The 71,338-nt window shown below is 44.6% G+C and overlaps 4 protein-coding genes and 1 long non-coding RNA gene across 9 annotated transcripts; 3 read left to right on the plus strand and 2 right to left on the minus strand.

The window, feature by feature from the left end:
* Positions 1 to 2,691: 2,691 nt before the first annotated feature.
* LOC4338279 (expansin-A33) lies at positions 2,692 to 4,144 on the minus strand. The gene is made up of 3 exons (NM_001420296.1): positions 3,929 to 4,144; positions 3,497 to 3,815; positions 2,692 to 3,350 (listed from the first exon to the last, which is right to left on the minus strand). Exons 1-3 carry the CDS (start codon positions 4,047 to 4,049, stop codon positions 3,044 to 3,046), a joined length of 747 nt encoding a protein of 248 aa, NP_001407225.1. The 5' UTR covers positions 4,050 to 4,144; the 3' UTR covers positions 2,692 to 3,043.
* A 14,538-nt stretch (positions 4,145 to 18,682) lies between these two features.
* On the plus strand, positions 18,683 to 19,994 carry LOC4338280 (uncharacterized). The gene has a single exon (XM_015782779.3). The coding sequence runs from the start codon at positions 18,753 to 18,755 to the stop codon at positions 19,605 to 19,607; it is 855 nt and encodes a 284-aa protein (XP_015638265.1). The 5' UTR covers positions 18,683 to 18,752; the 3' UTR covers positions 19,608 to 19,994.
* An 868-nt stretch (positions 19,995 to 20,862) lies between these two features.
* LOC4338281 (peptide chain release factor 1, mitochondrial) lies at positions 20,863 to 25,161 on the minus strand. 3 transcript variants are annotated; one of them, XM_015781833.3, is made up of 12 exons: positions 24,799 to 25,161; positions 23,930 to 24,248; positions 23,672 to 23,772; positions 23,441 to 23,535; positions 23,173 to 23,356; positions 23,026 to 23,074; positions 22,856 to 22,934; positions 22,626 to 22,700; positions 22,459 to 22,536; positions 22,190 to 22,348; positions 21,500 to 21,595; positions 20,863 to 21,423 (listed from the first exon to the last, which is right to left on the minus strand). In XM_015781833.3, exons 4-12 carry the CDS (start codon positions 23,474 to 23,476, stop codon positions 21,235 to 21,237), a joined length of 945 nt encoding a protein of 314 aa, XP_015637319.1. In that variant the 5' UTR covers positions 23,477 to 23,535; positions 23,672 to 23,772; positions 23,930 to 24,248; positions 24,799 to 25,161; the 3' UTR covers positions 20,863 to 21,234. The 3 variants fall into 3 exon arrangements, with proteins under 3 accessions (XP_015637319.1, XP_015637317.1, XP_015637318.1); XM_015781831.3 differs by having other exon boundaries at positions 23,441 to 23,539; XM_015781832.3 differs by having other exon boundaries at positions 23,441 to 23,543.
* Positions 25,162 to 28,217: 3,056 nt separating this feature from the next.
* On the plus strand, positions 28,218 to 31,311 carry LOC107278187 (uncharacterized). Of its 3 annotated transcripts, none has more exons than XR_001545848.3 (3): positions 28,218 to 30,220; positions 30,330 to 30,828; positions 31,026 to 31,311. It is a non-coding gene; the product is annotated as an uncharacterized lncRNA (long non-coding RNA). The 3 variants fall into 3 exon arrangements; XR_001545852.3 differs by having other exon boundaries at positions 28,218 to 29,193; positions 29,303 to 30,828; XR_010741621.1 differs by having other exon boundaries at positions 28,218 to 30,828.
* Positions 31,312 to 51,611: 20,300 nt separating this feature from the next.
* LOC4338282 (germin-like protein 5-1) lies at positions 51,612 to 52,652 on the plus strand. Its single transcript, NM_001420297.1, has 2 exons — positions 51,612 to 51,881; positions 51,960 to 52,652. Exons 1-2 carry the CDS (start codon positions 51,758 to 51,760, stop codon positions 52,499 to 52,501), a joined length of 666 nt encoding a protein of 221 aa, NP_001407226.1. The 5' UTR covers positions 51,612 to 51,757; the 3' UTR covers positions 52,502 to 52,652.
* Positions 52,653 to 71,338: the final 18,686 nt, after the last annotated feature.

Consider the following 71,338-nt stretch of genomic DNA (forward strand, 5'->3'; position numbering starts at 1 on the left):
AAAGACTGAATTCATAAGGCATTGAAAAGTAGAGGGTGCATTAGTGAGACCAAAGGGCATCACCCGAAATTGAAACTGTCCATGGTGAGTTTTGAAGGCTATTTTAAACTCATCTTGTTCCACCATCCTAATTTGATGATACCCAGCTTTCAAATCCAGTTTGGAGAAAAATTGAGTGCCTGCAAGCTCATCCAGTAATTCATCCATCACCGGCATAGGAAATTTGCTTTTAATGGTGATATCATTCAATTTTCTGTAATCCACACAACCTCCAACTGCCATCCTTTTTCTTCACCAACAATATAGGAGAGGAAAAATGACTCATGCTTGGTGTAATCAGCCCTGAATCCAACATTTCAGTCACTTGCCTTTCAATTTCAGTTTTCTGGAGAGGGGAGTATCTATACGGTTTGCTATTAACCGGAGTGGCATCACGCAAAAGAGAGATAGCATGATCAAAAGTTCGATGAGGAGGTAAGGATTTGAGGTCCTGGAACACATCCTGAAACTCATCTAACACTTGCTGGATTACTGGTTCAACAGCAACAGGATCTGTAGGGAGAGCAAAAGATGGTGCTACTAATGCAGTAGCCCAAATGTCACACCCTTTGTGCCATTATAGAAACTGATGCAATGAAATTTTGGATAAATGAAGAGGAGGGTCAGAAGACTGGACCCCAGTCAACTGAACAGGACACCCCTTGTACTGAAACTTCAGAGAATGTTCTGCCCAATTACACTGCATATCACCCCATTGAGCCAACCAATCCATCCCAAGTATAGCATCATGACCCCCGAAAGGTAAAACTATCATATCATAGGAGAAGGTTAGACCTTGTATCCACCAAGAAAAGACAGGAATCTGATGCCGACAAGTAATGCAGTCCCCATTAGCCACTTTCACCACTATAGGGGGTATTTCTTCAAGCTGAAGACCCAGCAATTGAGCAAAATCATAGTCCAGAAAACTGTGAGAACTTCCTGAATCAATGAGCATAAGAAGCACCTTGTTCTGCACCAAGGCTCTGAGTCACATCGCTTGGGGATGAGAACTACCAGCCAGAGCAGTCACTGAAATATGACAAAGATCAGCGGTCTCTTCTCTTTCTCCTATGACTACAGCATCTAACAACTCATCAGACAAAATCTCAGTTGTCTACATAAGCTTCAGCTGACTGCCTTGTAAGACACATTTATGCTCAGGGGAATACTTCTGTCCACACTTAAAACATAAACCATTAGCCCGACGATAATCCTTCAGTTGTTTGGCCTTCCATAAGTCCCCTTTTTCAAACTTCACAGGAGATGTGTCAACTGAAACAATAGACTGATCAGGTTTGTAAACAATAGGCTTAAACTGCAACTTCTTATGAGACTTATGAGACTGCATAGATAGCACCTCCTCCTGAGCCAATGCCACAGCAGCTGCATGGGAAACTGTACTTGGCAATGCCACTAAAATAGCAGATCAAATCTCCTCCTTTAACCCTAACATAAACCGAGTGACCAGCATCATACCCCCATAAGCAAGATCAAACAAGCGCACTTGGTACACCAAAGAGTCAAAAGCTTTTTTATAATCAGCCACAGAATCAGTTTGAGTAAAAGTTTGCAGAGCAAAAGTAGTTTCATGCTCAGTTTCACACTCAAATTCCTCAATAACAGCTTGACAAAAATGAGGCCAATCATGAACAGGAGTCACCAGCTTAAATGACTGATACCACTGGGCCGCATCCCCAATCAAATGTAACACAACACCAGAGATCATAAAATTCTCAAGAATCTGATACATGACTTAATAGGTTTCACAATTGTCTAACCAAATGCGAACATCGCTGCCTGAAAATTTACGAAGTTCCATTTTAGGGAGATGTGATTTCCTTCTACCCCCATCACCAGCAGGGCCCCCATTACCCTCTGCTCTGCTAGGTTCGCCCCATCCTCAGACTCCCGACATGTAAAAGGCATAATTGTAACTGTGGGGGGAGAGTGAAGTGGAGGTTTAGATGCACCTGAGATGTTCGATGAATTGCCCGGCAGCGTGCCCAGAATTCCACCCGAAGTGTGTGTGGGAATCTCCACTTGCAGCGGTGCCTTGCTCTTGATAGCTTGTGCCAAAAGAGAGCTGCTGCATCTTCCCCAATGAATCCATCGCCAGATTCACCTTAGAACTTACTTGAGAGATATGGTCACCTTGTTGCCCAAGACGTTTGTCCAGTATCTCCATCTTCGTCGTCATCTCCTCCATCTTAGCCAACAATTTGCTCTCCATGGATTCCATGGCGACCCGCAGCGGAGCGCTAAGTTTGGCCGGCGCCATAATGAACTACTCCTCCCGATGGACTCGAAACCTATCTCTGATACCACTGTAACACCCCGCCGCCTTCACCTCCAGAATCATTTGAGACAGAGAATTGAGGAGGAAGAAGGTTCAGATTGAGCGGAAGATCTAAGAGACAAAATTTGGGGTAGTTGAGATTGATTTCTCTTCTTTTTCATATCTGAATCTTACAGTTGTTTCATGTACTATTTATAGTACGAAAACCCGCATCACACTTCCCAGGCGCGCAGGCCCAACTCCCTTTTCTTACATGGCTCAGCGGCCCACTTACCACTTACACCCATAGTCTATTTTAGGTCCTGCCCGATGGCTACTCTGCATCAGGCGTGACAGATTGACACGAAAAACAATAAAGTAATTTGGATCTATTTATTAAATGTAAATACTGCATTAATTGATTACTTAGAGGGCTCAGATACCAAGCCTCTATCCAAGTATAATACAACCGCAGTAATATTGCAGCGCAGGATCAAGAGTAGAAACCGGCAAACAGAACTGATTTTCCAAAAAGAACATCGCTCTCTGCCTACCTTTACATAAGCCGACGAATATCTGTCCTAGACAATACATCGATCGTCAATAATGACAATTCGTCCTAATAATTAAGTCATATATATATACTAGTAATTATAATAATTAATCGAGGTAGATATATATAATTTGCTCCCAGCAAGATGCTGACTAAATTCTTGGTTGAACAAACTAGAAGTTGATGTTGGACGTGTAGGTGGTGCCGAAGTTCCAGTTGGAGGGCGCGATGTTCCACACCGTGACCTCGCGGGCGTCGTCGAGCTTCACCTTGAACGACAGGCTCTGGGTGTTGAGGTAGGCGTTGCTCTGCCAGTTTTGGCCCCAGTTCCTGCTCATCGCCATCCAGTCCGTCTTGGACCCCTTGATCGACACCTGCGCCACCACGCCGCTGCCTCCCACGTTGAACACCGTCACCAGCTCGAAGTAGTCCCTCCCGCTTATGGTGAACCTGATGCCCCCGCTCTTCTGGCACGGTACCCTAAAAATGCACACACAGCCGCTCATAAGCACATGTTCATGTCACTGCCGGTTTAAAACCTGACACAACGAACCGATCGATATATATCATATATGAAGGGGCCGGTTTCTGTAGTAGTGACTTGTGTTTTGCGATTTCGCGTATACCTCTTAAAATTGACGGGGACGATGCCGGCTTGGTAGATGGCGATGGAGGTCCAGGCCGGCTGCGACATGTCGAAGTGCTTGCGAGGCGGGTTGCACCACCCGCCGGCGTCGCTTTTTTTTGCGTAGTTGGGCGGGCACAGGTTGGTGGCCGTGATGGTGATGGACGTGCCGGGCTTGCACCACGTGGACTGGCTGGTGTCGCAGGCGATGGTGTAGCACGCGCCGCACATGGCGCCGTCGTTGAACAGCGCCGAGCTCAGCGCCGCGTTGTTCAGCCCGTACCCGGCGTTGTACAGGTTGCCGTATCCACACGCGCCTCCTGCATGCATATGCACGCACAATCAACATCATCAATATGCATGCACATTTCTCCAGAAAGGAAAAAAAAAAAGAAAACGTTTTGCAGAAATGGAGGAAGATAAACGAACGTACCCATGGTACCAGCGCCATCGCTGCCGCCGTAGAACGTTGCCGTGGCTGGTGTCCACTGGGCGTCGACTGCTTGATAAGCTAATGCGCAAAGAAGAAGCACTTGTACTACTGGCATTGCCATTGTGTTAATTGGTAAAGACGATGGAAGAACTTGCTGTAGAACTGCACTCTTGAGCTAGCTATGTTCTGCAGTGGCCTTCCTAGCAGCTTGACTCTGCATTTTATAGCAGGGATTAGCATCTGTGTGTTTATGCCGTAATTATGTGTATTTGTTTTCCTCTTGGTGGAGAAACCATGGCGGCTTGGTGGTTCCTTCTTTGACTTTGAAGCAGCAAGTTTTCAAACTCGTAAAAGAAAATTAGTTTCTGACGTGTTCTCCATGTTCTTGATGCTGTAAGAAATTTTCTTTGTCCGGAGAAATTCCAGCTTCCATGTGAGATCCCTACTGACAGACTTTCCTGCATGTGAGGGAATCCTTTGTGCTCAAAATTTCAACAGGTACACGATTCAAAAAGGATTATACTCTGTGTTGAGTTAATGCACTTAATATTGGTAAATAAAGTCGGTGGAATCCATGAGTCTTCAGCCTTTGGATCATGGACGAAATTCAGAAAATAAAATGTGTTCAGTTCTGTTACTGAGATAATTATGAAGCTGATCGTGCTGTCACGCGTGACCTGCTTACATGGCGTTCACATTTTAGAAATGCTGTATAACAATATAAAATGGTTGTACCTTTCGTACCCAATTATTTCTCGCATGTGTATAAGTTATATTAAATCTTTGCCTGGAAGTTTCATGAAAAATAAGATAAAATGCTCGGTGCATTGTTCAAGTTTTTTAAAGTAATTTTATGAGAAAAAATAAAACACACGGTAAAGTAAATTTTTGAAGTACATTTTGGTAATATTCATAGCTATTACACCTAATGCATGAACATTCCTGATGATGGTATACTACTTTAACGAAGCTATACTATAGCTAGTTGTACATGAGAGTATGGACATGTGTCGTGCCTGCATGAACACACCATCACAATAACCTGATAACTACCTACTACCTAGCTAGAGGCTACACCATACTGATACAGGAGCAGCTACAAGAGTAAATATTAATTCTCCATGAAAAGCTTTAGAAAAATTAATCTGCATCCTGGCAACGCGTAGATGTACCGGCCGTACCTTCCGCACGGATTAACTAAATTAATTAATTAGGCGTCATTGTTAACTCAACACATCTCCTGCAAGTCAACCCTGCATTAGTACATTTTTTCTGGGGTTATGCTACGATAGTTGTGATTAATTATACAAGTTGCAGAACATGTAGGGCCGTGAACTAAGGGATAGCTTTGGAGACGATCACATGGCCAATTTGTGCCAAACAGCTAATCGAAATGGAGAAAATGCAATGCAATCATCAACCAAGATTATATATAAAATGGTCGATACATTCTAGAGGAGATGGTAGTTGTGCGTTTAGATCTAGCTAGGGGCTAGAATATGAGTATGGTAGTTAAGATTCCGTATGAACGTAGTACACACCGCGACGCTAATTGGGTTTCGGTTCTCTGGTAATTGATATACTGCTTAATCTGCATCAAATAGGACTTTAGAAGTGCAAGGCACATGCCTTCTAATTTGGATATGTTAATGGGTCCGTTACCCTATCTTGTATTTCCCATGTGAGGTTATAAGAAAAATCAACATGGAGTATATATGTAGAATCATGTGATGATTTAATTATGTGATGAAAAGTTATCAAAGATAAGTGGCTGTGATGAAATTAAGCAAGTGCTTTGCTTTCTGGATGGGACCGGATGGAACGGAATGGTTGGGCCAAGAGGCCCGGGCTTATGGTGAATAAGTTTTTTCGGCATAGGCTGGGCCGGACCGACTGGGCCTAGAATTTGCGGACCGACCAGCATGGGACGCCCGAACGGTCCGACTGACTCTGAGTCAGAGTTGGTTTCGAAATAAAAATTGGTTTTTGCGTTTGATATTTAATGTTTATGACTTCTTAGTTGTTTCATATGTACATTTATGAAATGTGTTTATGCTAATGTGAATTAATTTGGTCTGAACTTATACTTTGATATGATTTCTTAGTTTTTCATGCTTGAGAGAAAATTACATATATACCATCGCAAAAGATTGGATTTACTGAAATGTCACTACTTAAATGGGCTTCGCTAGAATACCACCTTCAACTAAAGAGTCTTCGCCAAAATTCCATCCTGAATGGAAATGCTTCAACACGGCATTTGACCAACCCGCTCTACAAGGCCTTCGCCCTTTGTACTGCCATGGCCCCCACCAACATAAAGAGCTTCTACGCCCATCTCGATGCATGTCACGCCTAGAAATTTATTTAAATTTCCAAACTGTTTTGTCTATAAATCTCTATCTAAGAATCAAACCAGTGTACACAAAACGACAAATTAAAATATAGATCCAAATATAAGTAAATTGTCAATAAGTACAGAAGAGGCACTTAGTCCTCACACTGAAAAGAAAGCAGTAGCGAAAAAAGACGATCCTAGCTGTACTTCAGCTCCACTCCATAGGCAAAACTCAACTGAGGACTTAGCTTATACCTCAGTTGAGTTTTCTTTTCAGTGTGGGACTAATCACGGCGAAGCTGGTTGATCGCTCATAACCACGGGTACGGCTATTCGAAGAGCTTTACTCTAGCCAGAGGTGCACAACTGTACCTACAAGACACGATTCCACACATGTTGCCATGCCCCTGAAGTACCACCATGGTACCGCAAAGGGAGAAATCGTGACAAAGCCCTTCGCATAACTCCCTCTAACCAAGCGCACCACACTGCAGGTTTCACACCCACCTTTAAAACCAAGGTGGGCTGCCCCCTTGTTCCATGGTGAATCCGGAAACCGCATAGACCACCGCATGGTCCATCCAAACAACATCACACCCACCCTTGTCTAGGTACGTCAGAAATGGAAAACCTATTATACAAGTTCAGCAGTTGCCCATGCTTATTTGTTGTAAGCATGGTAAATCATCCAGGGATTACCTACGAATCTGTCCTTAATTGCCGTGGGTGCGACGATCAAAACCATGAACCTAGAGCCCACCATTAAGCTATATTTTAGTTGAGTAATTATGATCATTATACCATGGTCAAATATCTCGAGCTCTGTTGACAGTCCTTGCGTACCAAATCCAACTGTCAATTCCTGCATAAAAGCAAATGAAAGAATATAAAATGTAATATCAAACTCAGAGGTAGTGGTTATTACTAAGCATTTCCACAAAGTCTTGGTAAATATTTGTATGCAGGTGAATTATGGATGAAAAACACCCACCATGCGACTAAATACACCTCCGGACAATCGGATGCGTTTACATGGATTGGAGGCCCCACCTGTCAATAAATACCACATAGAATTGAGCCCAACCAAATTACATCATGTTGGGGGCCCACCAGGCAACCTTCCAGCTAATGCAGTGGATGGGAAGTGGGCCAGAAGTTTGGCCAAACTCCCTGTTCAGGCGAACCAACTCTGGTGCCCCTCACCATTTGGTTCCACGTGTACGCTCCTGATGACTCCCCATTGGCGGTTATGCATGGTCCTGGGCTTAATCGACCTCCAACCCGTCAATACAACACTATATAAAGAGGGGAAGCTCTCACTCTGAAAACACACAACTCAAGTGGAGTACAACTCACTTTTATATTTAGGCTACTCTCTAGTAGAGTTAAAATATGGAAAGAGAGTGAGGGGAAGCTCCAAAAGGAGTGCCCAAAATTTTGGAATTCTTTCCGTGGAGTTTAGGAGTTGTCAGCACTCTCTCTATTGGAGTCCCGGAGGAGTGTCGGAGTGACGGCACTCTCTCCGATCTTGTACCTCAGCGGATGCTTAGTAATCAATAGCGCGGATGTGGTGTCTAGGTGATGAGGACATCCTCCACTATTACCCGCTGGCAAAGACGCAAAAGTCGGGCGGCGACCGTGTGAGCCTCTGAATAATCCCACCTTGCTTAGCTTGGGAGGAGGAAGCCACCTTAAAAGGGAGAGCCACCCTTCCCCTATTGGACTAGTCTTTTAGGGAGATTGGGCCATTCCTCGAGTGGGTGTGCCTAAGAACTGTTGGGGTCCGGGCTACCTTAAATTGTTGGGCCTCGGCCAACCCCACCTGGGCCGGATTGTTATCACTAGGTTAAAGGTTACCTTTGTTTGTTGTGTGTTCTATGGAAAGTGAGGTAGGCGGCAGGTGGTGACAGCCCTGTCTATCCTTTGCATCCCTCCATGTTCGGGTACATCATAGAGCTCAGGGCCAGACTCACCCTGGCAAACTAGGAGAGGGCTGGTGCCCAAAGCATTCGAAAGAGTTTTACCTTTAACTTAAGTTAGCTAGTTGAAGACATAGGATTTCTCTCTATTCTAAGCCTACCATTTAGTTGTTGTCCTTTGTTGAATCATATTCTTAAATATACACACAGGTTCCATGTGTTCAATATCCTTGGAATACTCTAAGGGGAAGTGCTACAATGGTATCTGTGTGTGTAGCAAACACCAACAAGCTTGCAGCTGACCAAGATACTAGATGTAAATAGTGTGATTAAATCATTAGGTGTGCTTGTGATAATTAATTAATCATGGCTAAGCATATATATAATTTAGCAAGGTCAATACAAGTGACGCAAGCTAGTCAAATTATCACCCAAGTTTGCCAAATGATGAATATTAAGTAAACATGGCACTAGCAAACAGATAGGTAATCCTATAATACCATGCAATTAGCAAAACATGCATTTTATTTGTAAATGGTAAAACATTTTATAAAGTATGCTCAACATTCTCAAGGTGATGAGGACATTAATACCGCCGATACATCCACGCCTACATAAGTACAACTTCATGGTCCTATTACCCATGCTCATGCACGTCAACTCAATTAACAGTAGAGTTCTCTCGTGAGTTGATGTCCTTTTTATACCCTGGAGATGCATGCACTCTTGTTTTGCTTAGGAATGACGGAGAGGATCAAAAGGGGAGAGGATTCACACGGGCTAGATTCAGACTGCAGAACAATCCCAACTTGTGATGACCGCCACGACTTCATGCGAACTCTGTTTTGGGCGTTCAACTACTTCATGGAAAGCTCATCAAATCTACTTTCAAATGGATCCAACCTCATCTCCATATCTATTCAAGAGAGACCGCAATCACTGTTTTATTACAGAGAATTTTTTCTGTACACGGTGCCGCGCCACCTTATTTGGCCCTAATGGGCTGTGTATAAAGTTGAGTCCATTAGGGACGCGTGTGTGTGTGGGCGTGTGTGTGTGGCTGAAGAGAAGACACAACGATGCAGCAGAGCAGCACCAGACCCCAGTGCCACCTCCTCGGCGTTGTAGCTACCTCCTCTTCCCCGGCCTAACCTTTGTTTCACCCGGAGACCGCCGGAAGCCCTGCGCTGCCATGCCGCCATGCACTAGTGACCTCTGGTCCTATGTCGCCGATGCTGGTTGCCATCTCCATCCCACCTACAACAGCGTGTTTGCGCATGTGGATGCTTATGTGGCTTTACAAATCTCTACTATTATAAAAGTTGAAGATGTTTTTGCCGGTACTTTGGTACGTCATCTGTATTTGAATCGGTTCTAATTTTATGTTTCCATCCGTGCAAATTAATTGGGTCTTAAAAAGAACAAAAGTATATGTTGCCCGTAATTAAAAAAAGGGGCGAAAAGAATCCAATTCCCTTAAAAAGGGGTGAAATAAACCGTCCATAAAAAAAGAAAAAAAAGCAAAAAAAATCCGCTAAAAGAAAAGTCTGATTCCCTTATAACGGCCAAAAAAAAATAAGTAGAGCTTCCGCTATTTTTTTTCCGTTTCGGTATTTCCCTAGCCGGTTTTTTCCATCCGGTTTTTCCCTGGCCGGTTCTTTTCCAACTCGTCCGATCCGTTGCATGCCACCGTTGCCGGACCGAACCTGTCACGCCCCGGAGTTCTTCCCAAGCCTAAATTTAATTAATAAAACATCCCAAGAAAGTATTTGTGGCATTGTAAGAGAGAAACCCTAATTTAATAAATGCAATTAATAATCAGAATTGACATGTGGAATTTTTCTTGGGTTCTTCATGCCAAAATGTGCTAACAGGATTTTTACTTGAAGATTCAGAACCCTAGAAATAATTTTAATCAATTAAAATTGAGCACGAGCAATTATTTAAATCCCTGGAATTCTTTTTTTTCCTTCTTCCCTCATTTTTCCCTAATGAGCCACCAGTCCATTTCTTCCTCCTTCCCACGCCCTTGCTGGGCTGGCCGAAGGCCATGGCGCAGGTAAGCCCACGCCCTTCCTCTCTCACCTAGGGTCACCGACAGGTGGGGCCCACCTGTCGGGTCCTCCCCCAACCTCCGGCCGGCGCCGCCCGAGCCCGCAACCGCCTCTCCCGCGCCTCCTGGGCCACGCCGCCCACGTCGCCACCTTTCCCGTGCCTTCCCGCGCCCACTTCCCCCTCTCTCTCGCCCACGCCGAAACGGCCAGGATTCAATTTTTGAATCCCGCCGGCCACCCTCTCTCTCCACTCCCCACTTCCCCGGCGAAATCGGCCCACTCCCTGACCTCCCCGAGTTCCTCTTTCCACTATTTAAGCATCACCGCCCCTCCCTCTCTCTTTTTCCCCATTTCGCCGAGCTCTCCCGTGCCCTCTACCGCCCTAGCACCGTGCACGCACCGCCGCCGCCGCCGCCTTAGCCACCTTCGGCCGCTGCTCGCCGCCGCTAGAACCACCGCCGAGCCGCGCCATAGCCACCTTTAGGTTCGCGAGCCCGAGGGCTACCCCGTCCACCCCTTCGCTATCGGATTCCGCCGCCGGAACCCACTCCGCACCGTGTGCCGGTGAGTTCGGCCATGGCCGTCGCCTTCGGCCGGCGTTCCCGCCCTCATGATCTCTCCCTCCCTCTCTAACTTCTCCCATTTTGCTCCTTAGGTCGTCCCGGACCCCGTCCGCCGCTCGTCGACCTCCCTCCATCGTTCCTCGTCGCCGTTCGCCGTCGTCTCCCTCCACGCTGGTCGAACCCCTTCAGTGAGGACGCCCCCTCCTTCTTCCCTCTCTCTTTTCCCCTGGTAGCGCCGTCTCATAGCCATCCATCGCATCACCGCCGCCATCCGCCGGTCGCCATTGGTACCGCGCCGCCACCGTGCCATGGCCGTCGGGCCGGCTTGAGCCGCCCGTGCGCGCTGGCCGCGTGCCGCCTCTCCGCCATCCGATCCATCCCGGGTGGATCGGGGCCGTCCATCCGGCTGCCCGTGTGGCTGCCACGTGGCCGCCACGTGTGTGCCACGTAGGTGTCACGCGTGCGCCACATGGTGCGCCGCCCCCTCCCCGGTCCATGGACCCGATCCATCATGAACCGGTGTCCCGAGCCACTTCCATGTGGGGCCTGCATGTCAGCGCCGCTCTCTCTCTCCAGAATTAAATAATTGCGCAATAAATCATTTAAGGGTTTTCTGTTTAGAGTAAAAACACAGTGAATATTCTAAAAATCATATCAAATTCATCCGTGCTCCGTTTAAACCCATTCAAGTCTCAGTAAATCAAGAAAAATGCAAAGAATCCATTAAAAATAGTCTTGTTCTCTGTTCCAGCAGTCTTATAGCCTGTTTGTATTGTTTGCTTTGTATGTCGCATAGATTCCGGCTCTCCTGACGCTCTGGTGTATTTCGAAGTTGTAGCTGAGGTTCCTCCAGCAGCAGAGCAAGGCAAGTCATGCTTGTCTCTTGATCATATTGATCCTATATTGCAAATTCTCATTTATTCTCTCTAAATTATGCATTGTTTTACAATAACCCTGTATGGGATATTACCTACTGTACTCAGCTATATGATTGGTGTACCATCATTTCTTTGCTAGCTTGGGCTATTACATGTTTAGATGTTGGTTTAGGATGTGTTTAGCCATGCTTAGTTGAACTAGCATACAATGGGGGATTCACATTAAATGTTAGACATTGGTTTAGCTTAATGTTGGACATGTACCACCGCTATGGTGTTGGCAAATTAAAATATACCAATGGTGGGCTGTGGGTGCATGGTTTTGCTAGTCACACCCATGGCAAGTAAGAACAGGTTCGCGGGATGCCTTGGAAGAACTTATCGTACTTACCACAAGCCAGCGTGGGCAACGGCTGGGCTTGTAGTGTAGCTTTTCTCTAGCCGACGCTCCCAGGCAAGGGTGGGTGTAATGGAGCGGGACAGGCCCTGCGACAGCCTCTGTCGCTTCCGGATTCACCTAGGCACGAGAGGGGACTGCCCGTTGCCTGCTGGGGACGGGGGTGAAACCTGAGGTGTGGTGTGCTTGGCTAGAGGGGGTTATGCGAAGGGTCCTGTCACGGCCTCTTTCCGGTATGTCATGGTGGCATGTCGGCGCACGGTAACGTGTCGTGGGGCTGTGTCTTGTGGGTACAGTTGTACACCTCTGATCAGAGTAAAACTATTCGAATAGCCGAGTCCGCGGTTATGGGCGGTCAACCAGATTCACTGTGATTAGTTTCATCCTAGTGTAGTTTAATGAACTGGTTTAGTGTAGGTGGTGGTTTAGGCCTATGTCAGCATGGTGTAGTGCTGAGCGGTGGTGATGCAATATTCATTAATTACTTACAACTGTTTTACTGTTTTCAACTACTGTTTATAAATGCTCGCTTTATGCAAATGAACCGCTCTAGCTATCCTTTGGTTATATCCTGCATCATACCCCCTATTCCGGTATGACTTACTGAGTACGGTGGTTGTACTCAGTCTTGCTCTACTTTTCCCTAACCCCAGAGTTTGAGTATGCGTCAGATGGTGGCTGTTCCGACGAGTAGGCTTCGTCCGTGCCGTCGAGGATGCCTGTGGAGTGGTGTTCCCGCTGCAATCCAAGTCAAGGCTTAGCACCAGTTATCTTTTATTTTCCGCTGCATTTATGTAAGACTTTTATAATATTTGTAAGACATGGATCTGTATGTCAACATTGTCGTTTGTGTACCCTGGCCGGTCCTGGACAGGGATTTTAATGCACATTCTGCTTGGAATTCTATTCGGGAATTTCTGGGCATGACAAAACCCTAGCACCGCCACCACGTCAATCTATTTCCCCGTGCGTTTTCTCCTCCAATTGATTGCAAATTAAAATCGATTCCCCCTCCTCCCTTGTCATTTTTCTCACAATTCCTCTTTCAGTTTGTTTTTAATTCACTTTATCCCAAATTTGGTGAATTTGTTCTGATTTTGGAAAAAAAAAATTTTGCGGATTTATTACGATTTTGGGAAAAAAAAAACAGAAAGAGGAGATCAAGTAGATCAAAAGCCCTCAACTAATTTTGAGTTTTGACAACCGGATTTGATGGAGAGAATTGGCTCCGGCATATGGTCATAGGAGTGTCTGGTGGTTGAAGACGCAGTAGGCTGTGCGAGTTGGCCTATGGCTTTAATTGTGGGTTGGATCGAATTTTTACCCGTTGCAATGCACAGGCATTTTTTTAGTAATTTTATAGTTCCAAAATAATTCAACAATTTGGAAATATCAACTTGAACTTAATATAACTTCGGATGATCGCTTATCGGCCATACGAACTCTAAATTGACCTGTTCAAGTCTCTAATTTCTTGTTAAATCAAGAAGAACCAATTTATGTGCTTTTGCTTACTGTTTGTCTTTTGCTTAGTGTTTTTGCCTTGTTTTGTTTAGTCGTGTTGTTGTCGTCGTTTCAAAAATTCCCGAAATGCATATCATGTCAAAAGACCATTTCTTTGAGTAAGGCAAGTCATACTATGTTCTTTAAACATATTGAATCCCACTATTATAAAAACTATGTTGATTCACTTGTATATGCATCACTTTTATAAATTATATGACGCTCACTATTGTTTATTTAACAGTTAATATTTCTATGATCCTTGTTATATAGCCATATTGTTGAATTGCTACCCATACTCTTGTCAACCTTAGTAAAACGATAAAATGATTAGTATGGCACCCTATGGGCTTGTTTAGTAGAGCTTCAACTCCTCAATTTAGCTCTTGGAGTTGGATCAGGAGTAGAGTTGTGGAGCAGCCTAAACTCAGCTCTTCCTCTCTAGTTCATTTTGTGAGAGCGCTCCATCTAGCTCCGCTCCCATTTTAGGTCGAGTTGAAACTGTTTGGCTGGGTTCCAGCTTTAGGAGAGGTGGAGCTGGATGTGTGCCAAATAGGCCCTATATGATGGACTTATTAGTTGGTCTAGGATGGGCTTATATATGATCCAACATAGAGCCCCTTTTCACAAATTAGAATGTGGGTAACAATGATGACTAGGTGGCTAGTTGAGGCAGGACATGATGGAATCTCATTCAAAATTCTATAATCCTATTTGGTGAGACAAAGGTGCATGGTTTTGATAGAGCCATCTCGGTCACTATAAGGACTGGTCATCGGGCCTTTGTTCCGAAGCATAACAGTGCAACCACAAGTCTAATGGGTAAGGTCTAGCTATATGTCTAGATCATCTCAAAACAAAGGCCATCAATATGGTAAATTTGGGACCAGGGGAGGCCGACTTTGACCTGGTGCAAAGGGGGCATGCCTCGTCCCGTGGGATTCGGCAACCTTTACCTTATCGGGGACCCGCAGGCAGCGAAATCTTAATGGGCCCTTTCATTTTGGGTTGAGCTAGGTGGATAGTCTTGTTATGATCTTGACTTTTCGGATATCTTTCAGGTATCACGATGCATGGCTGACATGAAATCGACTATTGTGTCTTGCGGGTAAAAATATACACCTCTGATTAGAGTAAAACTATTCGAATAGCCGTGCCCTCGGTTATGGGCAAGCCTAGCAATGTACGCAATTTAGCGTTTTGCTTCTAAGAATGGTTGGAATTCATGGCACTTTGGACAAGTGGATAACCTTGGTTTAAGGTAGGTATGTGTGGGTTCGCAACTGCTTAGAAAAAGAACCAAGTTTAAACTATGCTATTAAAAACATTAAAATATTTCAACTTTGTCTTTACGCAAAAATGAACCCTGTTGACGGTCGTTAGCGCTCAGTTTTGACCGTCAATATTACCAAAATAGAGGAGAACTAGTTATGCTTGCAATGCATATACATGTTAGAATAATAATATTCCAATGTTATTAGGTTCACTAACCTTTTGCAGAAAATAACCATAAAGTGAAGGAGAATCGACATCAACTCAGATGATAAATCAATTGGACGATGTCGAGAATCAGACTTATGTATGAATGGGCCAAGAACTCAGAATTGACATGATGAATTGAGCCAAAATCCACAAGTCTACGGAAGAGAGCAATGGAGGAGGCCACCTGCCGCTTTTGGGCCAGGTTTTGCTGACCCATGGTTCGGCCAAACCCCCCGCAGCGCCATTTGATCTAGGTTTCTCCTGGACGGCTGAGATGGCTCTCCAATAACGGTTGGTGGGTATTACTGACCTTTCCAACCGTCACAACCGTCATTATGAGGCTATAAAAGGAGCTCTCATCCTCACTTCACTCACACACCTCAAGCAAGAGCTCTCTCATATTCTCTCAAGTTTAGTTTAGTGTTATCTAGCTAGTGGAATAGGAATAGAGTAGAAATCAGAGTCCGGAAGCCTTCGGAAGAGTTTGGTATGGCTCTAGTAGCTCTTCTCTTCTCTTTTGTAAGCTTTGTACTTTATTTAGAATACTCTTATTTATACATTTATGGTATTGAAATACTTTTCGAGTATATGAATGCTAACTTTACATTATGTTCATGTTATACTGAATATGCTGCTAGCTTATCTGGGAGATGCTTTGGCGCGGGTATAATGTTTGCATATGCAATTACTCTATGTCATGACGATGATATTAGAGTAGTATCTGGTAGTTTAGACGTGCTATCTAGATTACGGGATATTATTATTTGGGGTTATATGATGCGGATGAGAGCTGGGCCGCTGATGGTGACAGCTCAGTACGGGTATTCCTCCACGCGTGTATATAGTCCTAAATTAATTTCCTGGGGAGGGTATTCCTTTGTATTTAGCCCCGGTTGTATGGTCATGACGGGCTGTCGTAAGGAACTCGGCAGTCAAGGGTGGCTTCTCGAAGTACCAGGAGGGCATCGAATAGAGGGTATTAGCTAGTATATCAGATGACTAGAATGTATGTATACTATGTATATTAGAAGTATAGGAATAGATTCTCTTTCTCTTTTCTTTCCACTTAGCTTAGATATTTTAGTATGAGAATGAGTAGCATACTGCTTGTGTGTCACTCTACTCTTGGATTATCTTAACCCCTGCTTAGACTATGATTATCACATGTAATGTATAAATTATTAGTCACGTTCTCTCTACCATGATCTTCCCACTGGATTAAATAAATACAATACCCTTGGAATACTCTCGGGTGAAATGCTACAATGGTATATCTATGCGCTTGCGGATGAACTCTGTAACCATAATATACCAGGAGTATTTCTGCGCCATTGCTGGGAATTATTTTTCTAGTAATGTCGTTAAGAAATACCAACAAACCCTATTATGCCAACTCCTTGTTTCCCTTTGCATTATAATTCATTTTTGGTATGGCTTGCTGAGTACGGCGGTTGTACTCATTCTTGCTCAATAATCTTTCCCCCTCTTGTCAGTGAAGCTTTTTGAAGAAAAAGTCTTAGATGGAGTGTTGGCTTATATCCAGGTGGGCGCCTGTGAAGATGGAGTTGTAGGCCCCCTAGTTCGTTGTTGTTTTTCTTTTGTTGTCAGGCCTAATGTGTCATTTGAATTAATTTTGTTGTGGTGTTCCTAGGGGTAGAAACCGAGCTAGCTCGGCTCGGCTCGACTCGGCTCAGCTTGGTCAAGCTCGTTAGTATAACGAGCTAGCTCGGCTCGGCTCGTTGGCAAGCTCGAGCTAGCTCGTTTAGCTCGCGAGCCAAGGCAGTAGCAAGAAAGCCAGAAATTAATCAACACTTCAATAGTCCAACTTAGCAGCAAAAGAAAATCATCTGTGCATATAAACAATAGCTCAGAGAGATGTATTTTCTAGACATGAGAAGACGAGTTCAATGGATCATCCAAATGTGTTTCAACAACAACAAATGAAGAAGGAAAAACAATATCACATATGAAGTGTTTAAAAAATCTCTAGTGAAAGACATCACAATCTCTATGCTTTCCTAATAAAGTACAAGAGTGATGAGAACACAACTAGTTCGGATATGACCATGACTAACTTATGTATTTATCAACCAAAGGTGCATATGTTCTATATTAGATTTACTTACTATATATTTGAGCAAACATTACTACACCATGAGTTTGGTATCTTCTTCTCGTTTGCAGAGCTAGTTGCGTGGATGAAGAAAAGGAGACCGAGCATAAAGAATGCATGGATGATCAAAGAAGTTGATTGGGGACTAAATCAAGACATTCTCCAAGTTAACTTCTACCTAGCCATGTCACGTTTGGTCCATCGAAGATAAGAGATAAAGTTCTACACATTTTGGATTCAGATTCGGGTCTCTTGACAGCATCAACTTCAAACGGACCTAGCTACTGATCTAGAAGAAATTTCAGGGCCCATGAGTACTTGTTGGAAATCCTATGTAGTCTACTTTCAGATGGTTTTGGTCCCACGTCACAGTTCCCACCGAGCTGTCGAGAATCTGCAAAACAAGCCACGTACATTATCTAGCCCGAATCTGATTAGGGTTTTGAGCCTTGTCATTGTGTCGTGGGCTTAGTCTAAGGGGGTGTGCACCATAGGGCAACCCTAGGACATCCCTAATCATATTTATTCAGTAGACGTCATCGTTTAGAGTTGGGTTTTGTTTAGATTATTTCTGACATTGACGTTTCACCACTAGATCGGTTTGTGGAACTCCAAATTCGAGTGCTTAATCATTCATATGCAAATTATGTTGCAATCTATCTTGTTCTTACTTGTGTTCTTCAATTCGCATGCAGGGATTAGCCTTCTCGGTGAGGTCAACCGGGCAGTGCACGATTGATAACTAGAGAAGACGTGGTGCTGTGATTGCATGGTTCAGGTCATGTTGATCAGAAGCTGGATCTTATGTGTCAAGTTTCCACCAAATCAAGAGTTATCAATACCTATCGGAAGATCGAGACGCAACATCCTCATCAGTTGGTATCAGAGCTAGCTGTGTCTTCATCAACAACCATGGGCCCCTACGTACTTTTGCTTCCACACAACAAGGAGATATAGTGCAAAAAGATTCTTGCAGGAGGATCAGACATCCACAAATTCAGCAGATAAAAACAAAAAAAATTTGCAGGCAACCGTATAGAAATTCTCAATAAATATTTTTTTATTTGCAAAATATTTTTCTTAAATAATTAATCCATAATAATTGTTTTTAGAAAATAATTAATATTTGATTTTATTTTGTTATATTCCAAAATATAATAACTTCTTGCACTCAGAATTTATTCTAATATATAACAACTTTTCCACCAATATTCTTTTTCAATCTAATTATAACCCTCCACCATTCACTTTTCCCACCTACATCCACTTCTCAACCAATCACAACATTTTTCTTATTTAATTATACTTACTTTGTTAACAACTATGTCTAAGAGGTAGTAAATATTATTTAAATTTCCAATTTTGAATTTTAGAATTGGATTATTCCGATTTTTTATCATGTTTAGAATCGAAATTTCATGGGTGTTACGCAGTTTCGCCATTTCCGCCTTGTACCATTTCGAAGAGGAGAAAATGGGAAAATTCCTCCTTTGAGCCGTTTGGTGGCAGCGTTTCCCCAGAGAAACCCTAATCCTCCCCGTCCTCTCTCCTCTCGCATCGAAGCCGCCACGGCGGCGATGACGCCTCCCTTCCGCCCGTCGCCCTCCGCCGGCTCCATCCCTCGTGGCTGCGGCGGCGACCGGTGCGCATCCGGCCGCGACGCCTGGCCCCTCCACCACGTCCGCCACGACGGCGTCTTCTGCCGCCTCTGCTCCTCCTGTGTCCTGCTCTATCACCCCGCCGCCTTCTGCTCCGCCTGCCTCCTCCTCTTCCCTCCCGCCTCCGCCTCCGCCTCCGCCTCCGCCGCCACCGCCGTCCAGGAGCCCCGCCTCGATCCCATCCTCTCCCCGCCGGGACCTACCGCCGCTTGCTCCAGCTGCGGCCTCTTCGTCGCGCACCACTCCTGTGTCCCAGACTCTGCCTCCTTCGTCTGCCCCTCGTGCGCCGCCGCCGCCGAGGGCAAGCCCTTCTCCTACACGCCCGCGGGGGGCGGCCGGCGCGCGCTGGACGAGCGCGCCGCGCGAGTCCTCCTCGTCGCCGCGCGGCTGGCCCACGATTCAGTCGCTCGCGCCGCCGCCGCGGCCCGAGAGGATGCGGAGCGCTGCGTCCGGGAAGCGGCCGTGGCGCGGAAGCGCTCCCGCGAGATGCTTGACGCGGCCTTCCGCGCGCTTGAGGCGGAGGCCAGAGAAGCCAAGAAGCCCGCTGCCGCACCGCCGCCCAAGAAGAAGATTCCGAAGAGCAGCGAGGCAAACAGAGACAAGCTGCTCAAGTTCAATGCCATGCAGCAGCCGGCGCTGGCATTCGCCGCGGCTGCAGCTGCTGCAGCCAGCTCAATGCCATTGTCAATACCATCATCCAGGGAGGACAAGAAGCCAGTGAAACAGGAGGTTCAAGGTGAGCCAACATTGAACAGCATCAAAATGGGGAGCTAATTGTTCTTCACAGTGAATGGTATGCAGTTCTTGCAGGTTCAGCTGACAGATCATTGAAAGATGATCATGCCCCACTGTTTGGGACCTTGCAATCTTAGATTTGGCATGTCTATTCTGTTTTTTTTCTTCTTCTTCTTCCATGCCATTATGCTTCTTGTGTAGCAAGTGATTCTATTCCCAGAAGCACAAGTTCAGGTGTACAGAGGCTTGCAATGTAATTGAAACCCCAATTTGGAGCCTCCTCTTCACCTTAAATTCCTAGTGTTGATATGTTAGACGTTGATCCTTTCATCAATTGTAGCATGTTTGTATCATGTATCATGTTCGTTAATTACTTATTTATAGTGACAGAATATGTTGCCATTGGATGAATATTGTGCAACTAAATTTGGTCTCACTTATAGCTTTAGTTTTTATCCTTCACAAGTGAACTAGATTGAGAATACATGTCACAATTTTTCTTTCTTTACAAACCTATTCGAATTGAAGCTTGATCTGTCCGCTTGTCAGTCTGTTCTTCCATTTTTCTCTCGTCTGGTATGGTTGTGGGTGAGTTAAGTTCATCCTGAGGCCGACGAGGTTGGAAAAAAAAATTTAACCATGTCTTTTCTTCACTGTACATAATTGGTTACCCAGAAGGCCAGAACACGGATGCATAGTCCATATTGACATCAGACCTTCCAGTCTTCTAAGACCTGGATTAGTTCCTAACTTTTTCTTCAAACCTCCAACTTTTCCATCACATCAAAACTTTCTTACACACACAAACTTCTAACCTGGTTTAGTTCCTAACTTTTTCTTCAAACCTCTAACTTTTCCATCACATCAAAACTTTCCTACACACACAAACTTTCAACTTTTCTATCACATTGTTCCAATTTCAACCAAACTTCCAATTTTGACTTGAACTAAACGCACCCTAAGATAACTAATGGATTTTCCCACTGTTTTGAACGAAGGGAAAATTTAGAAAGCAGTCTCGGATTTGATATGCACCAAATTGTTTCTGTTTCATAAATACAGCTGTAAACTACTACCTCCATCTCAGAATAATTGCGTTTATACCATTCAAATACAAAACATGTCTATATATTGATCAATTATCAAATGGTGGCACTCGTTTATCCTTTCCTTTCGTTGCTGCAATTTATAGGTCTCCAAGACAAATATAAACATGTATTAGCTTTCACAGCACCCGTCGTAAGGAATTCCTTAACCAAACCATCTTTACCTGGATGATGTAGACTATATATAGTTAACATAAGGATGTAGACTGTAGTTAACATAGTTCTCTGTCAAATTTGTAATCCCATTTATCTCTGTCAAAATTGTAATCCCATTTGACTGAACACCGATGTGGCAGCCACTCGTGATTCAGTTGCCCACAAATAACTTGCGGCGCGATAAAAAATATGAAGAAAAACTGTTTGGCTGCTACTGCTTTCAGAATAATGGGCGATACAGCTATGATCCTAAGCTACATGCTTATACATTGAGAATAAGGAAAACTTGAGAACTCAAGATTCTTGACGTTGTCTCTGCCGGTTCAGTGCGATGTATACATGGTTCCTTCTCTGTTTGGTCCCGATGTAGTTGATGCTAAAAGAAACCACAAAACCAGTATGACTTAAGAAGCAAATGAAGCGATTGCGTCCATTTCATAACGCAGGAGGAGCGCATCAATGAAGATATCCAAGCTCTCCCCCTCCATAACATCTTCTATGGAGTGGTGCGTGATCCCAACACGATGATCGGTAACACGCCCTTGTGGAAAGTTGTATGTTCGGATACGTTCGGACCTGTCACCGCTTCCAATCTACTAGCAAGTCAGAATTGGACAATCCCATACTCAGGGATTAATATTTGTGATGAGCAATTAGATAGTGAGGTACCTGCTCTGATCGAAGCTTTGACCGGTCCATATGGAGTCGATGCCTTTCAATTTCATATAGTCTTGCTCGGAGAACTTTGAGGGCTTTGGCCTTATTCTAAAAAGAGTTGCATATAACATTAATATAATAAGTAGATAAATGAACAATTCTACAAATGGATATGATTGATTTCCACTTGGTGCATCAAAAGTGAAGACAACAAATAAGTGTTAAGATAATGCTAAGATCAATAAAACTATTAAAGAATCAGAAAATAAATATGAGACTAAAAATATATAAATGAAGGGCATAACATAGGAACAGAAATACGAAAATGAGGTATCAAAGGCCCTGTTTGATTCAGCTTAGGATTATTATAATCTGGATTATTAGGAGTAAGTTGAAACAAAGAGATAGCTTATTACGATAGATTATTACAATCTATAAGCCAGATTACTACAATCTGGTAATCCACTCTAAAGGTGTTTTTTTTATTATTGGGTGGCTAACAACTAACAAACATCTAATAATCCAGAGAAACATACAGCTAACAACTTATTCTATGTCGGCTTATTATAATCCAGCTTAATGTGCCTCAATAATCTAGATTACAATAATCTTAAGCTGAAACAAACAGGACCTAAGCACTACTTGTTTCCTGATTTAAAGGAGAAAACTACAGCAAAGGAATGATTGTGTGTGTATGGCAACCTGATGCTGAGACCTCTCATCCTGTATCGCAACAACTGTTCCGGTTGGAACATGGGTTATTCTAACAGCGCTATCAGTCGTATTGACAGACTGACCTCCAGAACCACCTGATCTGTAGGTATCGATTCTCAAGTCTTCATTGCGCAATTGTACATCAACCTGCTCTCGAAGAAGCAACTTTTACTAACCATGCCATAAATTGCACAGATGATAAAAACTTTTGGAACAAACAAAACAAGACCGATCAAAATGCTATATCCAATTACAACCTCATCAGCTTGAGGAAGAATAGCAACAGATACAGCACTAGTGTGCACCCGTCCAGATTTCTCCGTTACTGGTACTCGCTGCCATCGGCAGGATCAAGTCAGATTAAAAGGCAAGTGGCTAAATGTGATGAATATAAATAGGGTAACTCATCATCAATTCACCATACCTGAACTCTATGGATGCCACTCTCAAACTTGAGTTTCCCGTATGCCCCAGGACCTGATATAGTCCCACTAGCTTCCTGCATTAAATTTGAAATAATAATAATGTCAAGTGCATGTTGACACTTAGGGAAGATCTTCCAAAACTAGACGGTGTAACATTTTTATTGCTGCAACAATAAAAGCTGTGTATATATTCACTCAAGATCTTTGGTATTGCCAACAAAGACTATACCTTGTATCCTTTTAATGCAGACTCCATGATATCAATAGCATCGAATTTCCAACCATTCTTTTGGGAGTACTTCTCGTACCTATAATATAGAAGACTCAAATTTATTAGTAACAGATTGAGCAGCACAGGTAAATGCTGTGGAGTAACACCAGTGAAGGGGCAAATCCTACATTTTAAATATGTCCATTGCAAACAAAGACGCCTCTTCTCCTCCAGTACCTGCATATCATCATCAATCACCAGTTGCCCAAATACATTGATTGACACCAAAAAGGACAAAATATGCATACGGACAGACATAGCAGGTTCTGCCTTACCTGCACGGACCTCCAATATGCAATCCCTCTCGTCAGCTTCATCTTTTGGAAGTAATGATCGAAACAGCTTGTGCTGCAGTTGTTTCTCCTCCTCCAGAGCCTGAAGGAGCTCCTGAGCTGCCATCTCGCGGAAGTCCTTCTCTTCAACAGAGTTTGTCATCAAGGATTTCAAACCCTCAATTTCCTGCAAATACTCAAATAGTTTGGCCTACTCCCAGTCTACCATACCATGGGATGTGAACATTACACAAATTCATGTGATCATTACCTCCTGTTTGGACCGCAGCTCCTCGATCATATCCATAGTACTCTCCAATTTGTGGAGCTCCTTGTTGGCCCTTGAGTATTCTTCAGGCGAGGCATCTGGCTGTCTTCATTAACGTCAAACTCAAATCAAGATTATTTTTACTTCCAACCTAAAATTTGAAAGCTCTACATGGCCACATGATAACAAGAACTGAACAGTGCTAGAAACAGAGGTTGCCCATCCAAAGATGACCTGGTTAATTTGCTCCTGGAGGTACGCACTCCTCTGCTCGATCAATTTCATTCTCTGCTCCATGACCCCCACCAGGTTCGCAGGAAGCTGCTGGTTCATCTCTGATGCGAAAAGAGGGGCAAACAAGGAGCACACTTGAATCAAATATTTCTTCTTTGCAGCAGCACAGTCATATTATCATAGATGAACCAGAAAGCAGAGAAAGAGTGGAGTAAGCAGAGATGGAGCAAGAAGATGTGACAGCAGACATTGGCTCACCATTGGTGGAGTATAGCCGAGGAGAAGGGCACTTCCATCCAATTGGAGGTGACGTGGATACAGCATGCGGAAAGTGGCAGAAACATCGGACCATGGTGAAAGCAGCAGCACCACATCGACGTAGGTGATGTTTCATCATGCTGGTGGAGTGAGGCAGGCTTGGAAATGGGAATCTATGGCTGGGGTTTGGTGGCCATCTTCTTCTCGCTTCTGAAAGAAGTTTGTGTAACCCAGTAGGACACCTTCGACGATGCTTATTTGAATGCTGTCTCAGATCGAGAGCATGTTATCACCACAGATCACGTAATTTGCTTCAGACCTAGCATCCATTATTCAACAAAATTCCTGAATTAAATTAAATAATAATGAATAACAGTTGAAGCATAACAACATAAACTTTCTGCATTGAATCTATTCAGACATTTCATCCTAAAGGATTTATTTCTTCTGACAGTACATATATTGCCCATAGAAGATACTAACAATACTGAATTAGTGATTCTACTAGCAAAAGAACAAGTTGATGATATGGAATAGGAGAGGTGAAGATGGACAGAACCTAAGAGCATCAAGTAGTGGCACAACCAGAGCCCAAACAGATACCAAGAGCAAATTCTACATGTCTTCATGCAGACAAATACAAACAAGGCTTAAATTTATCAAAAGTACACTGAAATAATTGGACGACCGAAAAAAAAAATAGGTGTGGCACATGAACTAGCGTGAGAATTAGAACAGAACAAGAAGGGAAAAAAAAGCAACATTATCCCATTATGTCTACATTAAACATAGCAACAAGCACTAGTCATAAGATCACAATTCATCATCCAGTTGCCAAAAGGGTAAATAGAAGAGAAACTCAAAAATACCACAACATTCCTAATCTCCTCTTCCTCTCCTCTATAGCTTGTTGCCTGCCTCTGCCTGCCTTCAGTCCCTGTTGGTGGCTGTCTCTGCCTTGCTCCCGGCGCTATTTAGCCAGTGCCGGTTGCTGCGCCGTGCTGCTGCCCCCGCGTCGCGCCGCCGCGCTGCTGCCCCGCCGACCCGCGCGTTCGCCGCTCTACGCCAGGGATTCCGCCCTGCCGCGCCCCTCCTCGCGCACGGCACGGAACGTCGCCAGGCCCACCACCAGCTCCACAGACCACAGGCAGCGCCGCCGCTCCCACTCGGCCGGCTGGATGGAATCGCAAGATTGGGGATTGGAGAACGGGAGAAAGGGGAAATTTGGGTCTAGGGTTTCCTAGTCAAAAGCCCCATTTACACAAAAAAAACAAGCCCAATGGGCCCAATAGCTTGGCCTGCTTCCATGCTTCGCTCCTCTCGCGCGGCCTCAACTTCTCTCGCGGCTGCGGCTCGCGCGCCGTCGTTTCTCTCGCGCCCGCACGCTCTCTCGTCAGCGCGGTGTCCTGCTCTCTGCCGGAGGGGGGAGGGGGGTTGTAGGCGGGAGGAACGAGGTATAGCGAGCGCCACACCTAGCCCTACCAAGCCCTCCGCCCTGAATTGGAGTAAAGTCATACGAAACATAAACAGTTTAACACTAACGAATAATATTGCAAAAATATCTAATGACATTCAGAATTGTGGTTCCATACCATAGAAATGCTCGCTTACATCAACATGACTAATCTCCAAGAAACTGTCTCGCTCAATAAATAAATGTGACCAACCAAATAACTATACTTTGCCGGCTAATTGTAAATCCTTGAACTCGTTGATTTCACATTTCAGCACGGTGGACCTAACGTGGTCGCCTGGGGTACAGTTGAACCTAAATTTTATTGGGAACAAACTAAACTGGTTATTGATACTAGGGTTAAGACAAAAGGCAAAGAGAAAAGCAGCTTCGAGATCCAGAAGAGAAGCTAGGGCTAGCGCAATCGAGAAAAAGTGTGGTGGAGAGAGAGATGAGAAAGAGTGGATGGATGCTCACCAGTGGCAGCGAGCGAGGATGCGGCGGAAGCAGCAGCGCCGGCAGCGCTGCTCCGCTCGTGGGATAGAGATCGAAGCGACGCAGGCGAGGCGTCGGCGGGCGAACTCGTCTAGGATCCTGGAGTCGAGGCCGAGGGGAGGAATAAGTTCACTTGGGTCCCTCTATTTGTCGGCTAGTCCGATTTTCGTCCCTTGACCGCAAAACCAGATACGACCCATCCCCAACTTACGATAACCGGGTAAACGAGATCCCTCGGCGGTTTTGATAGTGGTTTTGGCTGACGTGGTGCCTACGTGACTAATTTGACTCGGTATTCATCTGACGTGGCACTGACGTGGCAATTCGTGGCAATTCGATTAGGAAAAATAATAAAGCACGTGGGACCCACATGTTATTTCCACACATAAAATAATAAAAAATAGTGGGACCCACGTGGGCCCCATATGTCATACTCACCCCCTCATCTTCTTCCTCCTCCCTTTCCATCTCCCCTCTCTCCATCTCTCTCCCCTCCTCTCTCCAGCCTCCAGGTGCCACGGCTCACTAGGTCACGGGGAGGTCCGGCGGTGGCGGCCGGTGACGCGACAGCCGCAGCCGGCGGCGAGCTCCACCCCTCGGCGCAGCCGTGCAGCCGCGCGTGTTTCTGACCTCGCACGCGCGTGGCTGTCTGACGGCGTGGGCGGCACGGATGGATTCATGAATCTAATCCCGCGCCAGCACGTAACCCCCCCCCCAACGACGCGACGGCGAGTCGGCGACGGCCGGCGACGTCGCTCTCACGCCTCAGCTCACTGGGGTTTTGAGTTTTGACCACTGGAATGAACTTTGTTCCGATGCAGTTCTTGCTAATAATGCCTTTACCTACTCACCTCTCGTCAGTAACTGGTAATTGCTAACTGCTCACAGATCATCACTTAGTTGCGGATGGCCATCATTAATTCTTAGTGTAGCATTGTGTTTTTCGCAAGCCGCAATGCAACAGTGTATGAACTCGAAGCCTGTAAATTACTCCCATGCATGCATGGATCGCTTGTCGATCGACTAATTAATTAAAAGGTCTTGTGCTGCATCATCTAGATCATGGCTAGGCCGTAGTACATTGTGTAAGCACAGGACTTCTACAGTTTCTCTCATGCAGTCAGTAGCATTTACACGCGTACGTTAGTACGAGTACTCAATTGACGGTAGCTCGTATGATTCAGCCGATGAGTCAGATGGAATCGATCGCCTAATCTTGAGTTCTTGACCCCTCTTCGACACCGACGATCGATCGAGGCATCGAACTGACTCCTCACATGGCTAGCTAGCTTAATTGCGACGAAACTGAAATGATATTATTTGATGCTACTGCTAATTTTCTCTCTCGATGCAAATTAATGCTGGCAGTTGAAGATGTACTCTGTCTCGCCGGCGTGAGAGCGACGTCGCCGGCCGTCGCAGTCTCGCCGTCGTGTCGCGGGGGGCTACGTGCTGGCGCGGGATTAGATCCATGAATCCATCCGTGCCACCCACGCCGTCAGACAGCCACGCGCGCGGCTGTACAGCTGCGCCGAGAGGTGGAGCTCACCGCCGCCGGCGACTGTTGCGTCGCCGGCCGCCACCGCTAGACCTCCCTGTGAACCCGTGAGCCGTGGCGCCTGGAGGCTGGAGAGAGGAGAGGAGAGAGATGGAGAGAGGGGAGATGGAGAGGGAGGAAGAAGATGAGGGGGTGAGTATGACATGTGGGGCCCACGTGGGTCCCACTATTTATTATTATTATTTTATGTGTGAAAATGACATGTGGGTTCCATGGGCTTTATTATTTTTCTGGATCGAATTGCCACATAAGCACCACGTCAGTGCCACGTTAGATGAAGACTGAGTCAAATTAGCCACGTATGCGCCACGTCAGCCAAAACCGCTATCAAAACCGCCGAGGGACCTCGTTTGCCCGGTTTTCGTAAGTTGGGGGACGAGTCGTATCCGGTTTTGCGGTCAAGGGATGAAAATCGGACTGGGCGACAAATAGAGGGACCCAAAGTGAACTTATTCTCCGAGGGGATGACACTCGCGCTCCCGCACCGGCCCAAGGAATAGCACTGTCGCAGGCTTTTATGGGCTTCCCCTAGACGATCGAACAGTGGAGTAAGTTCACTTTGGGTCCCTACATATATCAACGAATCTGAAATTCGTGCCGGAATCGAAATCTAAATAAATGGCTCCACTCATCACTCATCACTCATTCTTTCATTTCTCACTCAACGGTCCAGATTATCTCATCTCAATCTAACGTCTCCCGCGTACCCATCGCCTTCCCTCACCCAGCAGCGCCCCCGAATCACGCGCACTTTCCTTCCTGTTCCGATCGCGAAATTCCTCCGCTCCCCTCCCCCGGCACCGCATCGCGGGCCATCGCTCCCCCACCTCTCGCTCCACCGTGCCTCCAACCCACGCCCCGCCCCCTCCACCTCTCGCTCCTCACGCCGCCTCCATCGCTGTCCAAAATCTAACGCTGCCAGTCCGCCGTCGCGCGCCACTCCGCCGCTCGTCGCCCTTCTCGCCGGTTTCACCGCCTCCGATCTGATTCTTTGAAACTCCACTGGCTCCTCGGCTTGCTTTCTTACAGGCATCAAGTCAGGTAAGCAACTAAGCATGAGCTTTCTTACAGGCATCAAGTCAGGTAAGCAACTAAGCATGAATTTTCTCCAAACATATAACTCAGCAGAATTGCTCCTTATCATATGAAACTACTCCATAATAACAACGAAATATTTAGGCTCTGAAACTAGCCAAAACAAAATTGTCAGGGTGGATAGATAATCTTGGTCAGCCTTTTATTGTAACTGAACCTCATTGTGTCTTTTTATACGCAAATGTATATGCAGGCATATATCAGGATCCTTCCTATTCTTTCGTGATGATTTGTTTTTTTAAAAAAAATCTTAAGGTTCATGATTGGGTAGGGTTAGCCCCTTTTAGTTCAACAAGTTCAGATTCTCAGCAAGGGCACAGTGTTTTTAGGAACAAACTCCTAAATCTAGCACAATATGATGTTTTCAAACAGCAGGAAACCAGTAAGTGCAGAAAAAGTATATGCATCTCTGGACGAAACGGACTCTATGATGGTTTTAAACATATACCATGTGATGTTGCAAACCACTGAAATCCCAGACTGACCTTGAACACTCAAGAATGACATCACCACCTCTTCCTCCATTACCACCTGCATATTTCACATAAGGAGGATCTGTTCTGGCTCCATTGTTTAAGAATCATGAAAAAGAAAATCCTGACTGACTGCCGAATTGGACCTAATAGCATGAATTAAAGCCATGACAGCATCCCTCTAAATCAGGTAACTATTCTCTCCCTAATCACTTTCCTACAAAATACTTTACACCTCATAGATCGATACTGTTTATTTCAATCTGTCATGATGTATGCCTGCACTTATCTCCACTCAGCCTACTGCAATGGATTACATCGTTGAAACCTTCCCACCAAATCTGTACTCATGAATGTATCCAGGTGGTCACTGATCTCCTCTCTTGTTAATTCCTTGAAGTCCCTACTCCCTATATAAATGTGCAGTTTTAATTCATGAAGTGTCTGAAAATTAACTATCTCGTTTTGTTAGTACATTGAATAAGCATAATTACAAAAGCTATTTGTATGAAATTACCGAGGCGGATGGATACCTTTGTTAAGTATATTTCTATGGAATGTCTTGATTTATGAATCTATGTAGTGTGGACCTCTCCTCTGTAAGCTATACTCAAGAAACCCAGTTTTACAGATATACTTGTTCAATCTGCATTTTAAGCCTTGAGTGATCTCTTAATTGACTTCAGTGACATGTTTGTCAACACAGGGATGAGCTAAATAGGTTTGTCTCAGATAAGCGATCTCCATCAGTTCTCAAATTAGATGGATGGCAGCGGCAATCTCAGTTTTCTTAATATGAGCTCTTCAATCCTTTGAACTCTTTGGCTATGAGATCATTCTTCCCTAACAAAATCAGGAACACAACCTGCTACTACAATTTTTTTTCAGTTTAATTGAATTACCATTGCAAGTTCATTGAGATATTAACTTCTTGCAGGTCATAAACTGTCCTAATGAATGAACTCACTGAGATCTACCCAACTAAGTAATGATTCAACCAATCTGATTAGTCTGAAGGATAGTCTGGTTTGTCCTGCTCAAATTTGAGTCCTAATGAATGAACTCACTGAGATTTACCCAACTAAGTAATGATTCAACCAATTTGATTAGTCTGAAGGATAGTCTGGTTCGTCCTGCTCAAATTTGAGAAGCTTGCACATATCCTCAACCCACTAATGCAATGAAGTTGTGTTTACCCTAGAGAGTTCTAATATCAGGTACTTTATATGCTGCTCATTTTTCACGAATTATGTTAGGGGGAGTCTTGTTAAAATTATATTCCTTTTGAGTTAAATCCTTTATCCATCTTTTTTCTTGTTTTATTAGGGGCCTATGCATGCTATGCTTGATTCTTGGTTCAAAAACAACAGATGCAGTTGTTGCATCTATTGTCCGTTCTTATGCATGCTTGGATTTGCTTGATTCTAAATGCTTCAAATCAGATGGCAGAGATGTTTTCAGTCACTAAGTTCCTGAACGGTATCTAAATTTACTTTGCTTGAACTCCAGATCTAGCATTACTGGTAATGGATGCAGGATAATCTGCAAGGACTCTAAGCTGGCTTCTCCTTGCCCTGTGCCCAGATTTCACCTCATAACCTTGTTCTTTGTTGTATTGATTTAAAAAGAATAAAGAAGACAATAACACTTGCTCTTCTGACTTATAGGTGGGGTTTAGGTGGCTACTTCAAAGTTGCCACTTCTTCAGCTCATGGACTGTGGCAAGAGCTATGTGCCAATTCGCAGGCTGAACAGAGATATCATACTTCGGCGAAATTTCTGGAGGGATTAAATTTGGTTTTTACCTATGTCGATAAAGCAGCAGGTTAACTATCATCTGTTATTTCGTAATTCTTTATCCAAATTTGTAATGAGATGTTGTGCATTTTTTTCATTATATTTATAATGAGACATGAATATACATTGGTATTTCATTGGTGTTTCGTCTCATATGTGGCATAGATATGTTCATGTTTATGATATGATGTATCATATTGCCTAACTATTCTTTATGCTCTGCAGTGAGCAAGCTACAAGTGCTAGCTGTTATTGTTTGTTTAATCATGAAAAAGAGGCTTTCTGAAACCAGATCGAGCAAGCCAAATGGGACTGCATCAGCGATATGACGAAAACTTTCCCCGTTTTGACATCAACTACCATCAATTGCATATTCTTTTGTATGTAGAGATTGCATTTTATTTTGGTTCATATCAGATATAATAGTGCCAAATCTGTCCTGTATGAAACATATATTTCATTTTTGGTAACACAAAAGTTGGACTGAATATACGACTGGTTCTTTTTAGTACTCTGTTTTGGTGCAAATAGCATTTGTGCAGTGACCAATTGTACTATCTTCTTGATTTTGCGATCATTCTCCGATTGTTTGCTGAGGCCATCAGTACTCTTATACATGGATGGTAGTTCAACTGAACAATTAGGAACTGCATCACTGGAAAAAAGAGGAATAGGCATCATGAGGCTTGTTTGAGTTCTCTTCTGTTCTCTGCAAAAAGTTATAACGCGTTAATTATATGGCGCCAAGCTTTTTCATGTTCCCAGGAGTTTGTATGGCACCAAACTGTTCACCTGAGCAAATGGTCCAATAATGAATATATGATATGATTTTTTTTGCTTTGTCATGGTACGTTGCTAACCTTCTGGTGCAGTTTTCTCATTAAAATATTTTGTGCAGTGAAGAAATGCATGTTTGTGTTGTAAGATGCTTTTAAATTTATTTTACAAATGGAATGTATGAACTATGAACACGTCAATAATAGTGTACTGTTAAGTATTGGTTATATTTTTTATTTTAAAAGTTCAGCGTGTTAAATGAGGTTTCAAAGATGCTTTGAAATTTATTGTGTTATATGAAATATGTTGCCGCAACAATCATAAGATATCAATATACGTGTCATCTAGGTGCACTTGGCTGATCAGCTGTTGGAGTTGTCCATATCCTCCGGGAAAATGTGTTAATGGGTTATGCGGGGTCGGGTACATTTAGACATGCGGAAGTTCTGATAGTAAATTTATGGAGAGATTTAAGATTGATCAGATGTATTTGTATGCAAATTGTGGATAAAGAATTGCCAGATATTCCCTTTTGGAGAAGAAATGAGACAGTTCATGTTATAATGTTATAATATTGGTGCATATACCTTTTGTGCAAACATTCAAATAATTTACCGTTTGTGCATATGCATAAGATGCAATTAATTAGTCCATCTAAATTTACTACTCCCTTATAAAAAATTAAAAGTTATATGATTTTTGAATTATTTTGTATTGGTGGCGTGCGTTTGACCATAATTTTATATTTCAACAAGTTCATAAAATACTATAAATTTGAGAATATGGAATTATTGTTTTAAGGCTAAATATGTGTTGATCCTTTAGCATTCGCATAAGAATATGGATATTTGTTTTTTTAGACATATATTTTGATTTGTATTATCAAAAACAGCCGTAGCGTTAGCACGGGCAGATTACTAGTAGGAGAAATAAGTAAAAGGGAGTGGGGAGAGAAGGAGGAAGAGACCCACGTAAATCCCACTCACCACATCAACCGAATCAATGTTGAGGAACCAAGGTTAATAATCGTGGTGGTAAGGCTCGCAAGGGGGCAGAGGGCCCGTCGGTGTTGGATCCGTATCGCTTGCGAGGGAGGAATCCCACCAGTGCTGGATCCTTGTTAGTTGACATTGTCGTTGCCCTCCCTTCACCCTCGTCATCGAGCTATCCGATGAGGCTTTGCCCAGATCTGACGGTCCCAAGGTTTATCGCTACCAAAACAACCATCCAAAGGGCTTTTCTCACTGTCGCCACCCATTTTCTCTTCGTCTTGTTTGCCAATTGGGTGCTGATACCCAACACTTCACGCGCAGCCAAAGCACGTGATATCAATCCACCCCCAGTCTTAAGTATATAAGTATGTATATATTTTATATGCATACGGATATATGTACAAAGTATATACTAGTAGCATGTCGGTGCTAACGCTACGGTGGCATTTAGTAATGTAAATTAAATATGTATATGTTTTGACAGCACAAAACAAAATATTTAATAGTAAAAGAGAATGATAGAGTGGGTTATTATATACTTATTACATAGGCACGTGTAAAATAACATCACAACCTTTACATATTCAAAACCATGTAATTTCTAACGTACAACTTCATAATCAGCGTCAATGAGTAGACAAAATCCAGACTATCCATCACCATCCAATGTCTGTTATCAAAAGTTTATGGTTTCTCTTATAAATCATAAAAAATAGTTATTCCAATAACCTGCCACCAAAAATATTTTTTCTTCTTTTTTATCCCATTTACATGACTCAGTCGCCGTTACCCATTCACATGACCTAATCACCGTTAAGAGGAGCAATACTGTTATTCTTTTTTTGCAAATCGGCATATCTATATATTTCTCTCTCCTATGGAGATACTTGCCAGCTTCAACAATCAACATAATGGTTGTGGTTGCCCTTCCATCGGTGATCGGTGCCAACACCTCCTTTAATTTGCTCCCCTCCTAGCTTCTCCTAAAATAACAATTTTGCAGATCAGAACCAATGTTGAAATTCATTCATCGGAACAAAAATGATGGAGGGTATATAACAATTAAAATACAGTAAATAGATATGCTTACCAACGCTTTGCTTCACAATTTTGCAAAGCGTCTAGACCACGAACAAAGCTTCTTTGGCAGCAAAAAAAAAAAATGATAAGCTAATAGAAACGAGATTGTCAAAGTCACAAACACAATTAGGCTGAGTAGTTTTCTTCATTTTCCCAACTCATATCTCTCGTTTTCCATACGGCACGCTTTTCAAACTGCTAAATTATATGTTTTTTTGCAAAAAAAAAATATGTACGAAAGTTGTTTCAAAGAATCATATTAATTCATTTTTTAGAAAAAGTTTAACTAATACGACTTAATTAATCGTGCGTTAATGCATCCTCTTGAACACAGGCTTAGTTATCTCATTGAACAGAAGACAGGGATACATCCTGAGGCACAAAGTTGTAGATTCACCGTATTACACAAATATTAGTTACATATTTGTGTATTACAGTTTATATATGCAAATATAAAGTTCTTATATGTACCTATACAATTTTTATATATGTATAAATTTATATACTTTTGACATATAATTGTTTTTTACATATATGCATACAAACTTTGTACGTATAAGTTTGTACGCATACGTACAAAATTTATATGCATACACAAAAAGTTTGTACACGTACGTATATGTACCGACATGTATTCCATATGAACCGTACCATACGGAATAGTGACCGTGCGGGAAGGTACACGCCTGGCCGCTAAGTAGTGATCTGGGTTCGCCATCATCACCTTGGCCCTTTTCCCTTCATGCCCGATCGTCGCCGTTGAGAGAAGGAGCTATTGGGAGGAGTCGGGGCGAGGACTAAGGAACTGTAATGAGAGGGAGGGGAGAGGGTGCAAAGGGTGTGGACTGTGGGGAGATGTAGGGACAGCCGGAGAAGCCCAGGACTATGGGAAGAGGAAAGAGATCGAGCACGAGGACTGCTTGGAGAGCAGTCCATCCAACCGTAGTACCTTTATGTTAATCCTTTTACATACAGCAATGACAAAAACGTAAGTAGGACATTATGTGAATGTGGGCTCACTCAATGTGTAGAGTGGATTAATATGAATTTGGAGCTTGGGGTGTTACAAATGTGAAAATTGATTTTTAGCAGGTTGTGCCATGTGACCGATGACCCTTGTTGCATTTTCATAGGTCTGTGCTTATTTAGGCAATCTGTAAAAATAAAAAGGGAGTATTCATCGTATCAAAACTTAATAAGAGCAGGTATAATATATAGTGATGCGAGTTATGACCTGTGAGCTATGAGCCTGTGACCGATGACCCTTGTTATATCATAGGTCTGTTTTTATTTAGGCCCTGTTTGGGCAGCGGAGGGGGGGGGGGGGCGCTTCTAAGGCCCCCTAGTTGCCTCGACTGCGCCATTCACCACACCGAGATAGTGAGAGGCGATGAGAGAGACAGGGCAACGATGCTATTGACGGTCGTTATAGATCAATTTCGACATCAATATATCCAGAATAAAGGAGAACCAGCTATGCTTGCAATATATATTTTATTAGAAATAATCTATCTCCACTTGTACATTGAATTTTATTTGAATATAGAGATCTATACATAAACAAAGGAGAATCGGCTGAAAATAACCAAGCATTCAATCGACGACCGCCGAGTAGCAGACTTATGGATAGATGGGCTTACAAAACCAATTTAACACCAGCAAATAAGCCCAACTACCATACCATGGAGAATAAAGCCCAACAAGGAGGATCCAGGCCAAAATTGGAGGCCGGATGGGCTAACCCAGGTTCGGCCGAACCCTAGCTGAGGCCAATCATACCGGCCTTCCACGTGGACATCCAGGATACCTCCGCAGTGACGGTTGCGGGGCATTTCCGATAATTACAACCACCACAACCGTCGTTAGCAACCTATTTAAGGAGGAGGCATCACTCATTCCCTCACAGACCCAAGAAGAAGAATCAAGAGCTCTCTCTAGTTTATTTACTTTGTTATAGTGCTAGTGGAGTAGAAATAGAATACTTTCTTAGTTCCTCAAATCTTCAGGAGATTTTAGGTATGGTTCTAGTAGTTCTTCCTTCTCTTGTAAGACTTGTCTTGTTAACGAAATATTTCTCTTTATATAGCTCCGGTCCTTTACTTCATTTATATTATCTGAGTACCGACTTTATGTTATACTTGTCTCGATATAATGATGTAGCTAGCTTACCAGAGATATGCAATGGTGTGGGTTTAAAGTTCATTTCGATGATTGCTCTATGTCTGCTGCAGCAATATGGAGTAGTATTTAGTAATGTAAGCATGGTACTTAGATTATTAGATATCATTAATTGGTATTATATGTTGCGGGACAGTAGAGGTGGGCCGTTGATGGTGATAGCTCAATACGGGTATTCCTCCACGTGGGTATATAGTATTAAGACAATTTCCCGGTGTGGGTACTCCTCCGTATTCATTACCGGTTGGATGGCCATGACAGGTTGACACAAGAAACTCGGCAATCAGGAGTGGTCTCTCGAAACACCAGGAGGGCATAGTTAGGGGTATTGGCTGCATTGTTGTATACTAACAAGTGTATATTAAAATGGCTACATACTAGAAGTAGTGAAATGATTCTATTCTTCTCCACTTAGCTTAGACTTTATTTTAATAAGAGTAATATGGTTACTTCTTCTGTGTGCAACATATTTCTACCCCTGAATATTGGTTTACCCGTACTTATACTTTGATCTATATAAGTGATATGAATTATTAGCATAGTACTCTCTTGTCATATCTTCCCTTGGATTAAATAAATACAATACATTGGAATACTTCCGGATGAAATGCTACAGCGATATATCCGTGCGCTTGCAGATTATATCTGTAACTATAAAATATATTGAGAATATTTCGACACTATTGCTGGGAATTATATTTATAGTAATGTCGTTAAGAAATACCAACAAGCATTTATAGCGTCATTGCCGAGGAAGATATTTGATTAAGAGTTCACTACATGCTAATAACTTTATATTCACCAATGTTTGTTCACTATCCTTTTGCGGGCTAACCTTGATTGTTTTTGCTTTCTTGAGAAAATAGGGTAGTGTATGACTAGTCTCAACTTGCCGAAAAACTTCCAAGACAATCCCGAAGCCTTCTTTAGAAGCGCCAAACCTTGTGCCTTAGCAGAAGACACTCTCGGCAGAAAGACCAGCCATCCTAGCGCCTCTAGTCTTCAAGAAAATGGCTGAGAAGACCCTCCGCGAGTTCACTGCTCCTTCTACTGACAACGTGCCCATTGGACCTCAAGTCAACGTGGGAGATGGTGACTTCGATCTGAAAACCAGCCTGATCACGATGGCGCAGGCTAGCCCATTCTGTGCAAGCCTAACGACGAAGCAAGTGCTCATCTGCAACAATTCCTTGAAATCTGTAGCCCTGTCACAGGGCTATCTCTTGTGGCGTCAAATGCCTCGTTTCTTGTCACGCCCGGAATTTCTATCCAAAATTCCAAACGCTTACATGTGTGTGAACCCTCGTCCAGGAATCAGCCGAGGCACACAATAACAAATTGATAATAGAGTACAAATATTACTCTAATTAATAAGCGAATAAAATGTCATTACAGAGGTAGATAGTTCCTCTCAATCAATAAAGATCTAAGCAGCGGAAAATAAATAAACGGCGCAGACGGCTCCACTCCACAGGCAGCTTGACCAAGGCTACACCTAATCCTCCACACCATCAGCCTCATTGTAGAACTCTTCCTCTGATGAATGATTGCAAGGTGAGTATATGACATACTCAGCAAGCCACGCAGCAAATATGCAAGTGCACAGGATAACAAAGGATGGCATAATAGGGTTGCATTTGCAAAAGCAGCATTTAGCAAACGTTTGAGAATTTGATAAAACAGTTAAGTAATTAAACAATATTAATCCAACGCTATACAACATACCCTGTTGTATAGGCCCAACCATTCTGAACAACCACCCCGGCTGCACAGTTCTATCTCCAAACCAGGAATATACCATTCCAAACCAGGAGCTAAACAAATTATTACCAGTTTAAGCATCTTTTACAATGATGAGAGGTGTGAGACTAATCACGAAAGACATTGTTAGACCCGCCCATAACCGCGGGCACGGCTATTCGAATAGTTTTACTCTGATCAGAGGTGTACCACTGTACCCACAAGACACAACCCCACATCATGTCACCATGTGCCTCAATACCACCACGGTATCTCGGAAAGGAGTTGTGACAATACCCCTCGCATAACACAATCCACTGCAGCGCACCTTCCTGGATCATAATCACCCCCTTATAAACAAGGCATGGACTCCCCAGCGACCCCCGTGGGCTTATCTCCGCCACTTCTCAGTCTGGTGCCCCGCAATGAACCATGCTATACAAAAGATAAAGCCGTTGCCCATGCTGGCTTGTGGTTGGCACGGTTAATGTTTCACAACCGAAACTCGTGAACCGGTCCTTAATTGTCATGAGCACGACCAACAAAACCATGTGCTCACAACCCACCATTACCAGGTTTTAGTTGGCACATTAATTAATTAACTAATCACGATTGACCATCGTGAACTATCATGAAACCATCATTAAATAATAGTGAGTCATTAGTTATCCCGAATGTGTACTAATGTTTCTAAGCAGGGCTAAGCAATTATATCTAATATCTAGTTGAACCAATATAAATAAAGCTCAACTAGTCAAATTGTAATAACCCAAGGTATCAAGGAATAAGGTAATCAAGTACGAAAGGGCCATAACAAAGAATAGGTCAATTCCACCCAATGACATTCGAAAATAGATGCAATAGTTGAATAGAAACAATAGCTTTAAATAGGATCAACATGCTCAAAGGGTTGTTTGGGATCTGTGTGACTTGCCTTGCTGGCCTTGGAACTCTTCAAACTCTTCTTCTGCGAAAACGGACTCTCCGGAAACGACGGAATCTAAGCAGAAAAGAGCAAAATCACCAAAACAGCACATAAACAAGCATGAACAGTACATGTGGATATTTTCAACATGTAGATCTCAATTTTAGAAAAATTTAGGGACTTGAACCAACTAAATCCGAGCTAAGATGAATTAGTTATGAATTTTTAAAGATTAAATCGGATTAAAACACTTATATCGGTTAAAATTGAATTATGACGCAATAATGAATTATTTTTGAAAAGGAAAAAGGTATTTATTGCGTCAGCGGGCTAGGGTTTCGGTGGACCGGGCGCACGGGCGACGGTTCACGCGAACGGACGGCCGAGATCGATTTGATCCAAAACGGACGGCCGAGATCGATCGGGTCCACGGCGGCTCACGGGAGAGGGCGACGATGACGTCCCCACCGGCGGCGGCTCGGCGGCTCGGACGGCGCACGCTCGCCGGCGAACGGCGGCGCTTCGGCACGAACGGAGGACACCAACGGGTAGAGCGCGACGCGGCGAACTCACCGGTGACCAAGGGAGCGGCGGAAGACCAACGGATGGCGACGGCGACGACGAAGAAACGGCGGCGGACTTCGGCTTGACGACGGCGACGGTGCTCCGGCGGTCTACAGCGACGGCGAAGGGGCGGACGAGGACGGCAGCGACTTGGCGACCACGACGGCGGTCTTCCCGAGCGACGACGACGGCTGGAACGACGGCGGCGCATGGCTGGAGCGGCGGCGGCGACGGCGACGCTAGGGCACACGGTGCTAGAGTGCTACGGGCGACGAGAGGCGAAGGCAAGGGTGGCGATAGGTAGAGGAGACACCGAGGGTCCTTTTAAAGGGGCTCGGAGGCGGCGGCGAAGGCCCACGGCGGCCGGCGACGAGAAAGGAAAGATCGGGAAGAACGAATCCGAGACGAACTCGAATCCAACTCTTTCCAAAACGATTTAGCCAAAGATTCCAAAGGAGAAAAGGTAGAGGAGATCCCGGAGATCATTTCCCCTCTTTCAATTCGGCCGGAGAAGGAAAGGAGCGGCCGGATTGGAAAGCGGCGGCGGCGGCGGCGCGCTAGGGTTTCGGCCGGAGGAGGACGACGATCCCGACAGGTGGGACCCACCTGTCAGCGACAGCGCGCGCGCGGGCGGCTGCGGCTGCGGACTGGGCCGGCTGGGCCGAGGAGAGAGAGAAGGGATTTTGGGCCGAGTTTCGGCCCAAAGCCAAAAGAAGACTTTTTAAAACCTTTTTCAATTTAAATTATTTCTTAAATGCAATTCCATTTATTAAAAATACTTCCTTAGCTCAAATAAATCCCAGAAAAATCTAGGAATTATAGAATTAAGCAAAGTATTTAATGAAATTTTATCTGGCCCCATTTTATATTGGATTTTATTAATTAAAACTAGATCTTCTCTTCAAGACTTTTAAAAAATTATTTCTAAAAATTCCATTTAAACAACAATTTATAAATTTTAAATTTTCAGGGTGTGACAAACCTACCCCCCTTAAACAGAATCTCGTCCTCGAGATTCGGAAGAACTGGCGAACAGGTGCGGATGAGCTGACTTCAATTCATCTTCTCGTTCCCAAGTTGATTCTTCTTCCGAGTGATTACTCCATTGAACTTTGCAGAAACGGATAACTCGATTCCTGGTTCTTCTCTCATTTGTTTCCAGGATACGGATTGGTTTCTCAACATAAGTCAAATCCTCTTGGACTTCTATCTGCTCAATATTAGCTTCTTCGGTAGGTACCCTTAAACATTTTTTCAATTGTGACACATGGAACACATTATGGACTCCTGCCAAAGATTGAGGTAATTCTAACTGATAAGCAACCTCTCCTCTTCTACTGACAATCTTATAAGGTCCCACAAAACGCGGTGCCAATTTTCCCTTGGTGTGAAAACGATGAACTCCTCGAAGAGGCGTGACACGAAGATACACATAGTCTCCTTCTTCAAAACTCAAATCTCTACGGCGATTGTCGGCATAACTCTTATGTCGAGACTGAGCCACTCGCAATCTTTCTTGAATGACCTTTACCTTTTCTTCTGCTTCCCTTAGGATATCCGTCCCGAAAACCTGACGTTCTCCCGTTTGATCCCACAAAAGCGGAGTGCGGCACTTCCGACCATACAGTGCTTCGTAAGGAGCCATCTGTAAACTAGCTTGATAACTGTTGTTGTATGAAAATTCTGCATAAGGTAGATTCTTATCCCAACTTCCACCGAAATCTAAAGCACAAGCTCTCAACATGTCTTCCAAAATCTGATTCACCCTTTCGGTTTGTCCGTCTGTCTGTGGATGATAAGCAGTACTAAAGTTCAGCTTAGAACCCATCTCTTCCTGAAGTTTCTTCCAAAAATTTGAAGTAAACTGACTGCCTCGATCAGACACTATCTTCTTAGGGACGCCATGCAAACACACAATCCTTGCCATATACAATTCCGCCAAACGACTTCCGGAATAGGTTGTCTTTACCGGAATAAAATGAGCCACTTTGGTAAGTCTGTCGACTATCACCCAAATAGAATCATGGCCTGATGACGTTCTGGGTAAACCAGTAATAAAATCCATACCTATTTCTTCCCATTTCCATTCAGGAATCTTCAAAGGCTGCAACAAATCGGCGGGTTTCTGATATTCTGCCTTGACTCGCTGACAAACATCACATACTGCTACATATTCTGCGATTTCACGCTTCATACTTGCCCACCAAAATCTTTCCTTGAGATCCTGGTACATCTTAGTACTACCAGGGTGAATGGAGTATAAAGTATCATGAGCTTCTTTCAGAACTGCATCTTTTAGATCTTTGTTGTCGGGGACACAGATTCTCTCACCCAACCATACAGTTCCTTGCTCATCCTCCAAGAAACCAATAGCTTTTCCTCTTCTCATATTCTTCTTGATCTCTTGAATATCAGGATCATTAATTTGGGCTTCTCTAACTTGATCAATTAGAGTGGGCTTCGCTTCTAAGGCTGCAACGAAACCTCTACCGACAATTCCCAAATTTAATCTTTCAAATTCCTTGCATAATTCCAATGGCAACTGTCGTCCTTCTGTAGCATTGCAATAGCCTTTTCTGCTAAGAGCGTCTGCTACAACATTAGCCTTTCCTGGATGATAATGAATTCCCATGTCATAATCCTTAATTAATTCCAACCATCTCCGTTGTCTCATGTTCAGATCCGGCTGAGTAAAGATATACTTTAAACTCTTGTGATCGGTGTACACTTCTGTACGAGTACCGAAAAGATAATGACGCCAAATCTTCAATGCATGAACGACTGCAGCTAACTCAATATCATGAGTAGGGTAGTTCTTCTCATGCGGACGTAACTGTCGAGAGGCATAGGCAACCACCTTCCCATCTTGCATCAGAACACAACCTAACCCAAGTTTGGATGCATCGCAATACACTTGAAAACCCTTCTTTGGATCAGGCAAAATCAAAATAGGAGCTGATATTAAGCGACTTTTCAACTCTTGAAAACTCTGCTCACATTCTTCCGACCACTTGTACTTCACATCTTTCTGAAGCAGTCGTGTCATGGGCTTAGCAATCTTGGAAAAATTCTTTATAAACCTCCGATAATATCCTGCGAGGCCTAGGAAACTGCGAATCTCTAAAACTGTCTTTGGTTGCTTCCAATTGGTTACGGATTCCACGTTACTAGGATCGACGGCAACTCCTCCGGCTGAGATGACGTGACCAAGGAATTTCACTTCAGACAACCAAAATTCACACTTGCTAAACTTAGCATACAGTTGATGTTCTCGTAGCTTCTCCAATGCAAGGCGAAGATGTTCCTCATGCTCTTCTTTGGTTCGAGAGTAGATAAGAATATCATCAATAAAGACCACCACGAACTTGTCTAGGTATTCCACAAACACCTTATTCATCAAGTTCATGAAGAAAGCAGGGGCATTGGTAAGTCCAAAAGACATAACAGTACATTCGAACAACCCATACCTAGTGGTAAAAGCTGTCTTAGGTATATCTTCCTCTTTGATTCTCAACTGATGATACCCTGATCGAAGATCTATCTTGGAGAAAACAGTGGCACCTTTAAGCTGATCAAACAAATCATCAATCCTGGGTAGTGGATACTTATTCTTGATAGTCACATCGTTTAGTGCACGATAGTCCACACACATTCTCTGAGTATGGTCTTTCTTTTCCACAAAAATAACCGGAGCTCCCCATGGTGATGAACCCGGTCTGATGTATCCTTTCTGTAGCAAATCATCTACTTGCCTCTTAACTTCTGCCAACTCATTGGCTGCCATTCGATAAGGTCTCTTATGGATCGGAGTTGTTCCAGGTACCAAATCTATTCTGAACTCTATATCCCTTTTAGGCGGCATACCAGGTAAATCATCTGGGAACACATCAGGATACTCCCGGACTATAGGAATCTCTTCCAAAGTTATCTGGTTCAGTCTTGACCTTAAAGACTCAGATGACAATGCATGAACAGTTACAACTCGACCATCATAGCTGGTGAGAGTTACTTTTTTGTTGGCACAGTCTATCACACCTTTATGTCTGGCTAACCAGTCCATCCCTAGGATGACATCAAGGTCTTTGGATTCTAACAAGATAAGATTGGCCAGAAATGGTACTCCTTGAATTTCTATTCTGACAGAGGGGCTACATTGCAAAGAGAGTGCTTGATTACTTGGGGTACTAACCATCAAAGGACGTCTAAGATCTTCTACTTCCATCCCATGATTTCCCACAAAACTCATAGATAGGAATGAATGTGTAGCACCAGAATCGAAAAGTACTGTTGCAGGAACTGAGTTAACAAGGAACGTACCCAAAATCACATCTGGAGCATCTTGAGCTTCTGCAGCAGCGACATGATTTACACGAGCCTTGGATGCTGGTACAGCAGAGTTATTCTGGGCAGAGACAACCTTCACGCGTCGGGGCTTCGGACACTTGTCAGCATAATGTCCTGAATCTCCACAGTTGAAACACACCACGGGCTTGTTGCCTTGCTCCCTCTTGGCAGGTTGTTGCTGTGCTGGAGCTGCAACAGGACGTGGAGCTTGATTACGGATGTTGTTGCCAGCATTGTTGTTGAAGAACTGACGCTGCGGACGAACAACAGACGAAGAACCTCCCTGTGGCATGGGCTGGGGTCCTAAAGTAAGACACGGCTTCTGATTATTTCCTTGTTGTGTCTTGAATTGAGCAATCCGACGTTTCTTCTGCTCCATGCGATTGTACTTGTCCTCCTGACGAATAGCCTTATCCACTAATTTCTGGAAATCAGGATAATCTCCAACCATGAGTGGGTAAGAAAGCTCATCATTAAGTCCTCCCAAAAACTTCTCCTGGCGCTCTTCATCATTGCGCACATCTTCCGGAGCATAACGAGCAAGACGATTGAACTCGTGCAGATACTCCGTAACAGAGCGAGATCCCTGGGTAAGCGACCTGAACTCCTTCTTCTTGAGAGACACTACTCCTGATGGTATATGCGTCTTCCGGAAAGCAGCGGTGAATTCAAGCCAAGTGATAGGTTCAGCAGTAGTCCTGTTAAGGCGGAAGTGATCCCACCATTCAGAGGCAGGGCCATGCAACTGATGTGATGCAAATGAGACCTTCTCCTGATCAGTACACTGAAGTAAATCCAACTTCTTCTCTATGGCATGCAGCCAATCACTAGCTTCAACAGGATTAGTGGTACTAGAGAAAACAGGCGGCCTCACACGAAGAAATTCTGCTAACTTGTTCTGTGGAGGTGCATGATTATTTCCTTGGTTTTGCTGATTCTGAAATTGCTGCATCATCATGTTCATAAGCTGTGTCTGTTGAGCAAGAACTTGAGCAAGAGTGGGATTCTCTCCATTGTTGTTGTTATTGGGGTTGTTGGGACCATTCCCATTGCTGCGAGTGTTCACCATCTGGCATGGGCAGGGCACAAGAAGAGAAACCGGGGAAACTACTTAGGACAGAGAATTACTTTAACTTTTATTGATCTTAACTGAGTTTCATTATTACAAACTAAAGACTCTCACACCACTAAACTCACCAACTTCCTAACACTCAAAAGCAAACAAACGCATGCACTTACATCCCACCACTGATGTAAATCACATGCGAGCCACACACAAGCAAACTTTAAGCAAGCAAACTAACACAACGATCTAAGACAACGACTTAACAAGTCACTCTAGTTCTTCCAAGCATCGGAGGTCGATTGAAGGCTCGTCTTTATCATCTTGAGTTGCTACCCACTCAATCTTGGAATTGTTGCGCTTGGATTCTTCTTCTTCATCACTACTTATGATGATGACCGGAGGATCCGCTTGAGCTGGGGCAACTTCTTTCTCCACCACACGAACCTTTGGCGCCAGTTGATAGCGAGGGACAAATAGAGCTCTCTTCCTTGCGGTAAGACGAATCCTGGCCTTCTGCGGCGGTGCTTCTCCCTTCAATGCGGCTAATTCCTTCTCCAAACGATCCACCTTGTCTTCTAGCTTGCAAATCTTACCACGATTCCGGTCTTCACGATCTTGAGCGGCTAACACAGTCTCCGCACGACTTTCATCCATAGCCCACAACATCTCAACCAAATGCTTCGTGGTAGCATCATTCTCAATTCCTTCAGTCTCAAGATAACTGCCACGGTCACTTTCCTGGGGTTGGCGAGGATGGTAGCGATACTCAGTGTCGGCCAATTGATCACTGTAGCGATCACGGAGCTCTCCTATGGCGATCCTTGCCACCTCCTGACATGCATGGATGTAGTTTCTTCCTCCAGCTTCAAACATCACTGAGGGGATATCTTCACTATTACTGTTCAAGGTGACTTTGACTCGGCACTTCTCTTCATGACGATCATGAGGAATCTGGGCATAAAAAGGGGCAGTCCCAAATCCAATTACAAAGGACATCGTACACAACTCCTGGACAAAACCCTCAACACCAAACAGGTACTCAGGCTTGTAACGCGGCATCTAAAGACAAGTGAAAGGAGGGAGTTAAGACCTTTATCCAATTAATAGCACAAGTTTTTGGATTAATTTGAATAAAGTTAGGAAATCAGAGTAAAAAGGTAAGTAAATAAAGTAAACCAAGCTTTGCGAGATAAGTTAAAACAGTTGGAAACGAGGTCACAAATTTTGTAATTTTGAATAACTAGTTTCAAAAGAAATGAAAGAAAATTATAAAATCAACATGCTAAATTTATTTTATTGCAGCAAGATTAAATAAAACAGTATTGTAAAACTTTTGCTGGTAAATGAGCCATTAGTACAGTAATAGATGTACAGTACTAATAACACTGGAATAAATTTTTAATGAGAACCATTAAAAGAGATTATGAAGTGCATGTGCCATTAGTTTGGTTTAATTAAAAGAGAAAGGGAGGAGAACAGTTCTACTTTTCTAATATTTTTAGAGGGCTTCTATGGATAACCATTTGGCATAACCTAGGGTCAAAGAGGCTCTGATACCAACTTGTCACGCCCGGAATTTCTATCCAAAATTCCAAACGCTTACATGTGTGTGAACCCTCGTCCAGGAATCAGCCGAGGCACACAATAACAAATTGATAATAGAGTACAAATATTACTCTAATTAATAAGCGAATAAAATGTCATTACAGAGGTAGATAGTTCCTCTCAATCAATAAAGATCTAAGCAGCGGAAAATAAATAAACGGCGCAGACGGCTCCACTCCACAGGCAGCTTGACCAAGGCTACACCTAATCCTCCACACCATCAGCCTCATTGTAGAACTCTTCCTCTGATGAATGATTGCAAGGTGAGTATATGACATACTCAGCAAGCCACGCAGCAAATATGCAAGTGCACAGGATAACAAAGGATGGCATAATAGGGTTGCATTTGCAAAAGCAGCATTTAGCAAACATTTGAGAATTTGATAAAACAGTTAAGTAATTAAACAATATTAATCCAACGCTATACAACATACCCTGTTGTATAGGCCCAACCATTCTGAACAACCACCCCGGCTGCACAGTTCTATCTCCAAACCAGGAATATACCATTCCAAACCAGGAGCTAAACAAATTATTACCAGTTTAAGCATCTTTTACAATGATGAGAGGTGTGAGACTAATCACGAAAGACATTGTTAGACCCGCCCATAACCGCGGGCACGGCTATTCGAATAGTTTTACTCTGATCAGAGGTGTACCACTGTACCCACAAGACACAACCCCACATCATGTCACCATGTGCCTCAATACCACCACGGTATCTCAGAAAGGAGTTGTGACAATACCCCTCGCATAACACAATCCACTGCAGCGCACCTTCCTGGATCATAATCACCCCCTTATAAACAAGGCATGGACTCCCCAGCGACCCCCGTGGGCTTATCTCCGCCACTTCTCAGTCTGGTGCCCCGCAATGAACCATGCTATACAAAAGATAAAGCCGTTGCCCATGCTGGCTTGTGGTTGGCACGGTTAATGTTTCACAACCGAAACTCGTGAACCGGTCCTTAATTGTCATGAGCACGACCAACAAAACCATGTGCTCACAACCCACCATTACCAGGTTTTAGTTGGCACATTAATTAATTAACTAATCACGATTGACCATCGTGAACTATCATGAAACCATCATTAAATAATAGTGAGTCATTAGTTATCCCGAATGTGTACTAATGTTTCTAAGCAGGGCTAAGCAATTATATCTAATATCTAGTTGAACCAATATAAATAAAGCTCAACTAGTCAAATTGTAATAACCCAAGGTATCAAGGAATAAGGTAATCAAGTACGAAAGGGCCATAACAAAGAATAGGTCAATTCCACCCAATGACATTCGAAAATAGATGCAATAGTTGAATAGAAACAATAGCTTTAAATAGGATCAACATGCTCAAAGGGTTGTTTGGGATCTGTGTGACTTGCCTTGCTGGCCTTGGAACTCTTCAAACTCTTCTTCTGCGAAAACGGACTCTCCGGAAACGACTGAATCTAAGCAGAAAAGAGCAAAATCACCAAAACAGCACATAAACAAGCATGAACAGTACATGTGGATATTTTTAACATGTAGATCTCAATTTTAGAAAAATTTAGGGACTTGAACCAACTAAATCCGAGCTAAGATGAATTAGTTATGAATTTTTAAAGATTAAATCGGATTAAAACACTTATATCGGTTAAAATTGAATTATGACGCAATAATAAATTATTTTTGAAAAGGAAAAAGTGATTTATTGCGTCAGCGGGCTAGGGTTTCGGTGGACCGGGCGCACGGGCGACGGTTCACGCGAACGGACGGCCGAGATCGATTTGATCCAAAACGGACGGCCGAGATCGATCGGGTCCACGGCGGCTCACGGGAGAGGGCGACGATGACGTCGGCGATGACGTCACCACCGGCGGCGGCTCGGCGGCTCGGACGGCGCACGCTCGCCGGCGAACGGCGGCGCTTCGGCATGAACGGAGGACACCAACGGGTAGAGCGCGATGCGGCGAACTCACCGGTGACCAAGGGAGCGGCGGAAGACCAACGGACGGCGACGGCGACGACGAAGAAACGGCGGCGGACTTCGGCTTGACGACGGCGACGGTGCTCCGGCGGTCTACAGCGACGGCGAAGGGGCGGACGAGGACGGCAGCGACTTGGCGACCACGACGGCGGTCTTCCCGAGCGACGACGACGGCTGGAATGACGGCGGCGCACGGCTGGAGCGGCGGCGGCGACGGCGACGCTAGGGCACACGGTGCTAGAGTGCTACGGGCGACGAGAGGCGAAGGCAAGGGTGGCGACGGGTAGAGGAGACACCGAGGGTCCTTTTAAAGGGGCTCGGAGGCGGCGGCGAAGGCCCACGGCGGCCGGCGACGAGAAAGGAAAGATCGGGAAGAACGAATCCGAGACGAACTCGAATCCAACTCTTTCCAAAACGATTTAGCCAAAGATTCCAAAGGAGAAAAGGTAGAGGAGATCCCGGAGATCATTTCCCCTCTTTCAATTCGGCCGGAGAAGGAAAGGAGCGGCCGGATTGGAAAGCGGCGGCGGCGGCGGCGCGCTAGGGTTTCGGCCGGAGGAGGACGACGATCCCGACAGGTGGGACCCACCTGTCAGCGACAGCGCGCGCGCGCGGGCGGCTGCGGCTGCGGACTGGGCCGGCTGGGCCGAGGAGAGAGAGAAGGGATTTTGGGCCGACTTTCGGCCCAAAGCCAAAAGAAGACTTTTTAAAACCTTTTTCAATTTAAATTATTTCTTAAATGCAATTCCATTTATTAAAAATACTTCCTTAGCTCAAATAAATCCCAGAAAAATCTAGGAATTATAGAATTAAGCAAAGTATTTAATGAAATTTTATCTGGCCCCATTTTATATTGGATTTTATTAATTAAAACTAGATCTTCTCTTCAAGACTTTTAAAAAATTATTTCTAAAAATTCCATTTAAACAACAATTTATAAATTTTAAATTTTCAGGGTGTGACATTTCTTGAGCGATGTCAAGCCAGAAGATGATCTCTAGTGCCATATGGGGTTGTAATTTTGACTTTATAATGAGTTTGCAGCTTGATTTCCTCAGTTTCTTTGCCGTACTTCCAAACTTGTGGTATATGATGTGGAGGGGTTCATGGTGGGATAATCTTGCCTCCCACACTTCCGCAACGGTTTGATGGAAGCTTGGCAAACAGATCCAGCTAATCTCAAAGTGGAAGATTTTAACCTTCGGGCGTGCGCCCTAATTTGTCAGCAACAAAGGACAATTGTCTAAGAGGGATGTTGAGAGCACTTGCAGGAGGTGTCACTCAAATGCGACATCCCATGTTGTGTTGCAGAAAAACCGATCAAGTTTATATAGATTGATCTAGTGCGTGTCAGGGAATTTGCGGGTGTCTAATTGTATGTGCACATAAATGTTGAGTGTAATACTCTACAGCGAGCAAAAGAATCCAAAGTACCTAGAAGAACGGATTGCTAAGGCCATTTAGAGTGCAAGACATGACTATGAGAAAACTCGAAGTGCAGAAAATAGGATGACTACTTTGAAACAACTCTCTTCACAGTTCAAGCAACTTGTTATGGGTGCTATAGATATTTTTGTATTTTAGACTCTGTTATATCAAAATTTATACTGTTGTTAAAATTTTACACTCAACACCCTGAAATCTAGAGAATAATTAAAAAAATCTTACCCCTCCTCACCCACCCTCCCCAATCTCCACCTGATTCCTCGGCACGGAAAAGAAAAGAAAGGTGGAGGTCAAGGAGTTTCCTTGGCGAGGCGACGACATGCTCGCTGGTGCCGCCGGTTCAGATATCCTCCTCCTGAGGTCTAGCGGCGGTGGGCCGAGCTCCCATAGATGAGGGATCGAGCTCGAGGGCGGCGGGTCAAGATAGGTGGCTGGTGGGTAACTTGTCGCTAGGTTGGGGGCAGAGGGAGGACGGCTGCGCCACTCATCGGTTTGCCTCAGGAGATTCAAAGAACGTGGACCTCTGCAGAGATCCGTGGCTCTTCACAAGGGTACACTGCTGCACGAACGTGAAGCCGAAATTCCTTGTTGGTGCCGTGGGGCCGAATGACACATCAGCCCACTATGAATGACCTAAGGGTGTTCACAGTGTGTCATCCTCATATGAGGAGCCTCAGAGTACTACGTTGTCTAGGGCTATGGTTCTAAAATTTGAATTCTTTACGACGCAAGTGGCATTACAAGTGGCTTTAATTTTATATATTAGCCCGTAAAACTTTTGTTTCAGTTCTCATATTTTCTATAATTTGTCTGGAGGTCAAAAATTTACAATAAAATCCCCCATCCCCCTTCTCTCCCTTATCCTCACGCCACTCCTCTCCTCACGCTGGCGACCCGCCCGACGCCTCTCCTCCCCTAACCCCTGGCCAATGCCTGCCATCTCCTCCCCCGACCAGCGCCTCTCCTCCCCCTGCCAGTCCCCACGTTGTTGGCAGCAGAGGACATTGAGGCGGGTCTTGGTGGCAGCATCCATGGAGTGGCCTCAGCGGTGGGCGTGGATCAAGGATAGCGTAGCCATCGAGCTCCCAGTGGAGCGGATCGAGGCTGGCCTCATCGGTGAGCGCAAATCAAGGCTAGGGACGGCTAGCGAGCAAGCCGATGTTGGCTTCCCCAACCCCTCTGTTGGGTTTCCCTCCCCTTCCCATGACAACCTCGAGGCTAGTCATGGAGCTTAGGCGGCAACTAGATCAGGGCGTCGCGGCCATGCTATCCTGCTTGTTATGAGTGTCCTCCGCCGACAGCCTCCAGATCAAGGCGGCGGTTGTCGAGCATTCCGGAGGAGTGGGAGATGGCGACGAGCCCCGCGATGGCACAGAGCAGGAGCTGCGTCCTTCTTGGCATGGAGAGAGGGACGACAGCAAGCTCCTCAGCATGACACGGAAAGGGGACACGAAAGATGGGGGATGGTGGGCTCCCCTCCATCCGCTCCGTCCGCCGAGACGAGATCCCTTTCCTCTGTCACCTTTCTCCCCTCCGTCTCTTTCTCCCTCTCCGTTTCTAGGCGACGCAGGCAACGACGACATGCACGAAACCACACACTCTCTCTCCCCATGCCACCAATCTTCGAACGGGCTGAAGAACGGGTGACCATCTTTGGTCACGCGTTCCTCAACTTGGTGGGCCCACCCACTAACGTGGCACCAAATCACACAGAAAAGCTAGCCGACGTGGAGAGCTTGGGCCGAATGACAGCACGATATACAGTGAACGCCCTAAGAAGGGTCATCGTGACCTTTCTAAGATCTTGCGTCAACTTCTGGCTTACAAAAGCAGAAAGGCATCACTCACAATAATTCTTTAGGGCCCGATGTAGCACACTTCCATACCCTTTGCCCCTGTACCAAACAAATCTGCCCACGGGACGAAATCAAGAGATGCACAATAAAATAACCACCCATCGCATTGTTCCTTGTGTACTCCTTGAGTAACCCCCTCCTACTCCCAGCCAGCACATTTCTTGGGGGTGAAAGGACGCAATCCTAGCTAGCTGCTGCTACATTTGCCACTGCCACTGTGCGCCCAAGTCCCCACCTGTTATAAATACTACCATATCTTCGGTCCATTCAGCATCCAACAAAGTCATTCCCTCCGCCATTAATAACAGCCAGAAAGAGTGTAGTAAAGGTGTGTGCACAAAGCAGCAGTAAAGAGCACAGGCAGGCTGGAACAAGCAGGAGAGCGATCGATCCAGTAGGCAGGCAGTGGCAATAGCAATGGCTAGGCCTTCTCTCCCGTGTGCCGTCGTGGCCGTCCTCCTCCTCGCCCTCCTCCCCACGCCGTCCACCGCCGGCGACCCTGACCTGCTCCAGGACATCTGCGTCGCTGACCTCACCTCAGGTTTTGTCAAAGAATTTATTTGTCTTGTTCTCCGATCGAGCAAGATTAGATTACAGAAAATAAATTTGTTTGGTGCAGCCGTGAAGGTGAATGGGTTCGCGTGCAAGGCGGCGGTGACGGAGGACGACTTCTACTTCAAGGGGCTTGCCGCCGCCGGCAACACCAACAACACGTACGGCTCGGTGGTGACCGGCGCCAACGTGGAGAAGTTGCCGGGGCTCAACACCCTGGGCGTGTCCATGTCCCGGATCGACTACGCCCCCGGCGGCCTCAACCCGCCGCACACCCACCCGCGCGCCACCGAGATGGTGTTCGTCCTGCAGGGCACCCTCGACGTCGGCTTCATCACCACCGCCAACAAGCTGTACACCAAGACCATCTCTGCCGGCGACGTCTTCGTCTTCCCGCGCGGCCTGCTCCACTTCCAGAAGAACAACGGCGACACCCCCGCCGCCGTCATCTCCGCCTTCAACAGCCAGCTGCCCGGCACGCAGTCCCTCGCCATGACGCTCTTCGCGGCGTCGCCGGAGGTGCCCGACGGCGTGCTCACCAAGGCCTTCCAGGTTGGCACCAAGGAGGTGGAGAAGATCAAATCCAGGCTTGCACCCAAGAAGAGATAATTAATTTCTTTCAGAATTCGCACCTCTGCATTTCTGTCCATGGATGAGCTCCGCAATGCTGCTCCGGCAGCAGGCACAAAATTAAAGCTTGTAGGTCTTCATTGTAATAAAGGCGTTTGTTCATTATAAAATCCAATCATTTGACAATTAACGGTGACACCATTCATCTGCTCTTTTAACTCTTATACCAAATCCATTTTTTTCCTTTCTGCACTGCACATGATAGCTGCAGAGAATTGGAAAAGTGATCTTCAGATAAAAGATCTCCATGGACACCGGCAAAAGTGTACCTCGATACCACATTGTGAATGACATACTGATATGCCGCAGTTACTTCACGTAGAAAGGTAAACCATATGTACATGTACTCTTTGAGAGTACATAAAAGATCAGCAGAGTGTTTTGAGAGCATAAAAGATTCGGTTAATCGGTAAGTAGCAAGAACATATGAACACATCGCAAAGGAATGACAGCAAGTAGACATACAGAGGGTGGCACGCTTTATGGAGGGAGCAATGAAGCATGTTGTTGGGCGTAGGGACCATGGCCAAGGGCATGCAGCAGAAGGCAGATCAGCTTTTCTTGCTTTTTGTTTTTGTTTTTTCAACTGTGCCGGACACCACGCCATCACTTTCGCATCAAGCAATTCCCTGACCCATACCAACACGCCTAGAGAAAGAGGCAGCCTGAATTTAAGACCGTAGTCCCTCCAGTTTCATTTTAATTGACGTTTTAGATAATGACATGGTCTATAAGATATATCTTTGACATTATTTTTCTATTATAATATATATAATATATAAATGCATGTTTACTTTTATTATAGTGTTTTGAAAGATAAATTTATATATGTTGTTCTAATTTCTTTAAACTAAATATTTTTATTGATGGTCAAAGTTATAAAAGTTTGACTTTAACCTGGTTCAAAACGTCAATTAATATAGAACCGGAGGGAGTATGTAGCACAGAGATATATAGCTCATCTAAAGAGCACTTTACTTCAGATGGAGTTCTTATCAAAATGGCGCTGCATAATGTCAATGTGTAGTTAGTTATTATTTCCTCCGTTTCACAATGTAAATCATTCTAGCATTTCTCATATTCATATTGATGTTAATGAATCTAGACAATATGTATGTGGAAAATGCTAGAATAACTTACATTGTGAAACGGAGAGAGTAGTTAGTTAGTTAATTAACACTAATTGTCATCGAGTGGTAAAACAGAAACAGAGCACTGCGTGAGACACGAAGTATATTTATTCAATTTTGGTGTTATTGAGAAGTGCTTCTATACTTCCACTTCAAAAAAAAGAAGTGCTTCTATACTCAAAAAAAAAAACTGCACAGATATTAAAGCTCATTAGTGGTACAGATTAAAAGTTACTTATCATATTATAATCATGGTTAGCAAGGAACAATTTTGTCAGGAAAACTAAAGCCCATATCCATACATAAGTAAGGGACTGCCTATACATCATGTGACAGATTTTTTTTGACAGATTTCTTAACCTTTAGATCAACATATAACGGATGACATCAATATACACATACAAAACTAAAAGAACAAATAAATGGGCCACGTGGACAATCTAAAACTCACGTGGGGTCAAATGGGCTTAAGTAGATTTCAGACTTAAATACACTAAAATTAGATATGTAATTACTAAAATTACATATGTAATTTTCAGACTTACATTGTAAATGCACTATAATTACATATGTAATTAATATACAATTATAGTGTAAGTAACTACAAAAACAAGTTAGCTCAGTGAAAGGGATGAGTTAAAAATCACGGATTCGAGTCCTGGTACCTGTAAGAGTTTTTGTTTCTCATGCCATGCACGAATCTCAGCATAGCGTAAATCTCAAATACATCCGACAATAAAAAAAAAGTGCAAGATTAAGCCATACAAAATCTGTCGGCAGATTGATAGCTATTCCGCATAACTAATGCGCACGTGTGTTTAGTTCACGTCAAAATTAGAAGTTTGGTTGAAGTTGGAATGATGTGATGGAAAAGTTGAAAGTTTGTATGTGTAAGAAAGTTTTGATGTGATAAAAAAGTTGAAAGTTTGAAAAAAACTTTGGAAGGCGTAGTCAATTCAGGCGACTGGGACTGCGATCGCTTTCTTCACCGTGCGCCGCCCCCTTCCACCACATCGCCACCCCGCCCTCTGCAATTCCTCCGCGTCGTATCCCCGCCACCAACTTCCTCCACGTTTACAGAACAAATTTGTTGCACCATGTCGTTCTTCCATGGCAAAATTTGCTACGGGACACCAAAAGATTGCGGCCTTTGCAGCGAGACACCCGAAGATCGTGAATCTTTTCGTGGACACTGTAAAAAAGTGGTAATTAGCTGCTGGACACTTCTCACATTATTTTATTATTTCCGGCCAAAACGGAGAGTGACATTGGTTAAAGACAAGTTTGCCCATAGGCCCACTTGTCAATCCCTCTTTCTCTGTTCATCTTCTTCCTCCTGCGCCCCCGTTGTGTGGCGCTGCGCCGAGGCGTGGAAGCTGTACAAGGCTGAGGCCGAGATCGACCCGTTCGACGTCATACACTCGGAGACGAGGCGCAGTTCGAGCAGCGGCATCGACGAGGCGCAGTTCGAACCGGACGGGGCGGGGATGGCCGGGCTGAAGCACGGGGCGGCGCGGGGATGGCCGGGCTGGAGCACGAGGCGGTGCGCTGCCGCTAGGAGTCCTCCCCGAGGCTCCGCTTCGGATGGGGCAGCGGTGAAGTGGGCGGCGCCGCCGTCGGCGAAATTTCTCTCTCCTTGCCATGACCGGCCGCCACCTACTGCCGGCCGATCTCCTCCTCCGTTGCTCCCCTTCCTATTCCCTTTCACCATAGGCTTTGCCTCACCGAGGAGAGTTCATTTTTCCCCTTTCCCCTTTCTCTTCACCTCTGAGTCAGGCCACCACCGCCACCACCATAGCCAGCCAGAGCTGAGCTCTTTGTGTTGCCGTTCCGGCCATCTCCTTCTCCCCCTTTGCTTGACACCACCCTCCCCGGATGCGCATCGCCCGGGAACATCATCCGCCACCAACGTCGCCCATCCCCGGCCACCGGAGCATCGACGCCCTACTCTCTCCCTCTCCTCTGTTACTCGGCTGGAAGGAGAAGCTAAATAGTGTCCAGGGGCATTTTATTACTTACACCACTCTTTCTCTCTCCGTTTTGACTAGAAATAATAAAATAATAGAAGTAGTGTCTCGTTTTGACTAGAAATAATAAAATAATAGAAGTAGTGTCCAGCAGCTAATTACTATTTTTTTACAGTGTCCACAAAAAGATTCACGATCTTCGGATGTCTTACAGCAAAGGACACGATCTTCATGTCCTGTGGCAAATTTTACCTTCTCGATATACTAAGATATAGCAGGGCTATGGCCGACCAAAAGATTCAGTTTCTAGTAAAGTTGATTGGTCTAGATATTACTCCGATCCTAACGACGAAATGCATGACCTGAAGCCACGACCAGACAAACAAACAAGAACGCTTTAGCTTCCATGGAATCTGGTACCCTGCCATTAGAAGAAAATACACAGTGCACGTTGGATCGAGAAACGGACATCCGACTCGTGAGTTAAAAGACTCGTTAGTTAAAATTTTACTGAGAGTTAATTTTAACTCATGTTGACATGAACGACTATCGGATGTTCATTTCTCGATCCAACGGTAGTTTCCAAGTTTTCGCTACACTACATATGTGGTTTGCACTGTATATTTTTCCTGCCATTAGTCATCCGCACCTGAGTTGGCTTCGCCGTAGCCGCTGTGGTATGTGGAGGTAGACCGCAGACACGTGCCCATGATGGGAGGCATCGGTGAGGTGGAGGAAAGATGCGGGTATGTATGCTGAGAACCATGTGATTCCCCGCGCCGGGAATTACTAACTAATTCTTAATATTTATTTTTAACAATCGAGCTAGAAGTAAAAACAAAAAAAATAAAATATTAGGGTTTATCAGTCAAATGATACGCGTGCTTTAGTACTAACATATTGATTATTGATAAGTATATATTAAATATGGTAAAAATGATATGTAGATTTGTTAAAATATTGTGCAAATGATATAGGGGTGATGATTAATTGAATATATTTGTATTTTGATTTTTAGAATTAAATAAATTATAAATTATGTTGTATGTTTGCATGAGATTAAATATATAATTATTGCTAATGAATAATAATGTGGCATGGTTACATGTTGAGATTTAGACTTAGTAAGTTTTATGGCACTCAAACTTCCTCGGGGGCGAAACTGACCCTCTGTAACGACGTTTACTCTGTCAAGTGACTTTTAGTCTAAACCATCCGTGAGCTTTAATACTCGTGCAGTTTATTTTTTTGAGGACCATAGAAGCACTTATGTTATTTATGCGAGCATCTCCAAGAGCCTTGATATCCCACTCTCCAAGCTAAAATTTAGTAATTTTAATAAAAATTGTACTCCAACATATTTGCTATTTGAATGGCCAAGCTATCCGGCTAGCTAAACTGCCTCCCTTGCTGGCCAAACTTGGCCAGCCAAAGCCAGCTAGCCATCCGTGGGACCCATGCCTGTTTCTCCTCTCTCTCCACGCACACCCTCTATCCGAGGCGTTGCCGAGCGCGTGTAGCGGCGGCAACATCCATCGCCGGCCTCCACTGCCTATGCCCTCGTTCGTCGCTGCCTCGTCCCAGCCCGAGCCGAGGAAGGAGAGAGTGGGAGGCATCTTCGTCTTGGCCTCCGTTGCCTGCCCTATAGTCGCCCCCATTGTCGGCCTCCATCGCCACCCCCATTGCTGCTCCGATCTACCACGTCGACGGGACAAGAGGACAACGGCGGTGGCGGTGGCCTGGCGTGTGGAGAAGCCGTCGCCCTCTCCGCTCCGCACCTCGCGCCATTCGCCGGGTTGTCGTCATGAGCCGCTGCCACCGTCGCAAGCCTCTACGCAGTCTCCGTCGCCATCCCCACCCCCTGAAGCCGTTGTTGACATTGCTTGCTGCCTACCACACCTCATCCTCCGTCGTCGCCTCGTCGAGCAGAAGGGCCTAAGCGTCGGCGTTGGTGGAGCACGGGTGCTGCCACGCCGCCTTTCGCCTTCCGCCTCCCGCGTCGCCTGTGCTCACCGCGCGCCATGCGTGGTCGACAACGGGAAGGAAGGAAAGGGGAAAAGAAGGAAAGAGAAGAAAGAAGGGGAGAGAGAAGAAGAGGAGTATAAGCTGACATGTGGGTCCGCTGTTACTATAGAGAGTTTGTAGGAATGATCATCTAGTTTTACTAGCCAAATTAAATAGGGAGTTGGGTATACGGGTGTTTGGAGAGTCTAATTTAGATAGGTTGTTGGAGCTTCTCTGTTGTAGATTTGGCCCCCGGCTAGAATCATTTGGTGATGATATTGATTGCACAGTAGTAGTGGGACCAATTAAAAAAAAACAGAGATCATAATGATTGGTTTGAAGGGGCCCAGAATTTTTGTAGGGGCGTATAAAGCTTAAAGTCGGTACGAGAATATTTGGAAATAACGGGAGCTATTAGTATAATTACGAAAATACAATCTACTTAACTCTATTAGATTCTTCCTTGCTTTGTGGCTAACTTTATTCGATTCTTCTTTGCTTAGAAGTATGAATTAACTATTGCGGTCGACCGAATTACCCCCCTAAATCTAAAACCAGACACCGTTCACCCTGAACTTTCAATACCAGATAAATTACCCCCCTCGATCCAATCCAGAGCGGTTTTGTCCTACGTGGCGTACGCGTGGCAGTCCAGTTAGCATTTTATTTATAAAAAAATATAGGACCCACCTGTCATACTCCTCTCTTCACTCTTCCTCTCTCTCTTCCTCTATCTCACCCATCGATTGCCACATCTACACGTACGTATACAAAATTACAAATACACAAATACATACTGCATACATACACTGCTGCTGCTGACAAATACATACTTTGTATTCTAATTGTGATTTTACCCCTCTTTTTTGGTTTACGTTTTAGCCCTTACTTTTTTCAAAAGAAGCTTCAGTTTGCCCCTATTATGTTAACATCAATTCACTCATAAAAAGACATGTATACCCTTGAACATTTGTCCAACTTTTAGAATTTTGATAGCAGTTTCACACAATTCACACGGTTGTAGAACTTCAGCACAAAGATTCATCACAAATTCGTCGCAAGTCACAAATACTATGAGATGGGGAAAAAATAGAAGGAAAATCAAGAAGCAAACGGCATGGCATTGTTTGTTTTTGTGGACGAGCTGCTCGCCGTGCGTCGCTATTGCCGGCTTGCCGCAATCATGCTGTTCGCTTGCCCGTGCGCTGTGCAGGAGCTGCCTCACCGCAGCCTTCGCCGCCGCCTTCCTGTGGCGCTGCGCCAGATTCGCCGCATTCCCGTACGCTGCGCCATCCCACCGCCAAGCTTCCCTGTTAGCTGCTCGCTGGCTGATGGAGCTGCCGCTCCTCTCCACCGCGCGCTGGCCGCGGGGCTGCTGGCCGCCACGCCTCCCTGCGCGCGCCTGCCGGTCTGCCGCGCGTGACACCGTCGCTCCTCTCTGCCGCAACGCCGCCGTTCCTTTCCACCACGCCTCCCTGGCCGCGCCCGAATCCACCGCGCGCTAGCCCGTGGCAGTTGGCCCAATGTCACGCCCCGAAGTTCCCCTACTTGCTTAAATTTCATTAAATAAATCGTCCGAAGAAATTATTTAAATTAACCTAGAGTTAATTCTTTAATTTATAAATGCAATTAAAAATTAGAATTGTCATGGTGGGATTTTTCTTGGGTTCCACATGTCACAATACATTAACAAGATTTTTAGTGAAATTTTCAGAGCCCCGGAAATAATTTTAACTAATTCAAATCAATTCTATGCAATATTTAAATCCCAGGGAATTTATTTTCCTTTTTCTCTTTTTCTTTTTCCCTTTTTCCTCTTCTTGGGCCGTCGGCCCACTCCTCCCGTGCCGCCCTCCTCCTTGCTGGGCCGGCCCACGCCCCCTCCCTCCTCCCTCCGGGTCACCGATAGGTGGGGCCTACCTGTCGTCCCCTTCTTCCTCCTCCAACTGGCTGGCAACTACTGCCGCCTGCCCCAACCGCCACTGCCGCCCACCTCCTTCACCTTCCGCGCCCCACTCCGCACCCCTCCACGTCGCCGCCCGCGCCTTGCTTTCCCCGCGCACGCGCGCGCGCACGCATTTAGGTGGGATTCAATTTTAATCCCCCCCTCTCTCTCCCCACCTCCCCCACGTTGTCGCTAGCCAAATCGGCCACCTTCCCGCCCTTTTCCGCCTCCCCCTCCGCCAATAAAACGCTCCCTGTGTCCCCCTCTCTCGCTTTTCGCTCTCGCTGCTTTCCCCTGTGCCTCCCGCCGCCACCGCTTTAGCTGCCGCCACGCCGTTAGCTTCGCCGGTGCCACCCGCGCCTCGTCCGCCGCACGGTTGCCGCCGCTCGCCATCGGAACCCCTTCTTCCTCGCGCGCCAGTGAGCACCCCATTTTTCCCCGCCTTTGGCCGGCATCCTTGCTCGCCGTGGACTCCCTCTCTCCCTCTAACCTCTCTCTTTTCCTCTCTTACGGTATCCCGGAGTCCGTCCGCCCGTCGCTGTCGTCCTCCCGTCGCTCGCCGTCGCTCTTCCCCCACGCCGGCAGAGCCCTCGACGAGGACCGGTCTCCCTCCCTTCCTCTCTCTCTTTGCCGCGCCGCCCGCCGCTTAGCGCCACCGCTAGAGCCGCTTCGCTCCGCCGCTGTCCGCCGCTCGCCGTCGTGTGCTGCTGGTCACCACCAGTGACTGCACGTGCCGCCGCCACTCGCCATGGCCGGCCGGCCGGCCGGCCTGAAGCCGAGCCGAGCCCGGCCGGCGCCTCACCCCTCCCCCTTGAGCCACTGCCTGGTGGGGCCCACCCGCTAGGTGCCACTGACCCATGGGGCCCACCTGTCGGCGCCCCCCTTTTGTGCTGACGTCAGCCCTGGGATTTATTGCGCAATAAAATCCATTATGGTTTTTCTTTTCATAGTAAAAACACAATTAATCTTCTAAAAATCATAACTAATTCATCCGAGCTCCGTTTTAGTCCATTCAAGTCTCAGTAAATCAAGAAAAATGCAAAGAATCCATTAAAAATGGTTTTGTTTCCTGTTTTAGTAGTCTTATAGCATGTTTTTCTTGTGTGCTTTGTTTGTCGCGTAGATTTCGGCCGTTTCGTCGATCCGCGGTTTCTCGAAGACGTTGCTGTGGTCTCATCAGTGCGAGAGAAAGGCAAGTCATGCATTACAATTGATAATATTGTACCCAATTTACGAATGTCCCGCATTTCTTCTAAACGTTGCATTCTTTTACAATATCATGTGGAATGGGTCCTATTACTCAGCTATATGTTGTTTCCTATATGCCATTGATAACTTGGGTATTAAAATGATTAGATGTTGGTTTAGGAAATGCTTAGCCATGCTTAGTTCAACTAGTACACAAAGGGGGAATCACATTAATGCATAGACTTTGATTATTGGCATAGCTTTGGATAGTGCCACCGCTTTGGTGTTAGTTAAGTAAAATACACTACATGGTGGGCTGTGGGTGCATGGTTTTCCTAGTCGTGCCCATGGCGATTAAGGACAGGTTCGCGGGATGCCCTGGAAGAACTTGTCGTACTTACCACAAGCCAGCGTGGGCAACGGCTGGGCTTGTAGTGTAGCTTTCCTCTAGCTGACGTACCCAGGCTACGGTGAGCGTGATGGAGTTGGGTCGGCTAGGGTGTTCGGTTGATCGGCTTGCAGATTCACCGTGGCACGGGAGGGGGCTGCCCGTTGCCTGCTGGGGACGGGGGCGAAACCTGAGGTGTGGTGCGATTGGTTAGAGGGGGATATGCGAAGGGTCCTGTCACGGCCTCTTTCCGGTATGTTGTGGTGGCATGTCGGCGCACGGAAACGTGTTGTGGGGCTGTGTCTTGTGGGTATAGTTGTACACCTCTGATCAGAGTAAAACTATTTGAATAGCCATGCCCGCGGTTATGGGTGGTTGACCAGATTCACCGTGATTAGTCTCACCCCTAGTTAGCTAATGGAACTAGTTAGATCAGGTGGTGGTTTGGGCCTGACTCAATGTGGTGTAGCGTTGAGCAGTGGTTGGTTAATATTGATTAATTATCACAATTGTTTTACTATTTTCGCCTACTGTTTATAAATGCTAGCTTTATGCGAATGAACCACTTTAGCCTCCTTTGGATATATCTTGCATCATACCTCCTCTTTCGGTATGACTTGCTGAGTACAGTGGGTACTACTCAGTCTTGCTCTCTCTTCCCCACACCAGAGCTGAAGTTCTTCCCAATTGGAGCTGTTTCGAAGAAGTTGGTTTCGTCGCTGCCGTCAAGGATGCCTGTGGAATGGAGTTGCCTCGCTGCAGGAGTATAGTCTTCAGACTTAGTTCGCTTTTACCTTTTCTGCTGTATTTGTAATCTTTTATATTTTTGTAAGACATGGATCTGTATGTCAACAATTGTCGTTTATGTACCCTGGCTGGTCCTGGACAGGGGTTTAATGCACATTCAGCTTAGAAATTCTGGTTCATGAATTTTTTGGCGTGACAGCCGCGCCGCTGCTTGTCGAGTGCGCTGCCACCGTCGCTTGTAACCCAGCTAGGGTTTTGGATTGGAAATCGGGGACAATTAGGGATTGGGGATTTGGCCCTTTCATTGAACCAAGAGTAGAATGGTCATTCACAAATTATAATAACATTTTATTTTCTCATTTAATTTGGAAATTCCAGGCCCACTAAACTTCTGTTAGAACCAGGGGCAGACGGCTGTTTCATTTTAAAAAAGGGAAAATTAGAACCATGCCATTATAATTTTGCAAAATTTGAGATATGCCATCCTGACCCACATGTCATTGACTCATGTGGGTCATACATGTCATTGAGATACCGACGGCATATCTCAAACTTTCCAAAATTATAACGGCATGGTTCCAATTTACCCAAAAAAAAGGGCAAAATCACAAACCCTAAAAAGTAGGGGGTAAAATCATAATTGAATCGTAAAGCAAGGACAGCAACACAATTGCCCCATGATTTAATTAAAATTTACACTTTATTTTTCATTTCCTCGTAATACATAGGAAGTAATGCAGGAGCAAGCACTGGTGGTGGGGGCAAAACTCAGTGAAATCGTCTTTTTTGGAATGTTATATTCTAACTGTAATTAAGGCAAGAGAATTGATTATTAAATTGCTTATTTGCTTCATTAAAATTATCAGGGCCTTGCATTTGCTTCATTAATTATATCTGCCGTAGAAGGTAATAACCTATTAATCGTTAAACAAAATATGTACTGCTTGTTCTCAAATCCCAACATAATAGAAGTGTTTCGGCTTTTTATAGAGAAGTGCTTGTTCTGCACATCCACAAATCACAATATACAGACTTGTTTCGGCTTTTCATTAGTTTTTCTGCACATTGTTGGTATTTCTTAACGACATTAATAGAAATATAATTTCCAGCAATGGCGCAGAAATACTCCTGGTATATTATGGTTACAGAGTTTATCCGCAAGCGCACGGGTATACCATTGTAGCATTTTACCCGAGAGTATTCCAAAGATATCGTATTTGTTTAATCCCGTGGGAAGATTATAGTAGAGAGAACCGTACTGATAATTTATATGTTACTTGTAATAATCATAGTCTAAGCAGGTGTTAATATAATTCAAAGGGTAGGATGACACACAAGCCCGTCATGACCATATAACCGGGGCTAAAAACGGAGGAATACCCTCTCCAGGAAATTAACTTAGGACTATATACACGTGCGAAGGAATACCCGTACTGAGTTGTCACCATCAGTGACCCACCTCTCATCCGCAGCATACAACCCCAAATAATAATACCTAATAATCTAGACACCATGTCTAAACTATAATATCATCGTCATGACATAGAGTAATTGCAATAGCAAACATTATACCCGTACCTATACATCTCCCAAATAAGCTAGCAGTATAATCAGTATAATATGAACATAAAATAAAGTTGGCATTCATATACTCGGAAAGTATTCCAATACCAGAATGGTATAAAGAAGAATATTATAAATAAAGTACAAATCTTACGAAAGAGGAAATGAGAGCTACTATAGCCATACCCAAACTCTTCCGAAGACCTCCGGACTTCGATTTCTATTCTATTCTTACTCCACTAGTTTGAGACTACTAAACTAAACTTGAGAGAATATGAGAGAGCTATTGCTCGAAGTGTGTGGAGAAAGTGAGAGAGTAAGGGGTTTATATAGCTTGAGAATTGATACGGACACGCCTACGATGTCCAAAATATTCTGCCCAATCTTTCACGGTACAAAATTTCAGCAATAAAATAATCCGATCTCCAAACTCAACAACAGTAAAAGTTCATTTAGGAATAATCTTAAAAAAAAAAAACTATATGTAGATCAATTTATAACGGAGGAAGTAACCAAATAAAGTTCACGTATTCAGATTGAGTGGCTCTTTAATTCCACGTGCATGGTCTCCATATTGACATACTATTTCCTTGGCTGTTCTTTTCTTCCCTTCTCCAAGCAATAAAGCACCACTAAAAAATATATTTGATGATAGGCCAGTGCTAGTAAATTTCTCCAGATTTTGACATATTTCTCATCAAAATAAATAGCTCCAAATTAAAGACAAGACGATATTAGAGAATTACCAGCTACAATACTTGAATTATCGCTAGTCATGTCTCCATGAACATCTTGATGAGTCATAGGCTCATCAAGGATGACGGTTACGACGGTTGAAAAGGTCGATAATACCCACCAACCGTTATTGGGGAGTCATCTCAGCCATTCCTCCAATTCCTGGATCAAACGGCCGAGAGGGGGTTTCGGCCAAACCCGAGGTTTGGCCGAACAGGAGCTGGCCCAACCAGCCCACGGTTTGGCTGGCGGCCTCCTCTCTTGATTCTTGGATTCTTGTTGTAGACTTGTGAATTTTGGCCCAATTCGACGTGTCAATTCTGAGTTCTTGGCCTATTCATGCATAAGTCTGATTCTCGACATCGTCCGATTGATTGATTGTCTGATTTGATATCAATTCTCCTACACTTTACAATTATTCTCTGCAAAAGGTTAGTAATCATAACACTAGTAAAATATTATTATTCTAACATAAATATGCATTGCAAGCATAAATAGTTCTCCTTTATTTCGGTAGTATGGACAGTCGAAACTGATCGCAAATGACCATCAACACACATCATCTCGGTTAGGAGCAGAACATCAACTTAAAAGAGAGCAGAATATGACTTAGCTATATTGGGACTTGGGAGGGAGCAGAACATCAGTTAATTAGCTAGGTTCATATTTGAACTTTAAATTAATGATCTTCTGCTCTTCTTTTTCAGTTCATATTCTGATTCTAAATTCCAGCTCGTAATATCACTAGTTTTGCGGCCTGTATATTCATATGCTGATATGCACGAGAGCAGAACGTCAATTGGAAACAAAGCAGAACATCACTTAGGCTGTGTTATTTTCCCCGCTTTTCCAATTTACTTTCCTCGTTTTCCGCGTGAACATTTTTCAAAAAATAGTATATATTTTACAAAAGTTTTCTATATGAAAGTTGCTTTAAAAAACATATTAATCTATTTTTCAAGTTTTTTAAGGCTAATACTTAATTAATCTCAGTATAATGGTGTGCTTTGTTTTCTGTGGCTGGAGGCAAGGCAAGGCTGTGTTCTTGCTCCATGTTTCCAACCCTTCTTCCTCATATTCTATGCGCACGCTTTTCAAACTACTAAATGGTGTGTTTTTTTACAAAAAGTTTCTATACGAAAGTTACTTAAAAATCATATTGATCTATTTTGAAAAAAATAGCTAATATTTAATTAATCACGCGCTAAACGCTGCTTCGTTTTGCATGCCAGGGAGTGAGGGTTTCCAACCCTTACTCGGTTAGGAGCACAGCATCAGTTGCTCTTTTTTGGAGCAGAACATCACTTAGCTATGAATTAAGAGAAAATCCAAGAAGTGCCATTGACAAGCGCACACAAGTGCGAGTTACATAAAATACCATCATACAAGTGATTTTGTCCCAGAAATGTCATCGCCGTTAGGGTTCCGTCCATCCCGCGTCGTTAAATACATTGTTCATCCTATAGCACTTAATGGAGGGTTGCTAAAGGAACCCTAACGGTGATAGTATTTTTGGTACAAAGTCGCTTGTAGGATGACATTTCATGAAACTCGCACTCGTCAATAGCATTTCTTGCAATTGGGCGTTTGTCAATAGCATTTGTTGGATTTTCTCATGAATTAATGATCTTCTGATCTTTTTTGCTTCATATTTTGCTCCTATTTTTACATGTTAATATTATGCTCTTCTGCTCCGATTTTGAATCTGATGGCCTGATTTTCTTCTGTAGGATGAGATGGCCTTCTGCTGCTGCGAATGCCGCTACCAAGAGATGCTATTCGATGAAGGTATCGAAAAACTGACATGGATTGAGTCGCCAACTTCCAGATTTTACTTTTCGTAACCTCCAACTTGTTAATTGTCAGACGTTGGAAAAAAATATTTTCATGATTCGCCTAAATGCCTCTTGTTCCTCTTGTCAGGATGTCACGCCCTGGTAAATTCATCCCGAATTAAAGAAACATTTCCTAAAAGGAATAATAGAATTTATTAAAATTTCAAATGAAATTGGCAAACATTAAAATACGTACAAGAAAAATTCGAATGTGGCCCAGAGAATTTTTCTTAAATTCTCCATGGTCTAAAAGGAACCCTCAAATTTTACTCGAATTTTCAAAGCACCGGAAATATTTATTAAGCAACAAAAACAATTGTCTCAGTTTATTTAAAAGAAAAAAACTAAAAATAGTACCTCTCCTTCCTTTGGGCCAAGTCCGACCCAAAGTTTGCTTCTTTTCCCCGCTGGCCCGCTCAACCTCCTATTTCCTTTCCCCTTTCTTTCACCCTGGACTGGCCCACTCCCTCCTTCATCCCTCCCAGCCCAGGGCACCGCGCCCCTCCCACGCACGCGAGGCGCACGTGCACCCACGTTGCTTCCATGTGTCTCCCGCAGGTCCCACCGGTCAGGCTCGTCCTTGACCTCTAGCCAACCGACGTCGTCGTCTCCTCTCCTCGGGGTCACCTCGGTTTTGCTCAGAGACCACTGGAGGCGGGGCCCGGCCGGCAACCAGTGGCATTGCGGCCACTGCACCACCTCCAGCCTCCCGTGCCGCCACACCAGAGCATTGGTCAGCCGCGCTATCTGCTTCCCCTTTACCGTGACGTCGTCTCCTTCCCCGGCCATTGCACAGTTTCGCCGTTCACCACCGATGTCCAGTGGCACCCTTGCACCGCCTGGCCTCGCCATCTTCGTCCGGCCTCTCCTCCGTGCAACCATCGTGCTCTACCATCGTCATCGCCAAGCCAAAGCCGTTCCCGGTCATCTCCTTCATCACCGTTCCATCGTCATTCCTGGTCATCATTGGCATTCGGCCCTTTGTCAGTCAAGCCGACCCCATTTGTCGTCCTTGTTGCGTCAAGGTTGCTGCAGCCCCGTTGTCGTCTTCGTCCTCGGCTTCCCATCGTCAAGCGTTGTGCCAGCCGCGCCTCGCCTTTATCCTTGGGTCGCTGCTGAAGCCATATCCTCGTCATCACGTTGTTCATCACCACCGGTCTACCTCAAGTCGTCCCTGCCGTGCCCGTTCATCGTCGGTCGCCATTGCCGTTCTGCGCCTTGTCTCATTGTGGTGAGGATCCCTCTTCTCGATACTCGCCCTCGTCCTCTCGGTGTCGCCGCCGTGCCTGTCGACCTGTTGTCGGTCCCGGTACCTGTGTACCAGTATCGGCAATCGTTTGCACAGCCTTTGCGTGCACGTGTGGTGCGTGTGCCAGCTCAGTAGCCGCGTGGTGTCCACGTATGTGTGCGGCCCATGTGGTGTCTAGTGGGGCCCATTTATTGGCCACTCGCTTCGGTTGACACACGGAGTCTAGTTGCATTGACTAGTGGACTGTCTCTGTGTACTCGGTCCACCCTGGTCCTTTATGTTGACATGTGGGGTCCACACGTCAACAGTGCAGCCTTTCTTTGTTTTCCAGGCTAGCGTTATAGTTGCAAAATTAATTACAGTAATTCATAAATCTCCACAGAACAATATTAAACTTCGGATGACCATATCTTGGTCATACGAACTCTGAATAGACTCGTTCAAGTCTCTTAATTTTTGTTATAACATAAAGAAACATGTGCTTTTTTTATATATTGTTTTTGCTTCTTTATAGGGTTTTAACTTTTCTTGTCTTCTTCGCGTAGCTCATGTCATTCTGGTGGTTCCAGAAGCACGGTTTGTGCTCGTCGCCGAAGGTTCGGAAGATCAAGGCAAGTCATATCGTCCTTGAGCATATTGAATCCCAGTTTATAAAATTATTTTGATTTAAATTATTGCATTATTCTTTATTAAATTCTTGCGAATATTTGTTTTACTTATCCATGCCTATTATTCCTTGTTATGGCCTTATTACTTATTATTGCATTATTATTCTTTGACAACCCTAGGAAACAAAAAAACAACTAGTAAGAACTCTATATGTGGTGCTTACTAGACCTTTTAGGTTCATGCTTAGCCATGCTTAAGTAGCAACTTATATAGGTTTTACAATACTAGATTTTGGGTATTATTTCACATCACTCTTGGTAACTCTGGAACTGTTGGCGGTATAGCCTGGACATGACACTCTCTTCCTCTTTCAAAACCCCTAAAAGCCTACAACCTATTTTCCAGTAGGGTTTTGGTGCGCACCAGTTGTGGGAAGTTAGCACCCCAGCCAATATAAGAATTAATCTCGGGCCTCTGTTGCAAATCATTTATCATACTAACCACATGTATAATGGGTAAGGCTTAACTCGGTGCTTAGTTTAGTCATGAACAAAACGACACTGATAGAAATGCTTGAAGTCGGGTGATAGATATCTCTAAGGCAAATGAAGGTTATCGGGCGGGTGTTTCGATAATCAAGATGTCGTGGCATAGGACGGGCATCCGGGTGGCCACTCTTGAGGGATGTTCTGATGTCTTGGGGCTCAATCCTAACCTACCTGTCCCAGGATACTGACTATAGGCGGAGTTGGGTCGGTACTTTTGTTCACAGCTAGGACGGGTGAAGGGTTATGTCACGTTTTTATGATGGATTCTAATTGCAGGGTGGCCTCTCCCAAGGGATGTTCTGATATCGTGGGGCTCAATCCTAACCTACCTATCCCGGGATACCAACCATAGGAAGAGTTGTGTCGGTACTTTTGTTCACGGCTAGGACGGGTGAAGAGTTATGTCACGTTTTTACGATGGATTCCAATTGCAATGGAATGCAGAGTAAAGGTGTGTCTTGCGGGTAAAGATGTACACCTCTGATCAGAGTATAATCTATTCGAATAGTCGTGCCCTCGGTTATGGGCAAGCCTAGCAATGTACCCAAGTTAGTGGCTTCCTCTTAAAATATGAACAATCTGGTTAATCAACTAAAACCTAGAATGGTTGGCTTGGGATGAGCTGGGGGCTTGGCTATAAGGTTTCCATTTCAGTCTAACTCATCGTAGGCCTTGGGTTAAGGCAGGTTTGTTTGGGTTCACGGCCTTTATTAATAATCTTGCGTAGACTTAGATTCGGATTTACCAAAATAGCCTCGAGCAACTAAGTGGATTAAAATGTTGGTTTACTGCAAAACTGAACCCCCTTATTACTACCTTTGTACCCCCCCTTTACATTAATCATGCATCTCCCAGTGTGACTTGCTAAGTACGGTGGTTGTACTCATTCTTGCTCAATCTCCCTCCCTCTAGTAAGAAATTTGGAGAAGAAGTCATAGGTGGAGTCTTGGCTTATGTCACGCCCAGAAATTTAGCATAAATTTCTAGACTATTTTGTGTATTAAATCTGATGAGGATGTTAGGTCCCGATCTTCCGAAAGGTATTGATAAACAGTCGATTTGGGCAGAGTTGCGACACAACTCGATTCGGCTTCTGAACGAACACACTACTGAGCCCTGCAATCGCAGCACCACGTCTCCTCAGGTTATCAACCGAGCCAAAACCTGGTTGACCTCACCGAGAAAGCTAATCCCTGCATGCGAATCGAAGAACACAAGCAAGAACAAGATAGATTGCAACAGAATTGCATATGAATGATTAATCACTCGAATTTGGGGTTCCACAAACTGATCTATCGGCGAAACTGTTCTTGACAGATTAATCTAAGCAAAACCCGACTCTAAATGATGACGGCTACTGAATAAATATGATTAGGGACATCTTAGGGTTGCCTTAGGGCGCACACCCCCTTGGGCTAAGCCCACGACACGATTACAAGGTCCAAAACCCAAATCAGATTCGGATTGGATGAGGTACGTGGCTTGTTTTGCAGAATCCCGGTAGCTCGGTAGGAATTTTTGACATGGGACTAAAACCATCTGAAAGTAGAATCCATAAGCTTTTCAACAAGTACTCATGGGCCTCAGAATTCTTTCTAGATCAGCGGCTAGGTCCGTTTGAACTTGATGCTGTCAGGAGGCCCTAATCCGAATCCAAAACTTGTAGAATTTGATCTCTTGTCTTCTATGGAACAAAAGTGACGTGGTGAGATGGAAGTGGACTTGGAGAAGGTCATGGTTTGGTCCCCAATCAACTTCGTTAGCCATCCATGCATTCCTTACACTCGGTCTCTTTTCTTTTGCCCAAGCAAGTACCTCTGCAAACGAAAACACACGAAACTCATTGTGTAGCAATGTTTGTTCAAATATATAACAAGTAAATCTAATATAGAACATATGCACCTTTGATTGATTAATACATAAGGTAGTCATGGTTATATCCGAGCTAGTTGTGTCCTCATCAAAATCCTTGTCTAGTAATCAGCCAGGGTACACAAAACAACAAATTAATATACAGATCCAAACGTAAATAAAGCGTAAATACTTACATAAGAGGCACTTAGTCCTCACACCGAAAAAAAAGTAGCAGCCGCGGAAAAGGCGATCCTAGCAGGGCTTCAGGTCCACTCCACAGATAAAACTCAACTGGGGTCTGAGCCTTGGTCCTCTAACATTGTCTTCAGCTCAAACGCACTACACTTCTGAAAAGGGGGAAATAATAGCAAGGCTGAGTACAACCACCGTACTCAGCAAGCCACACCAATGATGCACTGGTGCAACGGGAGACAAAGGGAGGTTTGTGGCTATTTGCATAAAGGCAGTTCTAAAGCATTTATTGAGCAAAACAGTAAAATAGTTTATTAATTAAGATAATATTCAATCTCCACTGATCAACGCTGCACCACGTTGAACATGCCCAACCAAACCACCTGAACTACACTAGTTCATTAACCAATTATTTGGGGGGTGAGACTAATCACGGTGATTCTGGTCGATCACCCATAACCGCGGGCACGACTATTCAAATAGTTTTACTCTGGCCAAAGGTACACAACTGTACCCACAAGACACAATACACCGGCATGTCACCGTGCCATGCATAACACGTCACCATGTCGAGTGATTGTCACAAGACCCTTCATATAATTCCCTCTGACCAATCGATGCCACACCCAAGTTTTGCCCCCGTCCCCAGCAGACAGCGGGCAGCCCCCTTCGTGCCACGGTGAATCCGAAAGTAGCATAGGCCGTCGCAGGGCCCATCTATACTCCATCACGCCCACCCTAGCCCGAGTATGTCAGCTAGAGGAAAGCTATACTACAGGTCAAGCCACTACAACAAAAACCTTTTGTAGAGGCTCTTTTGTAGAGACAATTTTCAAAATGCCTCTAAGTTTTGAAGCTCTAT

Source organism: Oryza sativa, chromosome 5 (assembly GCF_034140825.1).
Source record: "Oryza sativa Japonica Group chromosome 5, ASM3414082v1".
NCBI lineage: Eukaryota > Viridiplantae > Streptophyta > Magnoliopsida > Poales > Poaceae > Oryza > Oryza sativa.

What these genes read in the sequence shown, in the direction of transcription:
- LOC4338281 (XM_015781831.3), bottom strand. Translation starts at nt 24,068, where the DNA reads ATGATGAAACATCACCTACGTCGATGTGGTGCTGCTGCTTTCACCATG. An exon ending in CATATTGGAGGTCCGTGCAG is followed by an intron (nt 23,075 to 23,172) that starts GTAAGGCAGAAC and finishes GATGATATGCAG; the next exon opens with GTACTGGAGGAGAAGAGGCG. An exon ending in GCAATGGACATATTTAAAAT is followed by an intron (nt 22,935 to 23,025) that starts GTAGGATTTGCC and finishes TCTATATTATAG; the next exon opens with GTACGAGAAGTACTCCCAAA.
- LOC4338282 (NM_001420297.1), top strand. Translation starts at nt 51,758, where the DNA reads ATGGCTAGGCCTTCTCTCCCGTGTGCCGTCGTGGCCGTCCTCCTCCTC. An exon ending in CGTCGCTGACCTCACCTCAG is followed by an intron (nt 51,882 to 51,959) that starts GTTTTGTCAAAG and finishes TGTTTGGTGCAG; the next exon opens with CCGTGAAGGTGAATGGGTTC.
- LOC4338279 (NM_001420296.1), bottom strand. Translation starts at nt 4,049, where the DNA reads ATGGCAATGCCAGTAGTACAAGTGCTTCTTCTTTGCGCATTAGCTTAT. An exon ending in CGATGGCGCTGGTACCATGG is followed by an intron (nt 3,816 to 3,928) that starts GTACGTTCGTTT and finishes ATATGCATGCAG; the next exon opens with GAGGCGCGTGTGGATACGGC. An exon ending in GTCCCCGTCAATTTTAAGAG is followed by an intron (nt 3,351 to 3,496) that starts GTATACGCGAAA and finishes GTGCATTTTTAG; the next exon opens with GGTACCGTGCCAGAAGAGCG.
- LOC4338280 (XM_015782779.3), top strand. Translation starts at nt 18,753, where the DNA reads ATGACGCCTCCCTTCCGCCCGTCGCCCTCCGCCGGCTCCATCCCTCGT.